The sequence below is a fragment of the Ochotona curzoniae genome, unplaced genomic scaffold, assembly GCF_017591425.1.
Source record: "Ochotona curzoniae isolate NIBS_2020 unplaced genomic scaffold, NIBS_Ocur_1.0 contig_2321, whole genome shotgun sequence".
Taxonomy (NCBI): Eukaryota; Metazoa; Chordata; class Mammalia; order Lagomorpha; family Ochotonidae; genus Ochotona; species Ochotona curzoniae.
In genome coordinates, this window is record NW_024465421.1 from 5724314 (window position 1) to 5792062 (window position 67749).

A 67749-nucleotide genomic window follows, 5' to 3' on the forward strand; every position below is an offset into this window, starting at 1 on the left:
CTCTGGGCCTTTCTTCTGGCCCCAGGAAGAACTAGGTATAATTCCACACACTGGTAGGGTCCCTCCCCATCTGCCTCAGGTCTTCCTCAGGCAACAGCTGAACCCCGAGGGCAGCCAGCTTTTCCAACCCTTGGAAAGCTGGAGTCTGAGCTCTTTGTGGAAAAGGAGATGTGTGGGAGGTCCTTTGGAAAGACCCTGCCTGCTTCCCATGGTAGCACTCGTCACCCCAGCTCCTCTCTTGCCTGTGTCTTTCCTTTCCATGTGTGTGCGTGTTTGAAAGGCAGATTTACAAAGAGAGAAGAGCTTTCCATCCACTGGTTCACTCTCCAGACAGCCACAACAGTCCTGTCCAGAGCCAGCAGCTCCATCCAGCTTTCCACATGGGTGCCAGGGGATCAAGTGTCGGGACCATCTTCTGCTGCTTTTCCAGGCGGGAAATGAAAATGAGCAGGGAACTGGATCTGAAATGGAGCAGATGGGGATCCCAGGCAGCAGCTTAACCCACTGCACCATGCCAGTCCCTTCATACAGAGGGTCTTTTCCTCTGCTGTCTCTGGAAAGCCAAGAGCCAGGCCCCGAGGAGTAGCTGCTCTGCTCCTCAATGTCAGATAGTGGAGGAAGGCTCGGAGGTGCTAACCGGAGGGAAAGGTAAGTGGTGTGAGCGTGTGCCCACCTCCAGGTCTAGAGGGATGCGCTAGAGCTCAGTGAGGGGCCGTCAACTCCAACAAGCAGGCCCGGTCCCATGGGACAACCATCTCAGGAGAGAGCACCAACTCTACCTCTGGGAGAAGACTCAATTTCGCAAGCAACACATGGGGTGCACTTCTGGTTCCCCATGATTTCCACCCCTCCCCAAACCCGAGTGCTTTGAGATCCAAAGACGCGACATCTCCCGCGCACACACACGTGCACGCATGCACACGTGACCCAATGATGGAAGCGTGCCTTCAACACCTTCTTGTGGGACAATCGTGTCCCTCGTCACTGTCACTACGCATGCGCCATTTTCACAGGTCCCTCTTGCAGCGCAATTCTCCAGCGAGAAGTACAACCGAATCATACCTGCCTCGTTCTAGAAGGTTCTATTTCTGCGAATACTGACCACACTGACATCAGCTTTGCTGGGCACACACACAGCAGATTGCTGACCCCTTTCCCCCCACCCCCAGACCTTATGTACAAACCCTTTCAGACCTCTTCACCCTTCAGGCTTAACCTAAGCTGACCCAAGCCACGTCCTTGCTCACCCACCCACTCTGCCCCACTCCCTGCCACCCAGCTGAAGACCAGTGCATGGGGTCTGACACAACCCCCTCCATCGCTCACTCGGTGGGCGTGGCGATCTGCCAGACCAGAGAAGGCCCAAGTACCACCCTGTTTGGGCTTATGAATGACCCCAGAAAAGATGGTCACACAGACAAGTGGGAGCACTGAGAGCCAAGATGGGGCTTCAGGTCAATTAAGAGAGGCTCTTGAGGACTGGCCATCAGGAAAGGCTTCCTGGACGAGGTGGGCAGAGAGGACTCAGGGGGCTGCCGGGCATCCTCATCATCACATTTATTCACGACCCCTAGGGGCTGGGGCTGGGGACAGAACATACAAAGACAAGGACCTGCCCTCGGAAAGCTTCCATTCTAAGGAGATGGGAGGGGACAGAAAAAATACAGGACAGTCTTTTCCTGGAGACGGCCCACTCTCACCTGTGCGGGTCAGAAGCTCCTGGCCCTACCTTGCCCCCAGTGGGGTCCGGAGCGCCAACGAGTGAGTGAGCCAGCAAGCGAGCCAACTAGCTAGCAGGGCACACAGGCCCCATCATTGGGGGCGGCCCACCTGGCTCCAGGATAGTGTGCCCCAGAACTCGGGGGGTAGGGGGAAAGAGGCAAAGGTAGGCTCCACACGGTGTGGGGGAGGATATGATGGAGAGCACTCCTGCTTAGCCTTGGCGTTGGCATTGTACGAGCCCAGAGTGGGGCAGCAGGGCCCCAGGCCTCCCCTAGAAGGTGACGAAAGTTCTTTCTTGAAGGTTGGCCCACCACCCTGGACGACCCAAAGTGGGAGACCAAAAAAAGAAAAAAAAAAAAAAAAGGCAGAGGTGCCTCAGTGCCCCCTAAGCCCTGGCACCTGCCCACCCCCCCAACCCTCTGTGTCCAGGTGACCCAAGTCCTCCCCAGCTCAGCCTCCAGGGCCAGGGTGGGGGACCTGCCTGAAGCCAGGGGGGAGGGGCCTGCCCCTCCCCCCCACCCAGGCAGTTTTGGGGGAGAGGAGGAGGAGTCCCCCTTTCCCCCTCTGCATCAAGTTTGTCTGGGTCCCATGCCGGGGGACCGCACCCTAAATCCTACCGGTGGGGGGGCTCGGGCTGCGAGGGCCGGGGGCTCAGCAGAGGAGCGGGGCCGAGGGGGCACCCGGGGGAGGCCTTCAGCGGGGGCACTGGGCGGGAGTCCAAAGGGGGCAGGCTCCGGGGCACAGCCGCAGCTGCTGGCGGCGGTCCCCGGGCGGCCCCTGTGGGGAGCACAGCCGCAGCCGCGGGAAAGGCCTTGGGAGGCTCCGAGGGCGCAGAGGGGGCTGGTTGGCCGGCGCCAGAGCGCTCCCTGCGCCGCAGCAGCTCCTGCAGCTTCTCCGCCTGGGTCCGACGCAGGTGGGCCAGGGCACGGCCACGCTGGAAGGCGGGAAGGAAGGCCTCCAGGCTTTGCTCCCCGAGTAGCAGCTGCTCCATCTGCTCCTGGGACAGGGGCGGGCAGGGGGACAACTTGGAAGCGGCTCCACGGGGGCCCAGAGAAGCCATACTTGGGTTTCCTGCAGGTGGGGTTCGCCAGCCTGGCCCTCCCAAGAGGCCCTGGCCTGGCCACCCGTCCCCTCACCTCAGCGTCCTGCTCCGCCTCCTCTAGTTCGGCCTGCAACCAGCCCAGGGCGCAGTGGGGACTCCAGCGGTGCATGCTCTCCTCTGAGGAGACATAAGGATGGCGAGTGACCCTCAGCGGCCCCTGCCCTCCAGGGCAAGCTAGTCACCCTGGACGGACTCATTGTCGTTCCGTGTGGCCTTCTATGTCTCTTGCTTCTCCCACTCCCTCCCCCTGCTGCTTGTCTTCTTATTTTTGTTTTTATTGTAAAAGCAGATCAGATTTACGGAAAGACAGAGAGAAAGATCTTCTATTTTCTGATTGACTTCCCAAATGGCCACAATGGCTGGAGCTGAGCCGATCCGAAGCCAGAAGCCAGGAGCTTCTTCTGGGTCTCCCATGCAGGTACAGGGTCCCAAGGCTTTACTGTTTTTCCAGGCCACAAGCAGGGAGTTGGATGGGAAGTGGAGCAGCTGGGACACAAACTGGCATCCCTATGGGATGCCAGCACTTGTGGGGTGAGAATTCAGCCACTGAGCCATCACACTGGGCCCTGCTGTTTCCCTGTCTGAGCAGTATCCATATGATGGGTTTGGACATTGTTGCTGCCACGGCTCAACACACCTCCACCCCACCCCACCCCATACCAGCCCAGGGCTGAAGCCCCTACTACAAGCTCCCTCTTTCAACCCTGCCTGCTCCTCACTTCCATTCTGTAGGAGGCCATGGGCAGCACAACCCACCACCAAAGCCAAAACAACTCTTCCCAATTCCCCTCTTCCCCACACCCGTCCCGAGCTCCCTCACCTAGTCGCTGCAGTTTGTCGGCGCAGTTCTCAGCCACCTCCCGCAGCTCCTGGTACTTGATGGCCAGGGCAGCCCGGCCCATCTCCAAGCGAGGTCGTAGGGCCAGGTTCTCCTTGGCCAGCGCGTAGTTGGAGGCCAGGCAAGCTTCACGCTCCAGCTGCAGGCCCTGGAACTGCCAACATAGGGGGATAATCAGGGAGTCCACCCCCAGCTTACCCCCCAGGGCGCCAAGCCCAAGGCACCTGCCCACAGGTGGAGGGGGCTGGGCTGGGCAGGGAGGGGGGTTTGTACCCTGGGCTCCTACCATGTGGGGTAACTGTGAGACCCGAGAGAGAAACACATCCCTGTGGTGGCCTCTACAAACAGTAGTTAATTTGTAATCTTTCAATTAATCTGTGTGCCCAGGGTCCTGGGAGGAGCCCGCCTCCTGCCGCTGTCCCATTTTCCATGCCTGGGCAGCTGCCCTGGCATTCCAAGGCTTTGTCTGCTTCCTCCTCAGGTGTCCCTGCCCACAACCCCGACCTTCTCCACAGTGAGGTGGGCACCCTGCCCCTTTCCAGAACACACCCCCTGTCCTCACAGCGCACCCTTCTCTCTCCTCCAAAGCGGAACTCCCAGGCCCCCCCATCCATATCTACCAAGAACACACACACACATACACACAGACGCACCCCTCTCCACTCTGATACCCCAGCACCCTGCTTCCCACTTCCTGCACAGAGCAGAGCCCCATCCCTGGGCCAGGCCCCCTCCCTGCCGTGGAGACCTCGTTTCCCGCCCCCCAACCCCATCCCCTGGCAGGTGGCAGGAACACCTGCTCCTCCTTCACACACACACACACACACACACACACACACACACACACTTCCCCCCCCCCCCCCCCCCCCGTGCCTCCCCAAACAGCCCAGCAGCCCAGGCCTATCTCTGGAAAATACACAACTTTCTCCTATGGTGGCCTACCGAGGAATACACACACACAGCTCGGCTTGGTTCAGGCCCCCTCCCCAGCGCGGGGTACCCAGCTCCCCTGCGTGCGCGCGCCGCTGTCGCCCCCCCTCCCCGTGCCCAACCCCCTCGCAGGGGTCCCCCCAGGCGTCCAGCCAGCCCCCTCAACCTCGCTCCAGCGCTCCCTCCCTCGGGAAGGCGCCTCCCCTTTCTGGGCACTGGTTTGCGCGTGCGAGCCAAAGCCCCCCACCTTCCCCCCAATCCCTCCCCACACACCCCACGACCAACCGCTGCCCCCCACCCCGAACACACCTCCCCGGAGCATCCGCCGTAGGACACGCCTCGCGGCCAGCCCGGGCGTTGGGAGTGGGGGGGCGGGCACGGGCACCTCCCCGACCCGCCCCAGGCCGGAGCCCGGTACCCCCTTTCCATCCCCCACCCCCGGGGGTCGGGGGGGGCGGCTCCGCAGGGGTCCCCCATCACTCGTTCCGTGCCCCCCGCCGGGCACGCGCGGCCCTGCGCCCCGGGGCGGACAGGCAAGCAGGCAGGTCCCGGCCAGGCCGCGGCCCGGCCCCCCGCGCCCCCTCTTCGCAGCCCCGCCGCGCTCTACCTTCCTGCTAAGCCGCACGATCCGGTCCAGCTTGGGTTCATCCTGAAGCAGGTCCCGGAGCTGCCCGGTGCTGAGGATCCCAAAGCGCCCCGGGCTGCCGGGCTCCGGCCCCGCCCGCGCCGCCCGGGCCCGGTACATGCCGCCCGCCCGCGCCCCCAGCTCGGCTGCTGGCTCGGCCCGTTCGGCCCGCTCCGCCCCGGCTCCGGCTCCGGGATCCGGGATCCGGCTGCGGCTCCGCCGCCAGGGGGCGCCCCGCCCGCTCTTAAAGGGACCGCGCCGCCGGGCTGGCGGGGGCAGGGAAGGGGGTGGCACCGCACCCCTGGGCGCGCGGGGAGAAGACGCGCCCGGCTTCATCCAGCACGAACCGATTTCTCCGTGCCATCCCGACATCTGCGCCCCATTCACCACGACTGCCCCGCCCGCTCGCTCCCTCACGCCCACCCAGGCACGCCCCTCCCACCTTGGGGAGGGAGAGGGGATGCTTAAGATACCTAGAGCTATTTCTCATCCCCGCCCTGTACCCTATTTCAGAGCCTTCAGCTCAGGTAAATCCCTTCACTTCTCCAAGTCTCAGTCTTCTCTTCTGTGGAATGGGTTGTTGGAACCCAGGTATTCGTGCAGATGCTCCACCTGTCGTCTGTCTTGATAACCCAGGCTGGACCAGGGCTGGGAGGAGTCCGCATCTCAGGAAAGGCTCCAGGAAACCCCAGCAGCAGTGAGAGGGCTTGGTCCCGCTTTGCCACAGTCAAGAGGGCTTCCCTGAAGAGGTGACAGTTGTGTTGGGATTGGAAATGAGGGGACCAGAGGGAAGTCCTTAAGCTAAGGCTGCAAGGCCCAAGGAGGACTCCTCCGGAGAGCACCAGATGGAGCATCCTGGATAGGCAGGGTACAAGGGTCTCCAGTGGGAGCAGAGCAAGCTACCTCTGTGTCTTGGAAATGGCTTGAAATTTGATTTTCCCCATCTTGATGTGTCTCAGGAGGTTGGGCTTGGGACACCCCAGACCTGAATCACAGCGCCCCCACCACTACCTTCCAGTCACAGCTCTGTCTTCCTATTCTTTAATGCACTGCTTCCCCAGGGGGGCAGCAGGTGGCCGCCCCAGTGCTGGGTGCAAATGGCTCAGTGCATAAATCCTCACCTTGCGTAATCTGGCTGCTCTAGTTCCCATCCAGCTCCCTGCTTGTATCCTGGGAAAGCAACAGAGGATGGCCCAGAGACTTGGGAGGAGACCCAAAAGAAGCTCCTGGCTCCTGGCTTCAGATCAGCTCAGCTGTAGCCATTGCTGCTACTTGGGAAATAACCCAGTGGACAAAGATTCTTTCCTTGTGTCCCTCCTTCTCTCCATTAATCTGCCTATCCAACAAAAATAAATCTTTAAAAAATAATAAATAGGGCCCGGCGCGGTGGCGCAAGTGGTTAAGTCCTCGCCTTGCACGCCCGGGATCCCATATGGGCGCCGGTTCTAATCCCGGCAGCCCTGCTTCCCTTCCAGCTCCCTGCCTGTGGCCCGGGAAGGCAGTCGAGGACGGCCCAAGGCTTTGGGACCCTGCACCCGCGTGGGAGACCCGGAAGAGGCTCCTGGCTTCGGATCGGCATAGCATCGGCCCGTTGCGCTCACTTGGGGAGTGAATCATCGGACGGAAGATCTTCCTCTCTGTCTCTCCTCTCTGTATATCCGCCTTTCCAATGAAAAATAATAAAAATAAATCTTTAAAAATAAATAAATAAATAAATAAATAAATAAAAATTAAATAAAGCTTTTTAAAAGTAGAAGTTTATTTTTTAATAAAATTTTTAAAGATTTCTTTATTATTTTATTGGAAAGGCAGATGTACAGAGAGGAGGAGAGACAGAGAGGAAGATCTTCCGTCCAATAATTTACTCTACAAATGGCCGCAACAGCTGGTACTATGCCGATCTGGAGCCAGAAGCCAGGAGCCTCTTCCGGGACTCCCACATGGGTGCAGGGTCCCAAGGCTTTGGGCCGTCCTTTACTGCTTTCCCAGGCCACAAGCACGGAGTTGGATGGGAAGTGGAGCCGCCGGGATTAGAACTGGTGCCCATATGGGATCCTGGTGCGTTCAAGGTGAGGACCTTAACCATTATGCTATCATGCCGGGCCCTAATTAAATAAATCTTCTAAAGATGAACACATTCTCCACTGTCCCCGCTCAAAAGTCCCTTTGCTCCTTTCTCATCCTTCCCCACATCCCTCATCTCCATCCCCAAATAACTCCATTCTTGATTTACTTTGTGTCTGCATGATCCATATGAACTTGTGTCGAAATGAATTCCTGCAGTGGAGACTGAGTTGTATTTGGCTTCTGTCACTAAGAATTATTATCAACATAAGTCAGTGCCATGGTTCAATTGCCTGATCTTTACCTTGCAAACACTGGGATTCCATATGGGCACTGGTTCCTGTCCCAGCTGCTCCACTTTTGTTCCAACTCTGCTTGTGGCCTGGGAAAACAGTAGAGGACAATCCTAAGCTTGGGACCCTGCACCTGCGTGGGAGACCCAGCAGAAGCTCCTGGCTTTGGGTTGACTGACCTCCAGCAGTTGCAGCCACTTGGGGAGTGAAACATCAGGTGGAAAAGCTTTCTGTTTCTCCTCTCTGTAAGTCTGCCTTTCCAATAAAAATAAAGAAATCTTTTTTTTTAAAAAAAGCCTAAAGCATTATTGTTATTATCAACCATTTTTATTTTATTTGAAGAGCAGAGAGAGAATCTTCCGTCTGTTAGTTCACCCCTTAAATGCCCACAACTGGCAAGACTGGGCCAGGGTTCCACCTGGAGCTTGAAACTTCATCCACATCTCCCACATGTGTTGCAGGGACATGCACAGCTGCTGCCTCCCAGGGGCCGCAGCAGCAGGAAAGCCCAAGATGCCCTGGACAGCTGCCTGCTCAGGAACCACTGTAATGTCCATCCTTGCATTTCCCTGCAGGGCATTCCGCTGTGCGGTTCTGCCGCTCTTCTATCCACCCTGTCAGTGGATGTTTGGAGTGTTCTCAGCTTGGGTGCTTTTTTTTTTTTTAAGATTTATTTATTTTATTGGAAACTCAGATATACACAGTGGAGGAGAGACAGAGAGGAAGATCTTCCGTCCGATCATTCACTCCCCAAGTGGCCGCAATTGCTGGAGCTGAGCCAATCCGAAGCCAGGAACCTCTTCCGGGACTCCCACATGGGTGCAGGGTCCCAAAGCTTTGGGCCGTCCTTGGCTGCTTTCCCGGGCCACAGGCAGGGAGCTGGATGGGAAGCAGGGCCGCCAGGATTAGAACCGGCGCCCATATGGGATCCCGGGCATTCAAGGTGAGGACCTTAACCACTGCGTCATCACGCCGGGCCCTGTCTTTAGTATTTTAAGAAATATAACTTTTTAATAATTTATTTATTCTTATTGGAAAAGCATACTTATAGAGAGAAGGAGAGACAGAGAGTAAGATCTTTCACCTGCTGTTTCACTCCCCAAGTGGCCAAGACGGTCAGAGTTGAGCCAATCCAAAGCCAGGAGCTTCTTCCAAGTGGGAGCAGAATCCCAAGGTTTTCCCACATTTGGCATTAGCCAGGCCTAGAGTGCCTACCAGCAAAACACTGCTTTTCTCCTTGGGCAACGTGAGCTCAGATGGGCCCAGACCTGTCCTGGGCCCAACCTTGCCACACTGTCCCTGCCAGCACGTGCCAACCACCCACAGCCATCGCAGGGGGCCTCGGCTGTGCTCCTTAGCAGGGCTCCTTCCACCTCTGCTGCCTGCCCCCAGCAGCAGTGTGGAGCTCTTGGGAGCAGTGGGGACCTGGGCCACCGTTGGGCAGCCCTGCTACATTCATCCTGACTGCCCACTCCAGTTGGAGCCTTGGCCTGGGCCTTGCCTCTTCCACCCTGCATGCAGCGCCCCCTTGGGGCTTACAGGTGAGCTGGTTGCCCGGCTCCTCCACCCCAGGGGCAGCCAGCTCAGCAAGGACTCTGACAACTTGAACACTGCATGGCTGGACCCTTTTGTAAATATAGAGGTTATTTATTTATTCTAGAATCAGAGAGAGAGAGAGACACTGAGAGAGCTCTTCCATCCACTGGTTCACTCCCCAAATGCTGCAACAGGCAGGGCTGTGTCAAGCAGAAGCCATCCGAAATCCCATCCGAATCTCCCATGGAGCTCCATCCGGGACCCAACTTCCTCAGCCATCCTCGCTGCCTCCCAGGGTATGTATTAAGAATCTGAAATTGGAAAAGGAGGAGTACCAGGTACTCCAACATGGGATACAGGCGTCCCACAAGACATCTTTTTTTAAGATTTATTTTTATTGGAAAGGCAGATTTATAGAAAGGAGAGACAGAGAGAAAGCTTTTCCATCTGCTGGTTCATTCCCCAAATGGCTGCAGCTGCCAGAGCTGACCCAATCTGAAGCCTGGAGCTTTTCCTGGTTCTCCCACTTGAGTGCAGAGTCCCAAGGCTCTGGGCCTCCTTGATTATCCTCCCAGGCCACAAGCAGGGAACTGGATGGGAAGAGGAGCAGCCAGGACACAAACTTGCATCTATGTGGGGTGCTGGTGCTTGGAGTGGAGGATAAACCTAACTGCTGCCCCATTGCTAGATTTCGATCCTCGGTCACCGTTGGATCATGCTCATTTCAACAGATGGAAAAGCTTCACCAGACTGAATACAGACCCTTGTGAGTTGCACTGACCAGGAAAAATCCAGAAACAAACTTGGAAAAAATGGACACGGTAGACATCACCATGTCGAGACAACTCAGAAGTGACACAAGCTGAAAAGATGCCTACTTCACCTTGGCCACAGAGATTGGTGCAGGAGAAGTTAATCCTGAGATGCGCAAGCCAGGAATGTGAGAGTGTGGGAGGACTTGGCCAGGGGAGGTAGAAGAGTAGGGTGCTATAGGGGGGAGCCAGGTGGGGGCTGTTTAGGGGAATTCAGGAAAGGGGATGGGAGAGAGAAGCTGGGGGAGGAGGCAGGGACCCAAGAAGGGGAAGAGACCCAGAGAGAGGGGTTCCAGGAGGGACAGGAGTGGGGGGCTGTGGAACAGGTGACCAGAAGGGAGGGGTTCAGCATGGGACTTGGGAGGGTGTGCAGGAGGCAGGGCTGCTACAGAGTGGACTTGAGGGTAAGGAAGAGATGAAAGGGGCAACTATCCCAACCATAGCAGGGCAAGGGTCAGGATCCAGGGAATACCCACCCCCCTTGGAGTGCCAGAGGGCCTGGAGGGTCAGGAAAGGTCTAAAGGAGGGAATGGGGGGCTAGCCCAGATCCTTCCTCTGCCCACTGGGCCGAGGCCCTGCACCTGTCCTACCCCGACTCCAGAGTGGGCCCCCCCCCCCCCGGGAGGATCCCCCATGGAGAGGAGGGGGTTAAAGGTGAGGCCGCACCAGCGGGCTAGGATTGGCAGGTTCCCGAGCCCACGGTCCAGGCCAGGGCCGCCCCACGGGCCTGCAGCCGGCGGGGCAGCTGCCGCCCACGTGCTAAAGGGAGAAGAGGCACCGGATCAAGGGGCAAAGGACGCCCTGGAGTGAGGAGGGCGGGAATGGGCACTGCCCGAGTCCACACCCCTGGCTAAAAGCCCGGGCCTGGGGCGGTGCAACGCTCAGAGCCCTTTGCCGCTTGGCTCTCTCGAGCGGCTGCGGCTAGGCTGGGACGTTCAGAGCATCTCCTTGCCCCAGCCACCAAGCGCACGACCCAGGGGAGTTCCTTCCAAATCAGGTAAGTGAGGGTGTGCAGGTCTCTGGGAGGCAGCGCCTGCCTCAGTCTCCCCACCTGTGCAATGTGTAAGTGCAGCTGGGTGGACGGGGTTAAACCTTCCTGTGTATCCACGCTGGGCGTGGGGCGGGGTGGGGGTGGGGCTCAACTGCTGTCCCCCTGCATCAATCAAAAATGGCTGAGAGAGGGTGGTATGCACCCAGCTCGGGCTGCCTTGAGGATGGGGATGTTGGAATCTTGAGCTGGAGGGTCCTCCAGCCTGGACAGGTGTAGGCGCCCATGGAGATGCCAGGTCCCCGTGGGTGCTAGGGTCCAAGGAAGAGCCCAAGCGGGCGCTGGCTAGGCAGGTTTCAGAGTGGGGCCTGTAGCTCCATGGCCCCCAGGGGCTTTGGGAGTGGTCAGGAGTGGGAGGGGTCTGTTTCCTGCTCCCATCCCCATTGTGCCCCACGAAATACACACACACACACACACACACACACCCCACACACATATGCACACACATGGCTGGGTTCAAACCTTGGGGAGGGGGCAGGGGCGGGCTTTGGGAGTTTTCTGTTCTTTCCCTTGTCAGCTCTGGGACCCTGGGCTTCTGACTTCACTTCTTTGGGCCTGGCTCTTCTGAAGTGGGTGACATGGAGAGAACTGCTCCTTGGACACTCCTATGGAAATGAGGACAGAATGACATGGGAAAGTAGATGCTTTGGAAGATAAGGCAGCCCAATGATGACCAAGTCACCCCCATCCCCGCCAGTCTGCTCTGGTCCTTGACAAGAGGGTGATGTCCCAGGGGCACAGGCTGAGCAGGTGCAGCCAGAGTGCCAAGGAGGGTAGGGGGAGTCTGCCTCAGGCCTCCAACTTGCTTGCTAAGGACCACTTACCTCAAACCCTGGGCTTGCCCCATCTCTGGCACACAGGTTCATGGACCCAGGGAAGGGCTGTGGGTAGGAGGTTTGGGAACCCCACATCCACCCAAGGAGGTCCAGGTTCTCAACCTCCTGCCAGGGGAAGCTGGGGAAAATGCAGGGAGGCCCCAACTGAGGACTGGGGAGCTACAGCAGACAAGCAGGACTTTCCTTGTGAGAAGGCAACCCTCGGTGTCCCCCCTCAAACCTCCCTTCCTGCCAACACCACACAGCGACCCCAGGCCAGGGCTGGGGTCAGGGGTCACAGACCCCTTGGGTTCCTGTTTTTATTTTTATTTTTATTTTTTAAAGATTTATTTTTATTATTTTTTCATTGGAAAGGCGGATATACAGAGAGGAGAGACAGAGAGGAAGATCTTCCATCCGATGATTCACTCCCCAAGTGAGCGCAACGGGCCGATACTATGCCGATCCGAAGCCAGGAGCCTCTTCTGGGTCTCCCACGCGGTTGCAGGTTCCCAAAGCATTGGGCCGTCCTCAACTGCTTCAGCGTGGTTCAGCCCCAGCTGCTGAGGCAACTGGAAGAGGGAGCCAGAGGATACAAGATGTTTCTCTGTATGTGTCTGTCTTCCCCTCTGCCTTAAAAAAAAAAAAAAAAAATGGATAGGGCTCGCACCACGGCATAGTAGGCTGATTCTGCTTGCAGCTCTGGCATCACATGTGAATACTGGTTTGTGTCCTGGCTATTCCACTTCCCATCCGGCTCCCTGCCAATTGCCTGAGTAAACAAGTAGAGAATGGCCCAAAGCCTTGGGACCCTGCACCCATGTGAAAAACCCTGAAGAAGCTCCTGGCTCCTGGCTTCAGCCTGGCTCAGTTCTGGCTGTTACAGCCATTTGGGGGAGTGAACCAGCCGATGGAAGATCTTTCTCTGTCTCTCCTCTCTGTAGATCTGCCTTTCCAGTAAAATAAACATTTAAAACAAACAAGATCGGGCACATTCGGGGTGATGTGGCAGTAGATAAATTTTTAAAACAAATGAGAGGGGCCCAGTGTGATAGTATAGTGCTTAAAGTCCTCACCTTGAACATGCCAGGATCCCATATGGGCGCCAATTCTAATCCTGGCTGTTCCACTTCCTATCCAGCTCCCTGCCTGTGGCCTGGGAAAGCAGTTGAGGACGGCCCAAAGCTTTGGGACCCTGCACCCGCATGGGAGACCCAGAAGAAGCTCCTGGCTTCAGATTGGCTCAGCTCCAGCCGTTGCAGTCGCTTAGGGAGTGAACCATCGGACAGAAGATCTTTCCTCTCTCTCTCCTCCTCTTTGCATATCTGCCTTTCCAATAAAAAATAAATAAATCTTTAGAGAAAATGAGAGAACAGGTGGCTGGAAGCTTCTAGATTCGTTTCAGGGTGGGGACAGGAAACTAGAAAGACCAAGGGCTGGTGATGGACTTCAACACCCACAGGACCAATGATTCAGTCAACCATCCCTGGATCTGCAAAAACAAACAAACAAATAACAAGGAAATGCTGCATTGTGAGGTGCCAGGTGAACTCATGGTGTGTGTGTGTGTCTGTGTGACACCTACATGCCAATCAAGTGTTTCTTTGAGTTCATTCTGGCAAATGAGCAAACCTAAGGAGAGAGCTGTGGGAATCTCTGAGGTGCAGCTAGGAGGGCAAGAGGTTCATGTGACAATTGGAGCCTTGCACCCAGCCTTGGAGATGGGGTGACTAGGGACCTGAGGCCTGATAAACCTGTGATACGGATCAAGCACTCACTCCGGGCAGATGGTGTCAGAGCTGAGCTACCGTGCAGGGCATCAGGGCTGAACAAGCGATGTTGGGAAGACACCTTTGTGTGCTGTGCTGGAAGTGGAGTGAACCCCAAGTCCTGGAGCTGGGCACTGAGTGAGGAGGATGCTAGCACCACATACCTGAGTGCCTGGTATCAATATTGGGCTCCTGACCCATGCTTCCTGCCAATGCACACTCTGGCAAGTAGTGCTTGGGTCCCCACTGCCCATGTGTTTGAGTTCCTGGCTCCTGGTTTTGGCCTGGCTCCATCCCAGCCATTGCAGGCATTTGGAGAGTGAACCAGAAGGTAGGAGCTCTCTCTAGCTCTCAAATAAAGTAGTCAAAGAGGAAAAAAGAATTTCTTGGCATGCAGTGGCCTGATCATGTGTTATTGTTTGTTTTTAATATTTAGGGGTTAGCACTATGGCTTAACAGGTTACTTTCCTGCCCTGTGGCATCAGCATCCAATAAGGGTGCTAGTTTGTGTCCTAGTTCCTCCACTTTCAATCTATTTCCCTGCAGATGAGCCTGGGAAAGCAGTGGCATATAACCCAAAGTCTTGGGACCCTGTACCCGTATGGCAGACCCGAAAGGAGCTCCTGGCTTCTGGCTTTGGATTGGCTCAGCTGCAGCCATTACATCCATTTGGGGAATGAACCAGCAGATGGAAGATCTCTCTATGTCTTTCCTTTTTTGTAAATCTGCCTGTCAAATAAAAATAAATAAATAAATAAATCTGAAAAGTTATTTAGTTACTTGAAAGGCAGAGGGGGACAGAGAGAAATCTTCCAAAAGCTGGCTCATTCCCCAAATTTTGGGTTAAGCCAAAGCCAGCAGCCAGGAGCTTCTTCTAGGTCTCCCATGTGGGTGCAGGGATCCAATCACTTGGGTCATCTTCTGCTGCTTTCCCAGGCCATTCACATAAAGCTGGATAGGAAGTAGAGCAACAGGAACTCGAACCAGTGTTGATGTGAGAGGCTAGCACTACAGGTGGCAGGTTAACTCACTATCTCACAACGCCAACCCCTAAACTCAGTTTCTTAAAGAACCCTGTGAAGTCTAGCACATGTGTACAAAGAATATATAGCTTTAGGAAGGTGTCTAATTCACTGAATTTTTGCAAACCATACCCATTTCCCCTAAGCCAAAATTAAAAAAAAAAAAAAAAAAAAAGAGATGGCTAAAGCCAGGAGGCAAGAACTCCATCCATTCTCCTACATGGATGGCAGGGGCCTAAGTACTTGGGCCATCTTCTGCTACCCTCCCAGGCATCTTAGTAGGGAGCTGGCTTGGGAGCAGAGCAGCCGGCACTCCAACTGTCATTCCTTTATGTGTGCAGTGCCAACTACCCTTAACACAAACAACACCTGTGCTAGCTTTCCTTTTTCCTCCTTAAAATGACAGCTGGGGGTGGTGGTCTGGTGTGCATCTGCCACCTGGGGCACTTGCATTCCGCATCAAAGTTCATTCATGACTCTGTTCAGCTTCCATGCTCATCCAAACCCAGGGCAAGCAGCGGAGGATGGCCTGTGTGCTTGGGTCCCTGTCATCCACGTGGGAGACCTGGACAGAGTTCCAGGCTCCCGGCTTTGGCCTTGATCCAATCCTGGGTGTTGCAGCACTTTAGGAAGGTTAATGAGCAGATGGCGGAAATCTCTGCCACCCTAGGTCTCTCTTTCTTTCTTTCTTTCTTTCTTTTTTTTTTTTTTTTAGTTTTAATGCAAGATTTATTAGAAAAGCTGAGAAGAGAAGACTCCCGTCCTAGTGACGGGAGGGGGTTTTGAGATAGAAAGGACCCTTACCCCCTGCCACAGTGGCAGGAGGAAGAGTAAATAGAAGACCCTAGTCCTCTGCCATAGTGGCAGGAGGACAAGAAGCAAAACCCGTATCAATGGTGGGAAATGCACCTTTTAAAGGTTTCCCTCAAAGATATTTCTCCATAAACAAAGAAAATTCCTGGTTTCCAAGGTACCTGGCCTTGGGACAAAAGGTCACAGAGATACCAGACATAGGACATTCCAGGCCTTAGGCGGATGTGTATTACTTCTTCCTGCTCTCCTTTCAATGATAAAGAGATCGGCCTGAGGCCCTCCCACAATGGCCAGAGGGGATGGCCGATACTTCAGGTGGGGAATTGATATGCTAATAGCACCCCTGTCCCTTGGAAGAGACTACTCTGGTGAATCCAAGACATGGTGGGGAAATTCTCTTTTACTCCGGGACCCAGAATACCCTAACTGCCTACTACCCACTCTAACTCCTCTCTCATTCCGCCCCCCAGAAGAAGTAACCCTAACTGCTGTTAGGGACTGGGACGACGACCGTTCTTAACTGCTTCCTGCTGACAGAGGGCGTAGTTCAAAGGCAGCAGTTGGGTATTCCTCTGGGGGTCGGTCTAAGGGTCCCCAGTGGAATGTAGAAGTCAGAGACGCCTGGCAGAAGTCATCAGATGTGCCTGGCAGGTTGTTTTGGCTCTGGGTGTTCTTTCTTGTTGAAGTCTAGATGACAAAACAAAGACAATTATTATCTCTCCCAACCTAGTATGTAATGGGATAGGTGGAAACATCAGTTTGAATACTTGAATTTTAGAACTTAGATATGAGAAATATTTTGTTGAACATTGGACTTGAGCAGTGTTTAAGGCTATGAACTAGATTTATCAGTTTGAAATAATTCTTTTTAAGCTCAAGTTTTGAAACAATTAAACTCAATGAACATTATAGAACACATGAAACTTTCTGAGCTACATGAAATTGCTATCTAGGTCCATTAGAAGGCACAGAACCAATGAAAGTTGACATGTGGCTTTAGGACTTGAACCCATATAGGGCATGTAAACATTAAGTTTCCATGGAGTTACAATTTCGTCTAGCATTGATGATTCTGAATTAAGATTTAAACTTACTTGACTTTTGAAAATACTACAGTTGCTTTGTATACAAATGGTGGATTTTTAAAATAACAATTGTACTTTACCAGTTGCTGGAAACCCTAAGAGTGTCAGAAGACATTGAGCCTAGAACATAAAGCACAACGCTGAAAACATTTCATTACAAGACTTATCTGGATCATAGCGTAGATGGCAAAAGACTAAACTAGTTGTGAATTACAATAACCCAGCAGCTTATGGCATTCTAGTAAGAATTCACAAAACTCCACACATTAGGGCAAAGGCAATGAACTAGTCCTGTAGTTGTAACAAGCCATACATTGACAGTTGGAGAACAGAAGAGTCTTAAATATATGAACAGAGAGATCCCCAATAATTTCGTAGATGAGGAAGACATGAACCCTGCCTCAGAATGGTGAGGGTGTTCTACCTAGTGATGTCTAGTACAAACTGAAGAGCGATGGCAAACATGCCCTGTCAGGAGCCTGGTCAGCGATGCAGGCTGACAGTTACAAGCTAACTTTTCCCTAGGAAAGCTGCTTTTCTGAGCTTCTAGATTAGTCTGTCTGTCACCTAAGCTAATTTGGAGCTCCTGAGAGACCCTGATGGTCACCCTAAGAGAGGGAAGAAGCCCAAGCTAGCTAGGACAGAGAAGGCAGTGTCCAGACAAAATTACAGTTTTCTCTTCCACTGTGAGAACCACCCGGGGCTCCTCGATGCTGTTACAAGGTGTCACCGAAGTCCGTGGATGACCTTGAGCCTGTGCAGGTTCCCAGGCTGCTTCCGTCCCATGTGGGAGATCCAATGGGAGATGACTGACCTGAAGTACTTGGCATTCAAGGACAGTCAGATCTCCAATGACCTCCTTGGTAGTTGGGACATGGCCCTGGGCGTCCTTTCTGACAAAGTGTTCATTGCTTCTGCAATGAAGAGCACTTGGGAGGCCTCCGGGGGGGTCTCACTGTAACCAGGAGCACACACCTCTCTCGTCCTGCTTTGCCATGGGATCCTCTCCTGGTCTCTGAGATATAAGACCATGGTGACCCCTTTAAGAGGCTATCAGGGTCTCTTTCTTTCAAATAAATGGAATAAAAGTTTATGATGGTGATGAAAATGTCAACACCCTCGCCTGTAGCTGTAGCTGAGAGAACTGTCAGAGGATGGAATCAGGTACACAAGGGCCTGGTTTTTTAAATTGACATATAATTTGCAAATTATGCAGCCTTTCCCCCCCCCCCCGTGTTCCAGTGATCCTCCATGTTCCCAGAGTTGGGGGTCCATCACCACAAATCCCAGCACACTTCCCAGCACTGGAAAAGGAACCCTCTACCTGGGACATATCACACTCCGGTTCCCCCCACCTCCAGGTCACTGGTAATTATCTAGCGGAGATCACGGATTCCAAACATTTGCCTTCTGAGATGGATTAACTTTTGCAAAACTAAAAATAGCACAGGGGCAGGTGTGGGCTAAGGTTTGAGTTCCAGCTCTGGCTTGGCTTCATGTTAACGCCCACCCCGAGAGGTTCAGGTTCGACAATGGTTCAAGTGCTTGACAGCACCTGGGGAAGACCCAGATGGAGCCACAGTAGACCCCTAGCTTCAGCCTGGCATAACCCATGCACGCAAAGTGGGAATAACTCGGCAGGTGGAAGCTGTCTCTGTATGGCCATGTCTGCCTCTCCCCCCTCCCCCCAAATAATAATAGCAAGACACCTGCCTAATACTTACATCTCTTGATGTAGTATCATATCTATGCTAATGGGAAGACCTGCTATATAGCTATTGTTTAAGGGAATGCGCACAAGCAGGGAAAAGGTCTATTTGTGCTCAGCGCGGGGGCAAATTGTTGTCAGGATATGGATAGAATACACTCAGGCTGACTCTTATTCGAGCATTTGCCCTGGAAGCGGAGGAAATGGGCTGGGAAAAAAAAAGTGATTTCTTGCTCACTGGGACTCTGCCACCTAGTGGAAAACAGAGGCATGCGCACCTAACGAAAGGGAGTGAGATTTGTTACTGGGACCTGGCAGGGAGTGGGGAGTCCAGACAGAATCTGGGGAGGTTCAAGGTTGGGGGAGCTATCCCAGCAAGGAAGGGGAGCTGTGGCGGGGGAGGAGAAGGATGGCAGGAGAACAAGGGGAGCGCTTGCCCTGTCCGCTGGGCTCCAGAGAGAGTTCTTTGGGGTCACCCAGGCAGGAGCTCCCCTCCCTAACCTCTGCCCCAGGAAGGCATAGGGTGGGGGCACTGACTGCAGTGATGACCTTGGACCAAGGACCCTAAGGAATCACTGGATTTAACCCTGAGGACAAGCCAGGCAGGTGGTGTGGGGTCAGAAGCGACCCTGGGGACTGCTCAGTGAGTTGGCCGTCCCAGAGGAAGAGGGAGCCAAGGCGAGTCTTGCTGGCGGGAAGAGGGGCTGGGAGAATGGGTCACCTACAGACGCAGCAGCTGGACGGCCACCGCCACAGCCATGGGGTTCCTGGGAATGCCAGATGACTTCCTGAAGGGATGGGAGTGGCTGTTTCCCTCACCCTGGGACCTGGGACCTTCACCCAGACTCTGGAGCCAAGGGGGCTGTGTCCATCACTCCGGACTTTCCCCAGTCCCTTTTCCACCACTTCCTGTTGCCCCCCCCCCCGCGTGACACTATCCACAGTGCCCCGACAGGTTCACATGGACCTGCAGGCTTCTGCCCCTCCATCCCCCAACCCTAATCCACCCCCAGGATGGCGGTGGCTGAGCCTAGCTGTGAAGTTTGGAATCTTCTAGAACAATCCTTTGGGTATGCTTTGGTCCTGATGTGCCTCTGAACCCCATCTCTTGAGGATTTTGTTCAAGGGTCCTGGAGGAGATGAGAAATGCAAATGTCTCGCTTTTTAAAGTTGGTTTTCTATTTTGTCTTTTTTCCTTTTTAATTTTATTTTTTAACTTTGAATTTTTAGTATTATGATTGTGAGTATTTTTCGTGAATACCTCTCCATGGATCAAGGCTTCATCCGTCCCTGGGAATGAGAACCCCCCCCCCAATTATCGAGGCGCTGGGGGGCCCAGGAGTGAGGGTCTGCCTTACTGGACAGCCCTGTCGGTCCTGCCAGGACCCCGAGTGGTCCCCTAGAAGCAGAGGCTGCAGGCGAGGACTCGCCAACACCTGAGGCTGCGCCCTTCACACCTGGTGCATCGCTTATGCTAATGCAGCCGCGCCCGCCCACCTGCGCGGCCAATCGGGCGGAGGAAGGTGTGGTTATGTTAACGAGGCCTGGAGGGCCGAGCCCGCCGCGGCCACTCGGCCGAGCCCCCGGGGCCAGGCGACAGCAGCGATGACCATGGCCCGGGCGCTGGCGGGTCTGGCCGCGGACTTGCAGGTCCCGCGGGCCGTGCCCAGCCCGGACTCGGACTCGGACACCGACTCGGAGGGCCCGAATGCCCGGCGCGGCGCCGGAGGCCTGCTGCGTGCCCAGGTCATCCACAGCGGACACTTCATGGTGTCGTCGCCGCACAGCGACTCACTGACCCGGCGGCGGGACCAGGAGGGACCGGTCGGGCTCTCCGACTTCGGGCCGCGCAGCATCGATCCCACCCTCACCCGTCTCTTCGAGTGCTTGAGTCTAGCCTACAGGTGAGGGCCCGCTCCGGAGCACCCCGGATAACCCGACCAAGCCCTAGCTCCAGGCTGCACCCCGAAACTCTGGTCACACCCTTAGCACCCTCTGACCCCAGGCCCGGGTGTCTGTCTCCTCCCAGCACCCCAACCCAGGTTCATCCTGTGGGCTACAAAGGACCAGTGCCTCCCTGGTTCCGCATCCCTCCCGGCCATCAGCCCTCCCCTGGGGGCGCCCCACTTGCCCATCCCCCCTAGACCCATGCGGGGATCCCCTCGTGTTCTTGGATCCTCCGTCTCACCCCCACACCCCGTGCGCTTCCCGCAGTTTAGGTCACTTGCTCCCATTTGCACAGCGGGGTCCCTCCATCCGTCCGAGCACCTACATGCAGCCTGGCCCCCTTAGCGTCCGGGACCCCTTTTCTTGACCCTCTGGGTCAAGGATGGTCTTGCTCGCGGGAGTCCAGAGTCGCGGGGTGGAGGGCTTTGCAGGAGATGCATGGCCAGGAGCAGCGGGAGTCGCGGGGCTGCCTGCTGGGGTCGCCGCACCTGTCGGCATCGGTCTCCCGCACCCCTACCCCCCACAACCCACCGCTTTGGCGCCTCGCCCGCCGCGCCCCGGCTTTTTGCTCCCACGCCCCGCGTCCGCCAGGAGGGCGCGAACCGGGGTCCTGGCCCGGTGCCCCGGAGCAAAGTTCCTCAGAGCGGAGGGACCGGGATAAATTATCAACCGCAGACCTTAATGGGGGAAAAGAAGGGAGATCAGTCCGTCTTGATCTTTCCTCAGTGCAAATACATCCTCATCTTCCGCGGCGCCTCCTCCCCTCCTGAAAACCGTTGGCTACCGACCCGGCGTCTGCCCCCAAGGCTGCGGGGGGCGCTTGCAAGTTAGGGTGCGGACACAGCTCGGGTCCGGGGAGCGTCGCCTTCCTAACCAACCCCATCCCCCACCCAGATCGCGGCCACCCCAGCCAAGACCCCATTGGCTGGAGGCAACGTAACCTTGGCCCACAAGTTCTGGCCCCGGGCCCAGGTCCTGTTGCAACCTGATAGTCCAGGGCGCCAGACCGATGTGGAAAGTTCAAATTCCCTGTCCCTTTCCCCACCCCTTCCCGCGTCCCTCCCCGGACATCACGAGACTGCTTGTGACAGGGCATCTGAGGTCCTGGTCCGTCCAGCGCCGGCACCCCTTTTCCCCAAAGAGTTCCCATTTCCCATCCGCACCCCCAAAGAAGCTTCCTGCTTTACAACACCATGCACCTGCTCTGCTGGGACCCAAGCACCTGCAGCATTCCCCTCCCCCATCGGGTCGTAAGTAGGGAGAAGGGATCAGGCTGCAGTGCACCCCCAAACTGCTCCCCTACTCAGAAGCTGACTGAAGGCTGATGAGGGTCCAGCCTGTTCCCCCAAACACTCCAAGCTCTTGGCTGGGAACCCCCTCCCCCCCCTCCCGCTCCAGGGATTGGGAGCTGGTACTGTCCCCAAGGGAGCCTTTGGATTACCCTGCTTGGCAGCGGCCAGGGATGTGGGGAGGAACGCTGAGGCTCAGACTGAGTCAGAGTGGAAGTCCTCAAAGCCCCCCTCCCCAACACCCCAAGGTTAGGGGTTTTCCTAGAAAGTGCAGGAATCAACTTTCCCAGGGTGTAGCAGATAGCAGAGAATGGTGGGACCCAATGGTGGGAGGGGACGCTAGTGAGGAGGAAAAGGAGGGGGAGGAGAAGGGTGGCCTGGAGCCTGGTCTCTAACCCTCCCCCTCCCCCGGGGAGAGGGCAGAGTGAGAATGGAGGGGAGGGATTTTTTAGGGAGACTGTGTTCTGTAGGTGTGCGTGGGCGGGCGGCAGCCGAGAGGCCAGGAGGCAGATTCTGTGAGCTCCTAGAAAGTTCTTGTTCATGGTCAGAACTGACTGCCGGTGCAGACATCAGCCTCAGGGATTGGGGGGTGGGGTGGGGTGGGGATGGGAGTGAGGTAGGGGTGGGGTAAGGTGGGAGGGCCAGCAGGCAGGAAGGGGAGTTCCTGCAAGGTGTTATGGAGCAAGGGGGAGGGGGATGTAGGGTTTGTGCCTGAGGGTCCTAAGTTCTCTCCACCAATTAAAATGTACCTGGCCCTGAGTTTCCTGTTCCAGGCTGGGTCCCTCAGATCTCAGCTCTCCATCCTTTCCTCCTGGACTGGGATACAGTCCTCTCCCCACCACCACCACACACACCTGCCACCTCTACTTAGGCCACAAACACCAGGCTGGGGGTGCTAGGATCCAGGCAGGCCTGCCTCCCCCACACACCTACAGGTGCCACCACAGCGGCTGACTCAGGAGGGGTCAGTGTGTCCCTTCTAGCCCCACTCCCCCACCTCCTTCCTAGCCAGATGGTGTTTATCCAACTCCAGGAGAGTTGGATACCAAACTCCATTTGGGTAATGAGCCCGTTGTCTCCCCTCGCCAGCAACTACCAGCCCCAAAGCAAACACAGGAGCTTGGAGACCAGAGAGGAGAAAGGACTCAATGACCCATGAGCTTGGGGTTTGTGGGAGGAGCTAAGAAGTTCAACCTGGCATCTACCTCTTCCCTGTCCTGTGACCCCAGTGCCAGGGAGAGGCCCCTTTGGGAAAAAGAGTAGGCCTGTCTTTCCCAAAGGATCTGACACTGGGAGTTAAGCCTGTCCCATGGGTAAGGAGTGGAGGGAGGGCACACACCGGGCACTGGGGCACAGTCCTGGCTTATAGCCCCTGAGGAAGGAAGGAGGGAGTGCCAACTTCCCTGGAGGCAGCACCTTGGCCTGAGTCACCTCCCACCACTGTGAACTTGATGGACCCCTAGGGTTACAGTGAGGGTCAAGGTCATGTCTCAAGATCACTGACTCGGACTAGTCATCTTACACTCCCATCTCCCAATTCCAACCATATGGCTGCAGTCCTGGACAGTCACAGGGGACCGGCAAAGCAAAGCCTGAAAGCTCTGATCTGAGGCCACCGACACTCTGTCCAGGCACGGTGTCCCCACAATGTCACAGGCCCTGGTGGCTCCCTGGCGGTGGCTGCCTGGGAGAGCAGTATTGTTAAGAGCACGATCAATGAGGGGCAGGATTGTAGGGCTCATTTGCCTGGGTTCCTCACTTCCCTGACCCCAGCCTTGACTCACCTCCTCCCTGTTCCCCCTATAGTGGCAAGCTGGTCTCTCCCAAGTGGAAGAATTTCAAAGGCCTCAAGTTGCTCTGCCGAGACAAGATCCGCCTCAACAACGCCATCTGGAGGGCCTGGTACATCCAGTGTGAGTGGGAACCGAGGGCCTCCCCACCGGCAGGCAGTGGGCTGAGCGCTGCAGGGCACTGGAGTGGGTGGAGTTACATCCAGGGAAGACCCTTGTGCCCTCAGGGTAGGGGGCTGTCAGCCTCTTGGGGGGACACTAGGACCCACTAGTGGCTTCTGACCACCCCTCTCTCCTAGAATATAGGGAATATAGTTCCCCAAGGATGCCTGGCAAGGCCCAAGGTGGGTTTGAGGGTTGGCCCATCCAATGTCCCAAGCACTCCCTCTACAGGCACCTGTAGAGTGCCTTGCCCATTAGGGCACTGGAGTGGGCAGTGGATACTATGAGGGACATTGTGTCACCTTGGCAGGTGTCTGCCAGTCTTTCCTTGTCACCTTGGCTATACTCCCAGCTGGAACCCCTCCATGGAGATTTGGGAGAAAAGGGACACACACACCCCCACCCTTGCTACAGAGATCATGGCCTGTACTGGAAGAGATTCTGGCCTTGGAGTCAAACCCAGAGCTGGTTTGCGACCCAGTCTCTGCCCCCTGGCTGGCTGTGTGACTTCAAGTAGGCATACTACCCTCTCTGAACTTGTATCCTTAACTCTAACGTGAAGCCAGCGTGTGACGTGCCGACGGCAGGTGTGAGAGGGCCTGGCACTAAGACACTGTCCAATAAAGGATGTGTCCTCTGAAGGTTACTTCCATTCATCTGGGGACACTGTGGGCAGCAGTGGCTGAATGTGGGCCAGCCAGTCCTGTGCTAGGGCCTTCTCCAGGGCAGTCAGACCCAGTCCTGAGCCACACACGTTTTTTTTTTTTCTCTCCCACTCCCATGCTGATCTCTGCCCCACCCAGGCACACAGAGGGCAGGGCATGTGTGCTGGTTCCTATCCACCTGTATGCCGAGCACTTGCATGAATCCCCAGGTTCAAGGCTGCCTTGGCAACACCGCAGGGTACATCTTCCTACTTCCGGTTTGTGGATGAGTGACTGAGGCTCAGAAAGCAAGTGACCGTGTTCAGGTTCACCCAGCAGCGGGGACTCTCCCACCACACGGAGCCTGGGACTCTCAGTCGGCTCACTGTCTGCTTCCCAAGCCTCCCAGGAGCATTCAGGGGCACCCATGGGTGCCCACTGGGGTGTGCAGGAGCAAATGGTTCTTGGGCTCACGACCATTTCTGAGCCCTTGCTGACAGATCCTGGCTTAGCTGGAAAGCCGAGAAACCAGGGGGAGTCAGTATGCAGCGTCCCCCCACATCCCATTCAAGCTCCCCCCTCTCCGCATATAAAAGCTGCCTGGGACACACAACTGTCACCCTGAGGAGTTCTAGTGCTGCTCCCCCCAGCCTAGGGTCTTCTCCCCGCCCCCCCCCCCCATCCTCTCCTGCCGTGGGGACTCCAGGCTCTGTGTGTCAGAGCTCAGTTAGAGCTGATCTGGGCATGCCCTATGACTGCAGCCTCCTCGTCTGTAAGGTGAGAGTAAGAATAGGTCCCAGGTTCATGGTGAGGAGTTCTCTGAGTTCCTTGGAGGGAAGGAGCTTGGCTGTGAAGATGATGGCAGTGGTGATGGTGATGATGATGGTGGTGATGGTGACAGCTCACAGCAGGCATGTATGTGACAAACAGCAGGACTCCCCTTAGTCCCTAAACCGCAGGGGCGGGGAGCTGGGCTTGGTCCTCCTCTTTACAGGCACCTGTGCCCTCCCTGACTCAGATCCTTTCTTGGTTACCGCCCCCCACACACTCCATGCTCCCAGGGCACTTTTCCACCCTTCCTGGCTGGAAGGACTTTCCACCTGACCTTATCTCTGTTTGTTTTTCTTATCTCTGCCACCTAGCTGCAGCTTCCAGCACCCTGATGCGGCTGCAGGTCCCCAGCCCAGGACATGTCCCCGAGGAAGAGAGGACTAACTTCTTGGGGAGCCCCCAGGAAGCCACAGGAACACAGGCTCCCCACCCCTACCTCACAGCAGTGTGGTCAGGGGGAAGGCAGGCTCTACCCAATCAGCACTTGACCTTGGGCTCATCTTACCCAGGAGACCTGGGAGTCTACACCCCTCTTATCTGCTGTCTAAGTCAGACCCAGTCCTCCACCACACCGCCCCTTTCTCAGTGCCCTGTGATGTATTGGAGAGATGTATTTCAGGGCAGAGCTTGGTAAATGCACAAACTCCCAATGGGCGGTTTGTGCAGTGGCTAAAACCCTGCCTGGGACACCTGCTTCCCATATGAGTGTGTGGATTTGAGCCCCGGCTCTGCTCCCAGCCCCAGCTCCCTGCTCATGTGCACCCTGGGAGGCAGGCAGCAGGTGGATAGCTCAAGTAGGTGGGTCCCTGCCACCTCCCCATGGGAGACCCGGATGGAGTTTTTTGGCTCCTGGATTCAGCCTGCCTATTTCAGTTCCTTGTGTTCCCATGGGTGTCACAGAGGAAACTGGCTGGAACCCCCTCTTCTACTGGGAGCCCCTCCCCTGCCAGGACCCCCTCTCTTTACAGGCTGTCCTGCTCCCTAGAGAAGCTGGGAGACAGGGAGGCAGGTGTGCAGAGCAATGACAGGCAAAGGTAGGGAGAGGCAGCAAGGACCCTGGGATCTGAGGGAGGGAAAGCTTCCTGGAGGAGGGGCCATCCTAAAGATTGAGCAGGTCAAGGCAGGGGCACTCCCTGGCAACTCAGACCAGAGAGGGTGGGCTGTGCTGCGGCCATGTGGGGTGTGAGAAGGGCAGGCAGGGCAAGCAACAGCTTTGTGTCCAGATCACAGGCATGGGGGGGGGGGGGTCAATGAGGCAGGTACAGGCACAGGTGGGGGTCTGGCTGGGGAGGGGGCAGAGATGGGAGGGGCCAAGCAAAGAGGGAATGGGAGGCCAGGGTTGGACCAGCAAGCCTTGGGAGATCCAGATGGGAACTGTGATGCAGACGCAGAAGGAATGATTCTAGCAAAGAGGTCAGGACTGGAGGCTGATGGGAAGGGCAGTACAAGCCTCCATCTCACCCCCACCCCTCTGCTTTCCCTAGAAGGCGGCGCACATAGCAAAGAGCATCTGGTCTACCAGCCTGACCAGGCTCTCCTTGGGACAGCTCAGCCCCAACCATTACTTAGCAAACCCACCTGGCCAGCAGCTCCCGGCCACGATGGAGAAGGTGTGGGAAGTCCCTGTGCCAGTCTGAGGGCTGCAGCAGGCTAGGGGAACTTCCTGCAGGAGGCGGCCCTTAGGAGGTGTGGGAGAGGAGTATGTTGATTCCCAATCCCTTTTCGGGAGAGGACTGAGAACCCCACCCCACGCCCTGTCTTTCAGATGTGCAGCGGAGGAAGAGCCCCGTGTGTGGTTTCGTGACTCCCCTGCAGGGTCCGGAGGCAGATGAGCACCGAAAACCAGAGGTAGTCCCCAGCTACCGCGGGGACCCAGGACTGTCTCCCTTCCTGCCTTGGGGCAACAGGAGGGGTGGGACTTGGGAGGGTCACCTTCCTGCTGAACCCCGTCTCCCCGAACTCTGCCAAGGCCGTGGTCCTGGAGGGCAATTATTGGAAGAGGCGCATCGAGGTGGTGATGCGCGAGTACCACAAGTGGCGCATCTACTACAAGAAGCGGGTCAGTCGGGAGTGTCCCCCCCCTCCAGCTCCTGTCGCCCACTCCCGATGTCCCCCCCCCCCAGCCTGCCCGCCTCGCGCCCTCCTGGGAGTACCGGGTCCACATCGCCACCGTGCGGCCGGGCGCGCTCGGCGCAGCTTTCTCCCTTCCCCCTCTCCCCACACACCTCGGGGTCCCCGGGAACTCCCGGGGGGTCGCATGGGAGCGGGACAGGAACAGGGGCATCGGCATCCCAACTCTGTGTTCTTGCAGCTCCGTAAGTCCAGCCGGGAAGGAGACCTCCTCGCCCCCAAGCAGGTGGGTGCAGCTTCGGCCTACGCACACAGGGCAGGAATGGCCAGGGACCTGGGAATGGAGGGTGCAGTACTAGAGAGGACCCCCAGGCTTGTGGGCAAGGGAAAGGAGGCCTGTTGGGTGGGAGCAGAGGATGCTAAGGATGCTAAGGACACAGGGACCCCAGCCTCCCCTTAAAAAGGCATAAAGATGCCCAAAGGGGTCCCCTTATCTCTTCACATCAGGAAACCCCTGGCAGGGAGGAGAGTGGTATCTATCTGGTAGGGAATCCAAGAGATGCCCTTGACCTTCCAGATAGCAAACAGGTCCTCCAACACTGGTGGGTGTGGCCAGGGCGGTTTCCCCAGGCAGTAAGTGCTGTGTCCTCCCTCCCTGGCCAGCCAGAAGTGGGGTGGCCGCCGGGGGAGCGATGGTGCGAACAGCTCTTCTCCAGCGTGGTGCCTGTGCTGCTGGGAGGCCCCGAGGAGGAGCCCGGCGGCCGGCAGCTGCTGGGCCTCGACTGCTTTCTATCCGACATCTCCGATACGCTCTTTACCATGACCCAGCCGAGGCCCTCTCCCCTGCAGCTGCCCCCGGAGGAGGGTGAGGGACATGGGGCTGGGCTGGGCTGGGGGGGGGGGGAGGGGGAGAAGGACTTGGGGTTGCTGGTTCTGACTGGCACCCCTGCGCCTTCTCACCACCAGCCTACGTGGGTAATGCTGACATGATTCAGCCGGACCTGACACCCCTACAGCCCAGTCTGGATGACTTCATGGAAATCTCAGGTGGGCAAGGTCAAGGTGTACTGACTAAGAGACCTCAGGCCTGTCCTGGGCAAGCGGCCTGGGTGGATTCTTAGGGATATTTCTCATCTTCTTTAAAACAAAAATTGTTTCTTTGAAGGTCAGACTTATACAGAGATCTTCCATCCACTAATTCACTTCCCCAGATGGCTGCAATGGAAGAGCCAGGATGAAGCCAGACCCTTCTGAATCTTCCACATGGGTCACAGGGGACCAAGCATTGGGGTCGTGCTCTACTTTCTCAGGTGCAACAGCAGGGAGCTGGATTGGAAGTGGAGCAACCAGGACTCGAACCGGAGCCACTATGAGATGCTGGCATTGCAGTGGGCAGGCTTACCCTGCTATGGCACAGCACTGGCCCCTTTCATGTGTTTCATTGAGGCATTTAGAATAGAGAGCGCTCCCATCTGCCAGTTTACTCCCCAGATTCCTTCAACGGCCAGGGCTGGACCAGAACCAAAGTCAGAAGCGTGGAACTCCATTCAGGTCTCCCACGTGGGTGGCAGGAACCAAATCATTTAGGCTGTTGCTGCTGCCCTGCAGACTCTGAATTAGTAGGAAGCAGAGCCTGGCATTCGCCCCAGGCACTCTGCTTTAAAATATATATATATATATTTGGATGTTTTAATATATATAATATATTAATATAATATATATAATATTATATATATATTAAAGTCCTTGCCTTGCAGGAGCCGGGATCCCATATAGGTGCCAGTTCATGTACCAGAGGCCCCACTTCCCATCCAGCTCCCTGCTTGTGGCCTGGGAAAGCAATCGAGAATAGCCCACACCCTGCACCCGTGTGGGAGACATGGAGGAGGCTCCTGGCTCCTGGCTTCAGATCAACTCAACTCTGGCCTCTCTGTATATCTGACTCTCTAATAAAAAATAAATAAATAAATCCTTTAAAAATATCTTTTTATTGGAAAGGCAGATTTTTAGAGAGAAGGAGAGACAGAAAGATCTTCCATCCACTGCTTCACTCCCCAGGTGGCCAGAGCTGAGCCAATCTGAAACCAGGAGCTTCTTCTGGGTCTCCCACGTGGGTGCAGGGTCCCAAGGGTTTGGGCCATCCTTGACTGCTTTTCCAGGCCACAGGCAGGAAGCTGGATGGGAAGTGGATCAGCCAGGACACAAACTGGCATCCATAAAAAATGCCGGCGCTCACAAGATAAGGATTAGCCAATTAAGCCATCAGGTCAGGGGCCCTTGGGTTGTGGCATTCTAACCTGCACCTTAAACAGGTGATATGTAACCATATATAATTTTTTTTGAACCATTTGGCAATCTCTACTAACCTACAAATGTTGGCACCCTTGAGCCCATCAAGTTCACTTCTAGAACATTTCTTGGGGGGAGGGGGGAGGTTTGGAGCATTGGACAACACTGTTGAAGACACTGACAGTTTGTATCAGAGTTTGACTCCGGAAGTTGCAGGTGCTGATTCAAGTTGCTGAGGCCCTGCCACCTCTCTCTCTCCAGGAGAGAGGTGGCTGGCGGTCTGGGCTTCAGGCTTCCTCCTGGCTCCACTGTTACAGCCATTTGGTAGAGAACCAAAGATTCTGTGTGTATGTGTGTATCTCTTTCAAATAAAAATGAAAGATATATATATTTATTTATATTTAATATAAAAAATGTATATTTAATATAAAAGCATGATTCTCAGTCCTGAATATCTTGGGGGAAAAAATTCCATCTTAAAGAAAAAAAAAAAAATCCTGAGGACCAGCGTTATAGCACAGCATGGCCTGGGATGCCAGCATTCGTTATCACAGTGCTGGCTTGAGTGCCTGCTGCTCCACTTCCCATCCAGCTCCCTGTTTATGCACCTGGGAAAGCAGTGGAGGATGGTCCAAGTGCTTGGGAGACTAGGATGGAGTTCCAGGTTCCTGGTTTCAGCCTGATCCAGCCCCACAGTTTGCAGCCATATAGACAGTGAACCAGTGTCGCTGTCCCGCAGTGATGGACTTGGTGCACAGAGCCGATAATAACACGCGTGGACCCTGACTGATGGTCAAAGCCGAAGTTTATTAGGGGCATCAGACTTTATACTCTGAAAGTCCGTATTGGGTAGGGGAGGAAGCATCGAGCTCATAAACAAAACCATCAACTGTTTTCTTCGCACTCTAGATTGGAATTCCTTTTGTCTTGTATATCGCGCTAGGTGTTCTCATTTACATGCTGTTTATACCAAAGGTAGCCATTTGGTTATTGCCATGCAAATACTGTCCAATGAACTGCAAACCTGTGCTCGCTGGCCTTCCAGGCTCACAATGTCCTCCTACAAACCAGCAGGTGGAAGATTCTGTCTCCTATTACAGACTAATGTGTAAAACAAGATAGTAAGTTCCTCTGCCTCTGTCTCCTGGGCCTGCGGCCACTAAGGCCTCAGCTTCCCCCCATGTTGGGCATATGTTGCTGCTTCCCTTGCTGAGCTGTGAATCTTGGAGACCACTTTCCCTAATCCTGCAGTTTGGGGGGGGGTCTCTGGAGCTGTATTAGATTCTCAGCCTGTCTCCCCCGTGGTCTAGGGGCTCAAAGAAGGTCCCTAGGTTAGTTTCTGTAACCCGCACCCAACTCCTCCCCTTCCCTGTCCCAGGGTCCTGTCAGTCAAGAGGTACAGGCCTATAAGGTTGGGACTAGAAGCCTATGGGGCGGGAACTAGGGAATGAGGAACCGCCCCCAGCCACGGGCTGGGTGGGAGCTTTTAGGGGCAGAAGTGTTTGTGGATGGCAGTGCCCCAAGGGCAGAGCAGCCTGCAAGGGCAGGAGCCGTGGGTGGGTGTCCAGACCCCAGCTACAGGTAGGAACTCAACGCCGCGCTCCCATCCCACACCCCTACTCTGATTACCCTGGTAATCCAGGCTCTGGGCAAAGCCCAGGCAGACTAGAGCCAGGAATCCACTTTTGTCAACCCTGGCTTGCTGCCATGTGGCTGGGCTGGCCCCCTCATGTGCTCTGTGCATTGGTAGGTCAGCAAGCACCAGGATCACTGGGGTTGCCTCTCTTGAGTGTCTCCCCAAAAGTCCCTTCTTGGAAAGGTCAGATTAGAAACCCAGGAAGGGGCCGGAAGTCCTTAGGAGAGAGGGAGAGAGGGAGAGAGGAATGGGGGCAGGGAGCAGGGCTGTTTTGGGGCTCAGTAGGTGGCTGGGCTGGGAAGTGAGTGCCCCAAGGCAGGGTGAGGACTGCATAGTAAGGGGATAGCTGGTGGCTCAGAACTGGGCTGGGTTTGCCCTTGTGTGCTGGGGGTGGGGGGGGGAGGGATGCTCCCGGAAGCCAAGGCTAAAGGTGAAGGCCCCCTAGCGCCCAGGTAGGGGAGGCAACAGGGGTCTTGTCCCACCTAGTCCCTCTGAGGGCTTCGTTTAAAATATTCATTTTGTTTCAATGGCACACAGACAAACTTAAATCTCCTTGGTCCAGAGTCCTACTATAATCAGGGATGGATCAGACCCAAGTCAGGAGCTAGGAACCCAGTCCTGTCTGCCATGGCAGGAGGAGGGAAGGGCGGCAGGGACCCAAGTCCTTGAACCATCCCCTGCTGCCTGTCTCCCAGGGTGCGTATCAGCAGGGAGCCAGGATGGAGCAGGCCTTTCCTGGGCATGGACGGTGGGCAACACAGGGAGAGGCTGAGCCTCAGCACCACATGCCCACACCAGCTGCTGGGTTGGATCCCTCTGTGGACGGATGGCAAGAAGCCATCTGCATGGACACGTGGCCGTGGGCGAAAGTGCACATGCGTATACTGAGTGTAATGTCACCATGGGGGCACACTCAGGGCCATCACAACGGTGCCAAAGACCCGGGGAGGCACACATACCGTTGACTGATCTTTCCATGGTCAGCCATTTGGACTTTCAGACCCCAGGTCTGGCAGTCACATGTGTATTTGTGAATGCAAATACACATACATACATACACATATGTACATGCCAGATATCCATGCATCCTGGGTTCACTGTACTTTTATCCAGCCTTCTTATGGTGTAAGGATGAAAAAAGGATCTCTTGGCTAGGGTGGGGATTAGGAGTGAGACTGAACGGAAAGAAATGTGGGGCTAAGGGTTGTTGTGGGTGGGGGCAGCACTTGTTTATGTGGGCAATGGGAGGCCCCAAGAATTGGAAAGGACGCGGCTGATCGGGTCAGAGAAAGGTGGCCGGAAGGGAACGGGTGGGCAGGCGGCGCACTGGCCCGGGATGTGGTCAGGCTGACGGGGCGGCTGCTTCCCAAAACCAGAATAGCCCAAGGATTACACAATCCGCTTTGCCCTCCTGCTTGGCCCCTCAGGGCTTCTAAGCCCCCTTTCCCAGCCTCTTGCATCTCCCCATACCCTGAGCCCACCCTGGGGTCCTGTCTGTCACCCATTAAGACCCTGTACCCTACCCCCAGGTCCTGCTCTTGTAGTCCCATGGGATAACTTAGCAGCAAATCTAACTGGGCCCAGCCCTTCTGAGCCCTGACCTCTGTCACTCCCAACTCATCTCTGACCCTGTGTTGCCCTGGGGCACTGCCCCTGCCTCCTGACCTTCCAGCCTGCACCCCACCCCTCCCCTTTCCTCTCTGTACCCCCTATTTCAATCCAATGGAATTAGCAATGAGAAGCAGGCAGGGGGAACATCAGTGGTCCTTGTGGGACAAGGTTGGGGTCCCGGGAGCAGGTCACTTCGAGGGGTCCCTCCTCCCAGCCCCCACCTCTCGCGGAACCCTTGCAGCCCCAGATTGATTCTGTCGCAGCTTCCCGTGAGTGAGACAGACACTCCCCCAGTTTCACAATCTCCTGTGAGGGCCGCCCCCCTTTCCCGCCATCACGCCCCCATACACACCCGTGGTCCTCCTCCTCGGGGATGGGGCCAGATGACCACTCTCCGCCCTCTGTCTCCCAGCCCGGCCCAAACCCTAACTGTTGCTGCCCCTTGTGACTCAATTCCAGATCTCTTCACCAACTACCGGCCCCCTCACACACCTGCACCCCCGACCTTCCCGGAGCCCCCCAACTTTATCCCCATGGCCGACTCCCTCTTCAGCAGTGGGATCCTGACCTCTGACGTGCCCTCAGCCTCCGCCTCTGCCTCCACGGGTCTGACTCACCTCCCGGGACACAGCCGCCTGCAGGTGAGCCCACCTTGAGACCTCCCATACGCCCCCGCGTCACCCAGTTGTCCTGTCTGACGACCTATGATGGCCGTAGACAAGGCACGGTCCAGCTGGGCAGAGAAGACCCCCTCTGTCATGGGAAGCAAGGGAGGCTGGGGTGGGGGAATTGTAGGTTTTCACGGTCAAGACGAAGGAAGTGATTGATCCTTTTGGTTTAAGGGCCCTTGGGGGAAGTCAACCTCTCGCCCCCTTGTCAGGGCTGTGAGAGGGCACCATGGAGGAGCTTCTCCTCTGCCCTCAGAAAGTAAGCTCCTTGCTGGGAAGGGCAATGTCTCCTGAGCACTGGGTCCTGTGACCCTGGTACCATTCAGGCATGTAAGAGTACCCAGGAAATGGTTATGCAGTGAGTGAGCACATGGGTGGATGGATGAGCCTAGGGGCTGTGTGGCTCATCAGAGGGTGCTCAGTGGCAGAGGTGGGCTGGGAGGTGGACAGGAACAGGGATGGAGGGATGAGTGACAAGTGGACTGATGGGTGAGCGACAGGTGGGTTGCTGGCTGGATTGGGGGTTGGGATCTTCAGGAAGGAAGAAATTGGAGCTCAGGGTGGCATTGGCTCCAAGGGGCAGCTGGGGTTGGTGGGACAGGAAAATGGATGCTGTTCGTTGAGGCTGATTTGTGTACACATGTCTCCTTCTCTGCTCACCAATCTCCCTGCTGTGCCTGCCTGTATTGTGCATGTAGGCACTTGTGTGGATATGTGTATATGTGTGCCTGTGTGTGTGTGTGTGTGTGTGTGTGTGTGTGTGTGCGCGCGCCGGAAGGCAGGGGTCATTCCTCCTCTCTGCCCAGTGGCCCAGTCATCCACAGCAGAAGCGGTGTGAGGTGGGGGCTATGGGGGTTCACTCTCCCCTTCTGCTCCCTGAACACCTCTCTTTCCCCCCACCCCGCACTCCCCCAACCAGGCTCGGAGCAGCTGCCCCTTGGAGCCCAATGCCTTCCTGAGCTCCGATTTCCTCCTTCCTGAAGACTCCAAGCCCAAGCTCCCGCCCCATCCTGCAACCTCACCTCTCCTCCAATGCCCCAGCCTCGCCAAGGTGCATGGCCTGGAGCCCTGCACCCCAGCCCCCTTCTCAGCCCTGACGCCCTCACCAGTGGTGACAGCGGCTCTGTTGCAGGAAGAGCCTGTCTTTTCTCCCAGGTTCCCTTTCCCAACCGCCCCTCCGGTCCCTCCGGCCCCAGGTCTGTCCTCACTGCCCACTCCCGCCCCTTTTCCTCCCACTTCACAGCAGGTGCCAGGCCCCACCTCCAGCCCCTTCCCCCTGGACCACCTCCCCTCTGGGTATTCTGAGTCAGGCTTCGGGCCTCACTTCGCGGTACCCCAAGGTGTGTGTTCCCAAGGCAAGCCCCCCACTGCACCCCTCAGAGGACAGAGAGTCAGCCCCCCAACCCTGGCCCTTGCCACAGCTGGCCCCACAGTCACTGCCACTGCCAGAAGTAACAACCCCTGCCTGACACAGCTGCTTACTGCTGCAGGTGAGTTTGCAGGGAGGCCTGCAGGAGCCAGAGCTGGAGGCAGGGGTGCAGCTTAGGGTAAGCTCAACGCAGGGGAGGAAGGTGGTGGGACAGAAGTTGAGTAGTTAGGGACCTGGGCTGTGCCTGAAAGCTGACTGGGTCCCTGGGCTGGGGTCCTGAACAAGTGAGCTACCTCCACCGTCCTGCCTTTGCACAGCCAAGCCTGAGCATGCTCTGGAGCCACCACTGGCCCCCAGTGCCCTCCTGCGACCCCCAGAATCCCCGGTAAGTTGACTAGCAGGTGGCCTGGGGCGGGGGGCAGGGGAGTCCAGGAACTTTTCCTCCGCTGTCACCCACCATCACACTCCTCCACCCCAGCAGGAGCCGGCGCCTGAATACCCCTGCACCTTCTTTCCTCCGGTGCTGACCCCAGCACCGCCCAGACCAACACCAGGCCCCACCAGCCTGGCCCCTCCCAGGCCCCTGCTGGTCCCCAAAGTGGAACGACTCTCACCCCCAGCACCCAGCGGTAAAGAGGGGACCCGAGGACTGCAGTATTCTGAGGGGGTGGAGGGAGGCAGAGGAGGGAGATGAAGGGGTGAGAGGGAGCAGAGCAGGGACAGGGTATACTCCATCTCCAGTGTGCCCGCCTATGGCTCCCTCCCTGCTACAGGTACCGAGCGTCGGCCCTCGGGGGAGCTCCACTCAGCGCCTGGACCTGCGGCCTTGAGCATCCTTGTCTCACCTGCTCCACCCATCCTGAGCCGCGGCCGACCTGACAACAAGGTGGGGACGCCAAGGCCCACCCATTCACGCAAGCCCTTGCATGGGTTCACTCCCAATCCCTACCCTCTCACCTTGCCGCCCCCTATGTCTGCTCCCCCTAGACCGAGAACCGGCGCATCACGCACATCTCAGCCGAACAGAAGCGGCGCTTTAATATCAAGCTGGGCTTTGACACTCTCCATGGCTTAGTGAGCACACTCAGCGCCCAGCCGAGCATCAAGGTATAACTCTCTCCCCTCCTTCCCCCTTCTCCCCCCTCCCTCGGGGCGGCCGCCCCCACCCCATGGCCATGGCCAAGATCACGTCCAGCTGCCTCCTCCCACCTCTTCCTAACGTCCTGAGGCCTTCCGGGGCAGGTCGGGCTCGGTGCGCATCCCTTCCCTCCGCAGGTGTGAGATGCAATGATGGATGGATGGATGCATGGATGGATGCATGGGGTGGGGGTGTCTCTCGTTGGGCTTCCAGCGCCTGAGCGCTCCCTGCTGGCGCCCGCAGGTGAGCAAGGCCACGACGCTGCAGAAGACGGCCGAGTACATTGCAGTCCTGCAGCAGGAGCGCGCCGCCATGCAGGAGGAAGCCCAGCAGCTGCGCGACGAGATCGAGGAGCTCAACGCTGCCATCAAGTAGGCGGGCGGCGGGGCTCCCGGCAGGGGCAGGCGAGGGCCCCGCCCCCCGACAGGCGGCCAGGCTGGCTAGCTGGTGGGGACTGGGGATGCAGTCCGGTGCCCCGCACCTCCACACACGTCCAGCCCTGAGTCCCACCGCCCGCATCCTGCAGCCTGTGCCAGCAGCAGCTGCCGGCCACCGGGGTGCCCATCACGCACCAGCGTTTCGACCAGATGCGGGATATGTTCGAGGACTACGTTCGCACCCGTACGCTGCACAACTGGAAGTTCTGGGTGGTATCCTAGCTCGGCAGTCCGCGATGGCATAGAGGGTAGAGTAGGGGTGGGGTGGAGGTCACAGATGGGGGCTGGTTTGGGTGAGGCTAAACTTTGGTGCGAGGCCTGCAGGAGACAGAATCGACTTCCTTCCTCAGTCCTCCACAAAGGACTTAGGGTCAAGTTCTTGTTCACAGACAGGCCCTAAACAAAGAGCTGGAGGGACCAGACTCAGAGAGCCAGCCAAGCAGGCTTTGGGGCTGGGGGCAAGAGAGGGGGCTTCAGGGAGTGTGGACTGAGGTTATGGGGGACACCAGAGTTTGAGATCAGACAGCACGGTGGGGGTGGGGGGGAGGGCACTAACTTGACCTCAGACCTGCTCCTTGACCTGGGTCCAGTTCAGCATCCTTATCCGCCCACTATTCGAGTCCTTCAATGGCATGGTGTCCACGGCCAGCTTGCACAGCCTCCGTCAGACCTCGCTGGCCTGGCTGGATCAGTACTGCTCCCTGCCGGCTCTGCGGCCCAGTACGTGAGCCCACCTGCTGGCCCCACTCTGTGTGTGTGTGTGTATGTGTGTGTGTGTGTAGGGGGGGAGGGGGATGTTGCGGGAGGCCCAGCCACACAGCCTGCTGCACTGTGCCAGGTGCCCTGGACATAACTTCACTCCCACGTCCAGGCGGGGGACCTCAGTCTTGGCCCAGTCCCTTTGTGTCGCCACACTGCTGCTTTCACACCCCCGTCCCCCTCCCCGCAGCTCCCCACTCCAGGGCCTGACCACCGATGACCGTCTCTTGTTCCCTTCCCCCACCCCACCCCAGCCGTACTGAACTCCCTCCGCCAGTTGAGCACGTCCACCTGTATCCTGACCGACCCAGGCCGCATCCCTGAGCAAGCCACGCGGGCCGTCACCGAGGGCACCCCTGGCAAACCGCTGTAGCCCTGCCTGGCCAGACCCTGCTGCCCCAGGACCCTGCCTGTGCTCTCCCCCCATCCATCCTGAGGATCTGGCCAGATCCGCGTCTCACCCCGGCATGCCGCCTACCAGGACCTCCGCTTTACGATGGACAAAATGGACACAGGGAGGCTTTGAGCAGCTGATGTACCTAAGGCTTGGCACCCACCGTGACATAATCAGGGCCTACACTGGCAGCTCGGAAGGAGGAGGGGCCAGCTTCTGTGTCAGCGCACCGCCCCCCTCCCCTGCTCCCCCTATACTGGGAAGGGGCTCAGGGTTGGAGGAGGTGATATCCCTGGAGTGAGACCAGAAAGGTCTGATATCGTGGGAAAGACCAGGGCAGGCATTTTGTGTGTGTGTGTGTGTGTGTGTGTTTTATAAATGATTATTGATCCAACAGAAGCAAAAAAAATTCAGCTTGCTCTTTTGTGGATATGCCTTGTTCTGAGACAGACAGACAGAGCAGGTGGCAGTGGATGGTGACCTGCCCAGGACCCCTTGGACCGTGAAGTGGCCTTGGCTTCGGCTTTAAGCCGGTGCTCCTGGGATGGGATCTTCACCCAGATTCCTAGGAGGCTAGGCTAAGAACCAGTGCCAGGTGGCGGACTGGCTGGGAGGCTGCTGTGTCCACCCAGGCCACACGAGGGCAGTGCTGGACACATGTCCAGGAAACCCTCAGGCCAGGAGATGGTGCAGGGAGCTGAAAAGAGGACAGAGGTGCTACCGAGGAAGTGGACGTGCAGGCATATCCTGAGGACCGGGTCCTTGGTCACGGTGCTGCGAGCTTCCCTCGAGGTTGCGTCCCCCTTGTTTTATGGTGCTCACATTCAAGCCTCCCAACTCCTCACATCGGAAGTGCGTGTGCACCTGCAGGATGTAAACAGCAGACCCAGAAGTCTCTGGGCTGTCCCAAGTTGAAGAATGTCCCCTCCCAAGTTGAAGAATAATGATGAGGTCAGCGTTGTGGATGCACAGGGTTAAACTGATGCCTGCAGTGCTGGCATCTCACGTGGGTGCTGATTTGTGTCCCAGCTACTCCACTTCCCATCCAGCTCCCTGCTAATGTTCCTGGGAAGACAGTGGAGCATGACCTAAGTACTTGGATCCCTGCACCGACGTGGGTGGGTCCTCATTCTTGCTTCAGCCTGGCTCAGCTCTGGCCATTGTGGCCATTTGGGAAGTGAACCAGTGGATTAAAAACTGATCTCTCTTTCTCTCTCCTCCTCCTCCTCTGTCATTCTGCTTTTAAAATAAATACTTTTTTTAAGGTCGAATTAGTGGTATGCAGCTTGTAGGGTAGATTAAAACGCCTTCTGTGATGCTGGGCACTCATTCGCATCCTGGCTGCTCTGCTTCCCATCCAGCTCATGCGAACATGCCCAGGAAAGCAGAACGTCTCCAAGTGCTTGAGCCCTTGCTGCCCACATGGATGTAGCTCCTGGCTTCTGGCTTTGGCCTTACCCAGTCCTGGCTGTTGTGGTCATTTGGGAGTGAGCCAATGGATGAAAGATTTTTCTATCTCTCTCTCTCTATATATATATATAAATCTGCCTTTCAAAAAAATTAAGAAAATGAGTATGTTTGTTTTTACAATAAAGGATGCTCCAGCTCAAGAGAGATCAGAAGAGGCGGGCAGAGCCGGAGTTGGGTTGCAGTGGATCTCAGCAAAGAGGTAGGGCAGGAAGTGAGGTGAGAGTTGAGAGAGGATGGGGTGAGGCTGGGGACACGGAGGAGGAAGAGCGCAGGAGGCTGAGTTGGAAGGGAGGAGGGAGAGGCCAAGTACAGACGACTCTTTCCTAGGGAAGAGAAAGGGGTGAGGAGGGGGTATTTTATGGAGAACTTTTCAGAAGAGAGTTCAAGGGTGCAAGCAGCAGAGCACAAACTGCCAGGGGTTTCACTTTGCGGAGAGCAGTTCCCAGCCTGGCTGCAGCAACACAGCACTTTTAGGGTTCTGGGTGCACTTGCCATCTCCTCAGCAGAGAAGGGACTGAAACGAAAGTGCCTGAGGTGTCTCTTAGTAACCCTGCCAACCAGGGACAGATTAGCTCAATTACCTGGGTCCCTGGTTTGCCATGTTCAGCCCAGTCATCATCCCCAAATGGCCGCAATAGCTGCAGCTGAGCTGATCTGAAGCCAGGAACCTCCTCAGGACTCTTGTGGGGGCAGAGGCCATCCGTGAGCCATCCTCTGATGCTTCCCTAGGCCATAAAGCAGAGAGCTGCAATAGAAGTCGAGCAGCCACCCACCCTGATACCTTCCTCCAAATCTTCCACAGCTCCCTTAACTCTGTGGTTGTTTCCTGGCTGGCCCCTTGAACTTGGTTCTGTCTGCCCTCCCCACCCACCAAGGCTGGGCACCACCACCCAGACACTTGCGCAAACAGGAAGCTGTTGTCTTCAGCTCCTCCCTTCATCCCTGCTGCTCTGGGCTGTCTGCTCTGCCTAGGGCCCTGCCAATGACCTCAGTATGCACCTGCTCCACCACCATCTCGGCCCCACAGAATGTCACCTTGTATCTGAGCTCCCTGTATCTGCTATAACTGATCCTTGCATGCAGGTGCACTTGAAAAACTTTTTAAAATAATAAAGATTGGTTTCTATTGGAAAGGCAGATCGGATTTACGGAGAAAAGGAGACCGGAGACAAAGATCCTCCATCCACTACTTCACTCCCCAGATGGTTGTAACGGCCAGAGCTGAGCTGATCTGAAGCCAAGAGCCAGGAGCGTCTTCTGAGTCTCCCATGTGAGTGGAAGGACTCAAAGCCTTGGACCATCCTCTGCTACTCTCCCAAGCCATAAGCAGGGAATTGGGTGGGAAGTGGAGCAGCTGGGACACAAAGTGGCGCCCATATAGGATCCTGTGCTTGCAAGGTAAGGATTTAGCCATTGAGCCATCACACAGAGCCCACATTTGAATAACTTAGTGAAGGACTTCAAAGAAAACCTTCATGACCAGAGCTGATCTGTCCCACTCAGATCTGAATCCCTGAGTGTGGTCAGGTGTTAAACTGGTGGGTAAGACACCTCCCAAGGTCAAGTGTCCCAAGGTCAAATGCCTGAGTCTTGGCTCCAGCTTCCTGCTAATGCAGAACCTGGGATGCCACAGTAATGGCTCAAGTACTTAGGTCCCTGCCACCCAGACGGAGTTTCCTGGCTCCCAACTACAGTGTGGCCCATCTCTTGAGTGTTGTGATCATGTGAGGAGTGAGTCATTAAGGGGGCATGCCTACTGTCTCTGTCACTCAAATTTAAAAAATAAAAAAGGGCCCAGTGTGGTAACCTAGTGGCTAAAGTTCTCATCTTGCATGCACCTGGAGCCCACATGGGTTTGTGTCCTCAATTTCCTTCCAGCTCCCTGCTTGTGGCCTGGGAAAGTAGTCTAGAATGGCCCAAAGCCTTGGGACCCTGCACCTGTATTCGTGTGGGAGACCCAGAAGTTCCTGGCTCCTAGCTTAGGATCGGCTCAGCTCCTTCTGTTGTGACCACTTGGGGAGTGAACCATTGGATGAAAGATCTTCCTCTTTGTTTCTCTTCTTCTCTATATATCTGCTTTTCCAATACAAATAAATAAATCTTTTAAAAAATTATTGAAAGATAATTATTATTTCATTACATCACCCATAAAAAGCCACTATACAAGTTCTCTGAACTCATAGATTTGAATTTTGTAGCTGACATAGAACTGTATAAGGAATGGCTACCCGAGGCCCACATGACAGTGCAGCACATTAAGCTGCTGCTTGTGATGCTGGCATCACATATCAGAGTGACAGCTCCAGTCCCAGCTGTTCTGCTTCCCGTTCAGCCCCCTGCTAATTTGCCTGGGAAAGCAGTGGAAGATGGCCCAAAGGCTTGGATCCCCATCCAACACACAGGAGACCCAGATGGACTTTCAGATGGACTTTTTTTGACATGGGCGGGCCCAGTGCTGGCTGCTGTTGTCATGTGGGAAGTGAACCAGCAGGTGGAAGATCTCTGTCTCTCCATCACTCTTTTACTTTTATGATTTAAGTTTTAAGCTTTGAAGGACAGAGAGAAAAGGAGAGACAGAGATCTTCCATCCACTGGCTCACTCCCCTAAATGGCCACAGATGGATCAGGTTGAATCCAGGAGTCAGGAGCTTCATCTGTATTCCCTAGGTGGGTGTCAGGAACCAAAACATCTGAGCCACTCTCTGTTGCAGGGATCTGGATGGGAAGTAGAGCAACTAGGGACATGAAGCGGTACCCATATAGGATGCCCAAAGATGTGTCTCCTCCTTGAGATTGTGGGTGTGTCTGACTGTCAATCAGTGGCCCCCTATCCTACCACCCCCGCCTGGCAACCTGTTTCATAGGGCCCTTCTAACAGCTGGCAGGCCCTTCTAACAGCTGGCAGGCTGGAGAGGCAGTCTCCTCTGCAGGGCTGGGAGGCTCCATTGCGTGCATGTTGAGATGTTGGTTCCATCACTCTGCCTTTCAACCAACTCATTTTTTAAAAAGAAAAATGGCTTTTTTTTTTTTTCTCGCCTCACATCCCTGGGTTACAACCAGACACACCTGTGCTTGTCCATGGGTTCACTCTGCACCTCTGGGGCTCCGGGAAAGTCACTTACCTTCCAGGACAGAGTCAGTACCTGAAACTCTGGGACGGGACTGTGACATAGCGAGATGCCAAGCTTCAGGATGTAGAATGTTTGAAGCAGCAGGTGTTGTGGCACAGGGGATCAAGCCTCTACTAGCGAAACTGGCATCCTGTGTTAGAGTGCCAGTTCAAGTCCTGGCCGCACCGCTTCTGATCCAGCTCCCTGCTCACGTGCCTGGGAAAGCAGTGGAGGGTGGCCCAAGTGCCCCTGCCATCCATGTGCAAGATCAATGCTGGAGTTCCCTGCTCTGGGCTTCCACCTGGCCCTGCCGTGGTAGTTAAAATCATCTGGGAAGTGAACTAGCAGATGGAAGATCTGTCACTGTCACTCATAGGAAAACTAAATCCTCTTCAGAGGTGCTCATGGTGAACACAATTCTTTATATTTTTAAAAAAAGATTTATTTTTTATTGCCAAGTCAGATATACAGACAGGAGGGGGTGACAGAAAGGAAGATCTTCTGTCTGTCGATTCACTCCCCAAGTGACCACAATGGTCGGAGCTGAGCTGATCTGAATCCAGGAGTCAGGGACTTCTTCCAAGTCTCCCACACAGATGCAGGATCCCAAGGCTTTAGGCCATCCTCTACTGCTTTCCCAGGCCACAAGCAGGGAGCTGGATGGGAAGTGTGGCTGCCGGGATTAGAATTGGTGTCCAAATGGGATCCTGCTGCATTCAAGGTGAGGACTTTAGCCACTAGGCCATGTGCCTTTCTAAACTGCCAAGTTAGAGGGGGATGTTTTGGATATGACCCCTCCCCCTTGCCCCCTGATGAGTCAATGCCAAGTTCCCTCACAGAGGACAAAAGGGAAGGAAGTGAGGCTGCTCTGGGACCAGATGTGTTTCCTCTTCGAGACTGCGGGTGTGCCTGGCTGTCACTCAGTTGCCCCCTACCCCACCGCCCCCACCTGGCAACCTGTCTCATAGGGAGGGCCCTTCTAACAGCTGGCAGGCTGCAGAGGCAGTCTCCTCTTCAGGGCTGGGAGGCTCCAACCCCAGTTGTTGGGAAGCCCCCTTCTCCAGCCAACATGTCTAATAATTCAGGTTTCATTCATTCCTCTTTCAGAGTAACACCTTTAAATAAAGACATCGGGGCAGTAGTTGTGGCATGGCCATTACAACTGCCACCTGCAAAGCCAGCATTGCCTATGGGTGTCTTGTGTCCCAGCTGTTCCACTTCAAATGAAGCTCCCTGCTTATAGCACGAGAAAGCCAACAGAAAGATAGCCCAGGTATTTGAGATTCTGCCACCCGCATGGGAGACTTGCGTTAAGCTCCTGGCTTCAGCCTGGTCCAGTTCTGGCTGTTGTGGGAATTTGGGGAGAGAATCATTGGGTCTTTAAAAAATACTTATTTGAAAGGAAGACTTAGAGGAAAATAATTTTCCATTAATCTTCCATTTGAAGACTTATTTTTATTGGAAAGGTAGATTTTTACAACAAGAGAGAGAAAGATTTTCCATCTGCTGGTTCTCTCTCCTAATGGCTTGAGCTGAGCTGGATATGAGCTGATCTGAAGCCAGGAGCCTTCTCCAGGTCTCCCAAGCAGGTGCAAGGTCCCAAACCTTTGAGCTGTCCTCGATTGCTTTTCCAGGCCACAGGTAGGGAGCTGGATGGGAAGTGGAGCTGCTGAGACACAAAACGGCATCCTGGAGCTTGCAAGATGAGAATTTAACCATTGCACCATTGCGCAGGGCCCAAAAGTTTTTTTTTTTTAAGGTTAAACTTTTTTCACCTGCTAGAACAGAGTAAAAATCCCCACTAGGCCTCTTTGGGAAAGGACTCAACGTGTAATGGCTGGAAGAAAGCCTTTAATAACCTATGACCACTAAGTTATTCAAGAGCGCGTACCTCTCTCTTTCCCGCCTTGCGAGCCAAAAAGCATCATCAGCCAGGCCCCGCCCCTCGAGGCGTGGTAAGGATCAGGCCCCGCCCCTCAAGGCGTCCTAACGGCCAGACCCCGCCCCTCGAGGCGCCGTAACGGACAGACCCCGCCCCTCGCGGAGCCTTAGCGGCCAGACCCCGCCCCTCGCGTAGCCTTAACGGCCAGACCCCGCCCCTCGAGGCGCCGTAATGGCCAGACCCCGCCCCTCGCGGAGCCTTAACGGCCAGACCCCGCCCCTCGCGGAGCCTTAACGGTCAGACCCCGCCCCTCGAGGCGCCCTAACGGCCAGACCCCGCCCCTCGCGGAGCCTTAACGGCCAGACCCCGCCCCTCGCGGAGCCTTAACGGCCAGACCCCGCCTCCTGAGGCGCCCTACCGGTCAAGTCCCACCCACGCGTGCGAGCGCGGCCCCGCCGAGACGTGCGCGCTGCCGCGCAGTGGCCGGCTGAGGTGGCAGAGACGCGTCGCCGACATGGAGCTGCCGCACATCCCGGAGTTAATGGGGTTGTCCCTGTTGGTGGGGTTGCTGGCCCTGATGGCGACGGCGGCGGTAGCGCGGGGGTGGCTACGCGCCGAGGAGGAGAGGTGCGGCCCATCCGCCCGTAAGTGGGGCCAGGCCGGGGCGAGAAGAGGGGCTGCTCCGCGTGGTCGGAGCTGTGGGGCCGACCAGGGAGCGACTCCCGGGGACCCCAGTTCCTCCTCTGAGGAGATGGGCGTCTCTTTGCTGGGACGAGGTGCCGCCGTGGGGCTCAACCGAGGGCGCTGCAAACTCCTTTTATCGTGCTCTGGTGGGGATGACTTCAGAGGGTGGGGATCGGCCATTGAGGGCGAGCCCTCCTCGGAGCCCGGTCTGCAATACGCCCCCTTCCCCGTTATTCTTGATAGGTGTTGGGGGTGGTGTGGCCGAGGTGGAGGGGGCTGGCTTTTTCTTGGAGGCGCGTGTGCGGTATGTAAGTCTACAGGCTGTAAAGTTGGGAGCCCTAAGGCACGGGCAAAGAGAGGGCTGTTGTCTCTGAAAGCCTTCCCAGAAAGGGGGACGGACCCCCGCCTTCGGGAGGCAGAGTGGGGTCCAGAAGGTTGGGCCCAGGCTGAACCCGGCCCAGGACTCTTCCCTCCCCCACCCCCCCAGCCCAACAGCACCTTGGAAACACTCCAGGGTCACCAGGGTCAGGGTCAGCGGAGAGGGTGGGTGGGTGAAGGGTCTGCCCACAAGCAGAGTCCAGCTGGCGACTCCCTTTGCATGCCAGCCGGACGCCCCAGTTTTTTTTTTTTTAGTTCCTTCTCTGCCAGCCCCTCAGATGTTTCATGTACCCCAGCTAGATGCCACACATAGTGTGAACTTGGTGCCATGTCTGGATTCTTTCTGGGTTCCCCTCCCCTTGAACTTTTTGTGCTTTTGGTTGTCACTTTTCTGTGTGTTATCCAAATAAGCTGCTGAAGCGGGCGGAACCCAGGCCCGGAATGATGCCGTACCGCCCCCAAGGCCAAGGCCACTGGATGAGGTGCACTTCAAGGCCAGCACACTGGTGTCTGGCTGAGGAGCCACACTTCCCTCTGCTGTCATTTGTATCGAGGAGATCTGCATCTGTAGCAGCCTCCTCAACATCCCTTACTGGCAAAGAATCCAAACACCCAGCGTGGGCACTGTTAAGTCTCTGCCTATGTCACTGGCATCCCACAAAGGTGCTCCTTTGAGCAGCTCCCTGCTAAGGGTGTTGGCAAAGTAGGGGAAGATAACCCCGGCCAAGTGCTTGGGTCCTTGCTACCCTTGTGGGAGAGACAGACCTGCAATTCCAGGCTTGCAGTTTCCATGTGGCCCAGCCTTGGGCCCGGCCAATGGAAGTTCTCTCGCTCTCGCTCTCGCTCTCTCTCTCTGTCTTCCTCTCAAATAAAACGAGCAGAAACAGAAGCTGGGCCCTGAGTTCCTAAGCAGCTGTCTTTACCGGCCTTATCACACTGTCAAAAGCCATGGCCGTATCTGGTTCTTCTCTTGCTGGTCCGGCCACACAGTGCCTGGCCAGTCACGGGGGGGGGGGGGGGGGGGGGTTGGGAGGTGCTTAGGACCGAGTGGATAGCAGGTGAATGATGGGGCCCTTCTAACCTGCAGGGCCAAAAGCAAATGGCCTTCCCCCCGACAAGTCCTCGGGCTCCAAGAAGCAAAAGCAGAGCCAGAGGATTCGCAAGGAGAAGCCTCAGCAACACAACTTTAGCCACCGCCTGCTGGCTGCTGCCCTGAAGGTGCGTGACAGAGGCCACAGCTCGGCCTGTGCCCATCCTCAGTTTTGGGGTGAATCCGGGTCCTGTACCTCCAGGGTTTGGGCTACCCTAGGTGGGTTTCAGCTCACACTTCCTGTACGTCCTTCCCTTTATCCCCCAGAGCCACAGCGGGAACATCTCTTGCATGGACTTTAGCAGTAACGGCAAGTACCTGGCCACCTGCTCGGACGATCGCACCGTCCGCCTGTGGAGCACCAAAGATTTCCTGCAGCGGGAGCATCGCAGCCTGAGAGCCAACGTGGAGCTGGACCACGCCACTTTGGTGCGCTTCAGCCCTGACTGCAGGTGGGAAAGGGCAGAGCCTGGCCTGTGGTGGCGGCCTGCCCAGGTCTGGTTAGGGTTCAAATGGACAGATTCCTGGGGTCTCCCTGAGAGTGGGGCAGGACTCATACGGAGCAACTAGATAGCTTGCACACTGCTCGAGGCTCCTGACCCAGAAGGATGAGCTTTTGGTACCCAGAAGTGCCAAAGCCTGCTTGCTGCATAGGACTTGGTGAAAGTAGCCAAAAGCTATGGGGAGTTTTCCTATGGAGGAATATATTAAAAAAAAAACCAACACTTTTTTTTTCCCAGATTTATTTTTATTGGAGAGGAGGCAGATTTACAGAGGAGAGACAGAAAGATCCTCCATCTGCTGGCTTGCTCCCCGAGTGGCCAAGACATCCGGAATTGAGTCGATCCAAAGCCAGGAGCCCAAAGCCTCCTCTGGGTCTCCCATGTGGGTGCAGAATCCCAAGGCTTTGGGCCATCCTCTGCTGCTTTCTCAGACCATAAGCAGGAAGCTGGGTGGGAGGTGGAGCAAGCAGGACATGAACCAGTGACCCTGTGGGATCCCAGCACATGCAAGGCAAGGCTTAGCCAGTTGTGCCAAAGCACTGGCTTCCCTTAGGAATTTTAAGAGATTTTAAATCACAGGGTGAGGTTAGATTGTAGAGTCCATCCTGATGTTCCCCAGCACCCCGTCCTCAGGCCTGAGCATGTAGGTGTGTATGTCCAGTGGGTGGAGTGATTGACCTACTGCCTGTCTCTAGAGCCTTCATTGTCTGGCTGGCCAATGGAGACACCCTGCGCGTCTTCAAGATGAGCAAGCGAGAGGATGGAGGCTACACCTTCACGGCCACCCCAGAGGACTTCCCGAAAAAGCACAAGGCACCTGTCATTAGCATTGGCATTGCGGGCACAGGTGAGATATGCTGAGAAGGTGGGCACAGGACAATGCCCTCTCAAGTCCTGCTTGGGCTCCTAGGTCCATGTCTGGGCTCTGTGTTTTGTTTCCCTGTAGTGTTGGGAGCCACAGCAAGTATGAAGGGCAGGCAGAGAAGCGCCATAGTCTGGCCTGGGAGGGGAAGAGAGGAGGCCGCTGTGTCTCCGAGAGGATGTGAGTAGATGAGGGCGTGGTCCTCAGCTCGGGTGTCTGTCCTTGCTTTTCCCAGGGAAGTTCATCATGACGGCCTCCAATGACACCACTGTGATCATCTGGAATCTGAAGGGCCGCGTGCTCTCCACCATCAACACCAACCAGATGAACAACACCCACGCTGCCATATCCCCTTGCGGCAGGTGAGGAAGGAGGAAGATGGGTTGGGGGAGGAAAGGCTGAGGCTAGATGAGCCAGGACACCACAGAGATTGCCCACTGGACGGACAGGGGGCCCAGCAGCAAGGCCTAGCCCTGCCACTGTTGGTGAAAGGGTGCCGGGGTTGCATGGGAACCGCCCCAAGTCTTCTGATCACAAGTCTGCCTTTTTCTCTTTCTCTTTTTAAATTTTTAATTTTTTTTTTAATATTATTCAATTTGATAATTTTACATAGTTGATTAGGGCACAACAGGTGAAAAGCTACAGGAAAGTTGGTAAGACCATTGTTTCTACACTCCTTTTTTTTTTTCTGTGTCTGAGATAATGGGGGAGATACAGGGGGAAACCTCTCCCAGCCTCCCACCCATCCTAGGGTCCCCGACATGCTCCGAGGGCACTGCGCCAGTGGTTTTGATAGTTCAACAGTTCTGAACTGCTGCCAGTTTCACCATTCCAAGTACGATGAAGTCTCCAGAATCCACTGGCTGGCGTAGTCCACCTTAGAGTCTCTGCCCACATAATCACTGCCAACATTTGCCTGGGGTAGTTGATAGATTTGTTCTGTCCTTCGTCCTCTGTTGTAGTACCAGGTGTTTGCAGGTTCCAATGAACTGCCATATCCTCCATTTTCTCTCATAACCACAGGGTTTATTTTTTTATTTGGAAGATCAGATTTATATAGAGAAAGAAAGATCTTCCATCCATTGGTTCACTCCTCAAATGGCTGCAATGGCCGGAGCTGAACTGATCTGAAGTCAGGAGCTAGGAGCTTCTTCCGGGTCTCCCATTTAGGTGCAGGGACCTAAAGCTTTGGGCCGTCCTCTGCTGCTTTCCCAGGCCACAAGCGGGGAGCTGGAAGGGAAGTAGAGCTGCCAGGACACGAACCAGTGTTCATATGGGATGTGGGTTCTTGACGGGGAGAATTGGCCAATTGAATCACTGTGCCAGGCCGTTAAGTCTGCCATTTTTTTTTTTAAAGATTAATTTATTTATTGGAAAGGCTGATACACAGAGAGGAGGAGAGACAGAGAGGAAGATCTTTTGTCCGATGGTTCACTCCCCAAGTGGCCACAACAGCTGGAGCTGAGCCAATCCGAAGCCAGGAGCCAGGAGCTTCTTCTGGGTCTCCCACACGGGTGCAGGGTCCCAAAGCTTTGGGCCGTCCTCCACTGCTTTTCCAGGCCACAAGCAGGGAGCTGGATGGGAAGCGGGACCGCTGGGATTAGAACTGGCGCCCATATGGGATTCTGGTGTGTGCAAGGTAAGGACTTTAAGCACTATGCTATGGCGCCGGGCCCTAAGTCTGCCATTTTTAACAAAGGCATGGTGGGGATGGTGGAGTAGGGCTGTTTGTCTTAGAGCAAGGCTGTAAGAATGGACTGAGGTCAGGTATAGAAATGCACTTTAGGGCCTGGTGCAGTAGCCTAGTGGCTAAAGTCCTCATCTTGCATGCACCAGGATCCCATATGGCCGCTGGTTCTAATCCTGGCTGTCCTACTTCCCATCTGGCGCTCCCTGCTTGTGGCCTGGGAAAGCAGTCAGGGACAGTCCAAAACCCTGGGACCCTGCAGCCGCGTGGAAGACCCAGAAGAGGCTCCTGGCTCCTGTCTTCAGTTTGGCGCAGCTCCGGCCATCGTGACCGCTTGGGGAGTGAATCAGGGGACGGGAAATCTTCCTCTCTGTCACTCCTCCTCTCTATATTTGACTTTCCAATAAAACTAAATATTAAATAGAAAATTTTAAAAATAAATGTACTTTAAAAATATGTATTTATTGAAGAAGGTGGAGTTACAGAGAGAGAACGTCCATCCAGTTGCTTCACTCCCCAAATGGCTGGACCATCTGCGTCTCCCGTCTCCCACAGGGGTGGCAGGAAGCCAAGGGCGTGTGCCATGTCCTGCTTTCCCAGGTGCATTAGCAGGGAGCTGGATCAGAAGTGGAGTAGCCAGAATTCAAAACCGGCACCAGTATGGGGCACCAGCATTACAGGTAGTGGCTTCATTCACTACACCGCAATGCTGGCTCCAGGAAAGCACTTTTAAAGGGTACACAGTTGATATGAATGTGTCAGTTCAGGAAGGCGATTTCGAGGGTTCAGGAACAAGGTACCCTTCCATTTGAAAGGCTCTTGGCTTGTCTGGCAGGTTTGTGGCCTCGTGTGGCTTCACTCCGGATGTGAAGGTCTGGGAAGTCTGTTTTGGTAAAAAGGGGGACTTCCAGGAGGTGGTGCGCGCCTTCGAGCTGAAGGGCCACTCAGCGGCCATCCACGCCTTCGCTTTCTCCAGCGACTCACGCAGGTGAGTGACCGCACCCTGAGCTCTGGTCACGCAGCGGCCCCTGCAGCGCTGCCGCCTTTGGTTTATTGTTGTTATTTATTATAAATTTATTTCTGATGTTCACATAGTTGAGAAGGATGCATGCCCATGTGAACCCTGGTGGTTAGGAAGGGTTAAGGAATGGGGGAAAGTTGATGATACAGTTGCTTTCAATTTTTTTCTTTTCTTCCTGTATCTGGGGGAAGGGGGAGAGGAGAGGTCTGTTCCCAGCAACCTAACTGCATCAGAACCTGGGATGGGGGACGGCCACTCGATGTCATCCTAGGGTCCCCAATGTGGAACATGTTACGAGGATACTGCTTAAGTACTTGGTTTTTTGACAGTTCTGAGATGCTGTTGATTTCATTATTCCAAGGTTGAGGAAATCCTTCCAAGGTCCATTGGCTGACATAGTCCACCTCAGAGTCTCTGCTAGCCCACATACTTGCTGTCAGAGCTTGCCCAGGAGAGCTGTCCAGTTTGTTCTACTCTCCATCCTTTGCTGTGGTACTAGATGTCCTCTGCAGGCCTCAGTGAACTGCCAGATCCCCTGTGTGCATGTGGCCGTGCTGTTAACTGCACAGGCTTCAGCAACCAAGGAGGCCCAGTACTGACACATAACATTCCATCAGACCACAGATCCTGTGATTTTCCCATAGTCGGAGTTTTGAGACCAGTGGTCCAGTTGGGGGGGGGTGCCCCCAAAGAAACCTCATCAGAGGTGACCCCAGACCTGATTCCTTCTCATGTGTTTCAGCCAGGGCAGGGTCTGGCTCAGTCCACCACCCACATCAGCCTACACACACACTGATGGTTGTAGTTGCTGGGTCAGTTCTGTCTCCAGCCCCATCTCATACACAAACCAACAGGTGCTGTGGCCCAGTCTAAATCTGCCACCGCACACTTGCCTTCATGCCTACCAGTGGGAGCTGCAATTTATTTGGAGTGACCCCCCATAACCCCTACCAGGCCCATCCCCAGCCCTCAGTCTTGTGTTTGCCAGAATGTGCAGCAGACTGGTCCAGTCGGCTGTCCCACATATCCATGGGTGCTACAGCCTAGCTCAGTCCGACTGACCCCACTATTGAGCCCACACTTAATACAAGTGGGTGCTGCCCCTATCCAGCCAGATCTGTCCCCAGCCCTGGTTCTCATGGTCATCAGTGGGAGCTGCAGCCCATCAGAGGAGTGCCCACAGTTTCCTCTACTAGGCCTACTCCCAGCACTGAATCTGTGGTCTATCCTGTGCCCCCAGTCCTGGCACTTGCTAGCTGATGTTGTGACAAGGCCTGACCAGTCCTCACTCTGGGTCATGCATGCACCACAGATAAAATTACCTAACCCAGCTCACAGGCAGGCCAACAGGTATTATAGCCCTACCCAGCCTGCTCTACCTGTAGTCCCTTTTTTCATGCTCACCAGCAGGAACAGTGGCCCAGCAAGGGAGCCCCTGCAGGCTCCCCCTCCCCCCTGCAACCAGGTCCTTCCTCTGGGGTCTTGGCTTGAGTGCTGTGGCCCGTTTGGTATAGCCTGCCTCACCTCAGAATTCACTGGTGTGTACTATAGTCTGGCTCTGCCTGGTCTGCCTCCAGTTCCAGCTCACACTGGTGGGTGCTGCAGCCTAGCCCAGCACATCCAACCTCCACTCCTGGCCCTAATGTAAACTGGCTGGTGTTGCAGCCCAACTTGGCCTTTCCCTCAACCAGGATCAACTTGGCCTGTCCCTCACCCCATCCTGGTTCTCAGACCTGCCAGTGGCTTTTATGAACTGACCTGACCTGACCCACATGTATGCTTGTAGGAATGTAACCTGGCCTGGTCAGGGCTGCTCCCAGCCTTGGCTCTTACACTGCATCCTGAAAGAGGAGTTCCCCAAGTTCCTCATATCAGGTCACATCTTACTCATAGATTATGCTTGGCCCTGTGAGTTGGCCCACCTCCTGTCCTGGCATTCACTGGCATGTACAGCAGCCTTGTCCAACATGCCCACACCCATTCTGGCTCTTACCAGGGGTGCTACAGCTCAGCCCTGCTAGCCCACCCCCAAATCCAGCTTTCACATGGTTCAGCGGGCACCAAGACATAGCCTAACCTGTCCTATACCCATTCTGGCTTTCGCAAACGCCAACCCATGCTGGAGGTTAGCCCAGTCTGGCACACCCCAGACCCAGTCCACACCCATGCTGATAGATGTTCAGCTCAGTTCGCTGCCTCCGTTATAGCTCTTGCACTCAGCATTGGGAACCACAGCCCAGAAGGGGCATCCCCTTAGCACCCCCAACTAGGCCACTGCCAGCCTCAGATCTTGCATGTGCCAGTGATTGCTCCGACCCAGCCTAGCTCATCTCCTGTCTTGGCCTTTGCCATCAGATGCTGCAGCCTGACATGATATCAGTCTCAACTTCCACTGATTGGTACCACAGTCTAGCCCCAGCCCTATCCCTGTCTCTGCATAATGCAAACAAACAGGTACCGAAGCCTAGCCCCGTGGTCCATACCACATCATGGTCCCCATGCATGCCAGTGTGTGCTATAGCTTGGCTTGGCGCTATACAGTTCACTCCCTAGCCCCAGCCCACACAGCTGCCCCAAAATGGAGCAGCCCTGTCTGGCATAGCCCACATGCAGACCCAATACTTCATGCTCACCAGCAGGAGCTACCATCTAGTAAGGGAGTTCTCCAATTTCTTTCACCAGCCCTGCTCCCAGACCTGGGTCTCGTGTGTCAGCAGGTGCTAGGGCCCTGCCCAGCATACTGCAGCATGTTCTCGGCGTTTGCGAGTACTAATGGATATTATGGCCGCCTGGCCTATCCCTACACCCAATTTTTGGGTGCACCTGCGGGTGCTGCAGCTTGGGCCAACCCAGCCTACTCTGAATTCCAGTTCCTATGAGCTGATGAGTTCCATGGTCATAGTCACGCCCAGCTTGACCTTTACCACCCAGCTCTGTTGCAAACAAATATTGCAGTCCCACAGGCATGAGCCCATGAATTCCCCTCAGAATCTGCTCCCAGATCCTGTTCTCTCATGTGCCAGTTAGTGTCTTGGTCCAGCCTAACATCGCCCACCACGTGACTAGTCCTGCCAGACAGGCTCCCCAGCCCTTCCGTATGTGTCAGTGGGCTGTGATCAATGCCAGCTAGTCCAACACAGGTATCCTATGTGGGCAGGTGTCCTGGTCTGACCCACATGTGTCCTCCAGCTTCCCCGCTCCAAACCACAAGGCCTCAGCCCCCTCAGTTACTTGCAGTTGTAGTGGCCTGATCTGTGGAAATTCCCCAGAAGTCATTCCTCACCTGTAATGTATTTCCTCAGCCTTCCCCCGGCCCCCACATCTCCAGATCCCCCTCCCAGGACAATTCACAGCCACCATATCTGCAACCTAATTGGTGGCAGTCTGAGTCTTTTGTTGAAATTTATCAGAAAGGCAGAATTTGAGAGAGATTTCATTTATTGAGTCTCTCCCCGCATGCCCACAAGTCAGGCCTGGGTTAGGCTGAAGCCGGGAGCCAAGAACTCCATCCTAGTCTCAAATGAGCGTTGAGGCTCATGCAGTTGCACCATCACTAGCTGCTTTCCCCTGGCACATTAATGAGCTGGATCAGAAGTGGAGCAGCCTAGGTTTGAACTAGTGTCCCATTGCCAGTATTGCCAGCAATGGCTTAATCCAGTGTCCCTACAACCCCTAGTTTTTCTGTTTGTGTTTTAAAAATTATTTGTTTGAGAGGCAGAGTTAGAGCTCTCCTATCTGCTAGTACACTCTTCAAATGGGTGCAAAGGCTGGTGCAGAGCCTAGAGTTCCCTCTGGGTCTCCCATGTGGGCAATACTCCGCTGCTTTCCCGGACACATTAGCAAGGAGCTGGATCAGAAGTGGAACAGCTGGGACTGAAGCCAGCACTCATATAGGACACAGCCTTGCAGGCAGCAGCTTAACCCACTTTGCCACAGAGCTGCCCCTAATTCCCAATAGCCTTTTGCAGCTCTGAATGAACGGTTTGGGTGCTAGTTGTTAGCAGGAAGTAGGCTTGACTTGTTAGCTGGACCCCCCCCCCGCTCCCATTCTCCAGGCCATCCTGGAGCCAGCCCTGCCCTACGGTGTGTGTCGGGGCTCTCGAGCTGTGATTTCTCTATGCTGTAGGATGGCATCAGTCTCCAAGGATGGTACTTGGAAGCTGTGGGACACAGACGTGGAATACAAGAAGCAGCAGGACCCCTACCTGCTGAGAACAGGCCGCTTTGAAGAGGCCAGCAGCATGCCGTGCCGCCTGGCACTGTCTCCTGACGCCCAGGTCTTGGCCCTGGCCAGTGGCACCAGCATTCATCTCTACAACACACGACGGGGCGAGAAGGAGGAGTGCTTTCAGCAGGTGCACAGCGAGTGCATCACGGACTTGACCTTTGACACCACAGGTCGGTTTCTGGCCTCTTGTGGGGACCGTGCTGTGCGGCTCTTCCACAATGCTCCTGGCCACCGCGCCGTGGTGGAGGAGACACAGGGCTTCCTGAAGCGGGCTTCCAATGATAGCACCCGCCAGAGGCTGCAGCAGCAGCTGACACAGGCCCAGGAGGCACTCAGGAGCCTGGGGGCCCTGAAGAAGTGACTCCGGGCCCCTGCTCCTGACACTGTCGCTTCCCTTCCCAGGTCCAACCAGTGGACAACTTTGGAAAGGAATCTCCAGATTTTCTTCCCAGGAGCTCCTGTCTTCATAATGAAATTATTTTTTGTCTACTTAGCTCTCCCTCCCTCTTTCCCTCTCTGTCTCTCTCTCTTGTTGGTTGTGATTCCTTCCAGACTTAACACCAACATCCTCCTCCTTTCTCCTGGGCCCAAAAGGTGGAATCCCTCCTGCCCTGTAACCGAGCAGAGTGGTAGAGAAAAGGAATATCGTCTCTGACCTTGGGGGCAACACACACCTTAGAAACCAAATTTATCTGGAGATAAGACCCCAAGTCCTGAGCAGTGGTTTTGCTAGGGCGCAAGTGGTAGTGGTCGGGGGTGGCTTCTAGTTCCTGGGCTGTGTCCGGGATTGGGGCATGTCCAGGCCTGGCTCCTAAGGCCAGTCCCTGAGCAATGAAGGGACTAGGCTCTCACATCAGTTTTTCCATTTATAAAATATGGACTCAACGTCTGACCCCCTCAACCAGGATGGGGTCAGGATTGAGAGAGTCATGAAGTCCCTGCACGTAAATATATGAAGGAAGGGCAACGGTATTTTACAGTGTACCCATTGCTACCAAGTCAAAGCCAGTAATCAATGTGGGGTTGAAGCCAAATTAGAAGGAGAGAAACGCATTTCCTTGGGAAGGCAAAGTTTTCTGAGGGGGCCCAGGGCTATGGTTTGTATTTGGTTCTTCTTGAAGTTGACCGCAAGTGCATTTCCCTTGAGGAGGCTCCTTCCTGGGGAGCTGCTGTCTCAGGTCCCCTGGCGTCTTCTGTGCAGGTGGCTAAGACACTCGCTGCAGGCTGCCAAGTCCAAGATCAAGGCATTGACAGATCCAAGGCTTCAAGGAGGTTACCTGCGTGCTCTGCCCTCCCCAGGGACATCAGACACATGAGTACCTACTCTGTGGTCAGAACGGCTCTGAGGTCTTGGGTTCCCAGTAGCACACATCTAAGAGATCTGTGCACATGGGGCCCGTGGACAGTGTCATGCCTTGTCAGGAGTCCCAGGCTTCAACTCTGGGCTTCCTGTATTCTGAGCAGCACCTCTGGCCGTAGCTGGCCCCATTGTGCACCTGGGAGGGGACGTGGTCACACAGTGTCAAGTTACCAAGAGGAACACGGAGCTGCCGTCACAATGGGTTTTGTAGTGGAAGTTGAAGGCACTGTTTTGGTGTTGGAATTGTAGGTTTGAGGGCCGCCTGGGAGCATAGGAGGCCCGGCAGCCCCGCGTCAAGGCCTATGTTGATTTATCCAGAGAAACCCTCATGTGTCCCCCAAAGCCAGGAGCTGTCTCTGCTGGTCCCCAGCGCTGTGCATGTGTGCCGGTGCTATAGCCTTGGAGCTCTCATTGTTCCACCCTGCGTCCCCTTGCCAGGAAACTGCTGTGGCTGTGCTGCAGGGTGTGCCCGGAGTCAGCTGCTTCCCTCTCATCTTGTTTCCCTCCTGGTCCTAGCCACTGTTACCCCCCGGCCCTGTCAGCACAGCCGTCTCCTCCACAACTGGGTTCTCTGTCCCTTTTTGGTGCTTAAGGAAGGCCTTTTCCTAAACAGCTCGGTCATCTTTGGAAAATAGAAGCCACATCACCTGATTTCCCAAATGACAACCCCTTGAAAAGCTCCTACCACCCTTGGGATCAAAAAGCCAGGACTTTCACGGGTTTCTGCTTTCATACAGTTTGGCCTCTTTCCTCCTCCTGTGCTTTTTTTTTTTTTTTTTTTTTTTTTTTTCTTTTAGCCACTCTGCCAGTGGACCCCAACCTTGGTGTTCTTGAAAAAGGAAACATCTCTCCATCCGTCCTCCTGCCAGCCAGGTGCCTGTACCTGCCAGCAGCTCCTCCTCCGTACTTGCCAGCTCATCTGGCTCCTGGGGACTCGGCTCTCCTGACCATTCCATCTGAAGTAGCCCTTTTCACCAATCACATGAGTGCTCTTGCATCCAGGTGTTTTCTATATTTGGCATATTCAGTGGGTGCACCCTGTGATGAGCCAATATTTGGGTATTTGAGGGCTTTCGGGGGTTTCAACTTGAATGGCCTTTGTCAAGAAGGTAGCCTTCATGTGCGGTAGAGTCCACCCATTTGCATGTAAGACATGTGCGTATAATAGTTAGGGTCTGCATGGGCTGGAGGGGGCGAGCAGAAGGAAGGGGCTGTGGGGATGACTATTCATTGAATAATCCAACAGCGGTTGTTTGTTTCTAGAAGGTAGAAGTTAGTCCAAGAATCAAGCATGACGTGGTATAGGCACAGTACCAGAGTGGGCAGGCTGGGTGTAACTTCTTGGTTGGTGTGGACCCTTCTGGGATGTGCCTTCCAGGGCAGGACCCTGTCTCCTTGGTTGTCTCCTTGGTTGTCTCCTTGGTTCTGGGTACCTGGGACATAGTAAGCACTCCATCCGTGTTGAACTCAAATCAGGGCCAGTGGACTGCTGTGGTCTTAGGTTCCCAGTAACACACACCTGAGAGATCCATGGGGCCCGTGGACAGTGTCATGCCTTGTCAAGAGCCCCAGGTTTCAACTCTGCGGTTCCTGTGTTCTGAGCAGCACCTCTGGCCATGGCTGGCCCCATGATGCACCTGGGAGGGGTCGTGGCCATGAAATGTCAAGTCACTGAAGTCCGCAGTCTTTAGCTCCGGTTTTGGTTGGGGGGGGGTGTCACTGATTGAGCTCTGAACTTGTTTGTAAAATGGGAATAAATCCTGTCCTTCCTACCTTGCTTTGCCTCGTGTGTTTCTGAAGAGATGGACAAAGATACGACAGAAGAGTTGCTGGACAGACGTCGTTGGGGAATGGGAGGCTGCTGTTGGGGATGGGGAGAAAGTGTGAATGCTGCAGGGGTTTTGTTTTGTTTTGGTTTAAAGATTTATTTTTATTGCAAAGTCAGATATATTGAGAGGAGGAGAGACAGAGAAGATCTTCCATCCAGTGATTCACTCCCCAAGTGACTGCAATGGGCCAGAGCTGTGCCAATCCAAAGCCAGGAGCCAGGAACTTCCTCCAGGTCTCCCACGCAGGTGCAGGGTCCCAAGGCTTTGGGCTGTCCTTGACTGCTTTCCCAGGCCACAAGCAGGGAGTTGGATGGGAAGTGGAGCTGCAGGGATTAGAACCGGCACGCATATGGGATCCCGGCGTATTTAAGGCAAGGACTTTAGTCACTAGGCCATCATTCCACCAGGCCCTTGTTCTGTTTTTGTTGATGAAAGTGCTTGAGAGGGGAAGTAGCATTCATCCTGTTAGAATACTATTTCAACTGGTGTGGGTTTACAGTTTCTCAAAAGTTGGAGAAATCAGTTTTAGGTTTGTTTTCCTTTTGTACATAAATAGCTCCCAACTTGTTGGTTCACTCCCCATGTGCCTGCAACACCTGCGGCTGGGACTGGGCAGGAGTCAGGGGCCAGGAGCACAATGCAGGTCTCCTACGTGGGTGGCAGGAGCCCAAGGACTTGAGCCATTCCTGCTGCCTCCCGGATTGAGTCAGGAGCCAGAATTGGAGCAGTGCTCTGATGTGGGCAATGGGCATCCACTACTTCTCTGGGGAAGATAGTATGTAATCGGGAATCAAAAATTGAAAACAGGCTGGTACGATGGCTCAAACTGGATAATCCTTTGCCTGTAAACGCCAGCATCTGAGACAGACACTGATTGTGAACCGGCTGCTCCACTTCCAGCTCCCTGCTTGTGGCCTGGAAAAGCACTGGAGGCCTTGGGACCCTCAACCTGCATGGGAGACCCAGAAAAGGTTCCTGGCTCCTGGCTTTGGATTGTCTTAGCTCTGGCTGTTGTGGCCACTTGTGGAGTGAACCAGCAGATGTAAGATTTTTCCGTCTCTTGGTAAATCTGCTTTTCCTTTCCAAAAGGAAAAAAAAGAGGGAGAGGTGTAAGTAGGAATACTTGGTGAAACAGAATTGGGACTCCTGAAGCAGCTTTTTTTGTGTGAGTGCAGCTCCCAAAACTGGCTGCCAAATTGGGCTAAATAAATATAAACAGATCTGTTTTAAACAAGGGTCAGGTGTCTGGCACAGCAATATCTTGAGTGCTGGGTTCCAGTCCCAGCTATCCTGCACTCCTCCATCCATCTCCCCACTAAGGTGCCTGGGAAGCACTGGGAGAAGGCCCTCGTTACTTGGGTCTCTGCCAGCCACAGGGAGACCTAATTCTAACCTCTTGACCTCCTGGCCCAGACCTGGCTGTCGTGGGACTTTGGGGAGTGAACCATCAAGTGGAACAGCACTCTTGTCTCTGGTGCTGTCTTCCAAACAGAAATAAAACTTTGAAAAAATAAAAAGTACCCTAGTGGTGACATTTTCTGGAGCAAAATAGAGAAACTATGTGTACACAGGCAGTCTTAGATGGGGGCACTGGGGAGACTGTGTGGGGTTGACTCATCACCACCGTGGGTATCATTGGAATCAGCACATTGTGAATGGCCAACAGACACAGGCCACGTGGCGTCCCTAGCTGCCTAGGCATTTCTTGGGGGGCATGCAGCCATTTCCCCTAGAGGTGAGAAAAACAGCTGCCAGCAACCCACTTCCTGCGTCGCCAGAACCCTCCCTACCCTGCAGTCATCTGCAAACACCTGCTTGCAAGCAGGCGGGTGTCGGGCAAAGAGCAAGGGAGCCACGTGCACTGGAGAGGCACCACGCCCGCACTTGGCATTGACAGCCTCTGTGTCTGTTAGGCCTGTGAGAGCAGCTTCAAGGTCACTCTAGATTACCTTGTAATCCAGATCACCCTGCCTGGCATTTTTAAATACCCATTTCCTGGGCTGCATGTTCTACTGAACCGGAAACACCCCTAGCGCAGGTGTTCTGGGCCAGTGGATTAAGCAATTTGAAGACTGCCTGTCAGAATGCCAAATTCAAAGAGGGCTAACATCACTTATGACCCCATTTCCTGGAGCTGCACAAGCTGTGGCAGCCATGGGGGAAGACCTGGATGGAGTTCACAGTCTCGGCTTTGGCTTGGCCCAGACCCTGGCAGTTACAGGAACTGTGGGGAGAGGGGAAGGAGAGAAACAGTGGATGGAAAATCTCTTTTGGCCTTCCATATGAATACATCCTTTTAAAAACCCAACACATCAGACCCGGCGTGTTGGCCTAGTGACTAAAGTCCTTGCCTTGAACACGCTGGGATCCCATATGGATGCCGGTTCTAGTCCTGGCAGCTCCACTTCCCATCCAGCTTCCTGCTTGTGGTCTAGGAAAGCAGTGGAGGATGGCCAAAAGCCTTGGGACCCTGCACCTGCGTGGGAGACCTGGAGGAAGTTCCTGGCTCCTGGCTTTGGATTGGCACAGCTCTGGCCCATTGCAGTCACTTGGGGAGTGAATCACTGGATGGAAGATCTTCTCTGTCTCTCCTCCTCTCAATATATCTGACTTTGCAATAAAAATAATTGAATCTTAAAAGAAAAAAACCAACACATCTTCAACACTTGGTACAGAGCCCCTCATCAACGAGGCGTGCATTTCTAATGATGGCTTCACAGGAATACCGGGAGGTTAGGATATCTTGAAGACGAGTTTGAACTGGCCATTGGAAGCGAAATAGTTCATCAGGTGAAGAAAGTTTGGGGCAACAGTTGATTGGCTGAAGAAAAGTGTGAAATTCCTTGAAGTTGGGAGCACAGTCAAAGTAATCTTGGGAAGGTTGAGAGTTTGAGAGGCAGGACAGATGGGTGTGGAACTTTGGTCCTATCAAAGTCAAGTTCATACAACTTATGTTATGGCAGTCACCCCTGGACGTGGCATGAGGGTGCTGATCTCTGAACCCAATCCTCCCTCGGCCCCGCATACCCCTGGCCCGTCTCCATGGGCAAGTGCCTCGCACCTCGCCCTGGCTGCAGCACGTGCGACCCACCGCACACCCAGAACCCCGCACGGAGGTCCCTGGGGTGGGTGCAGGGGAACTCCCAGGGGGTACAGGAGGGACGCCCCGGGGCGGGGCGCGCAGGCGCGCTGAGGGCTCGGGCCCCAAGGGGCGGGCGGGTGCGCGCGCTCCCTGGCGCACGCGCGCACGGAGGGAGGGGGCGAGGGCCGCGGCGACGCTGCTGAGGCAGCGGCGGCGGCGGCGCGTGAAGCGCGTGATTCCCCGCGTCTTGGGTAGCACTGCCTCCCCCCCGCCCCCCGCATCCCCTGACCCCTTGTCACTCCCGCCGCCGCCGCCGCTGCCGCCGCCGCCGCCGCCATGTCGGGCCGGTCGGTCCGGGCCGAAACCCGCAGCCGGGCCAAGGACGATATCAAGAAGGTGATGGCCGCCATCGAGAAAGTGCGGAAATGGTGAGGGAGTGAGCCAAGGAGGGGTGTCGGCGTGCGCCTGCGCGTCGAGGGTCCAGACCCCCCGTGGAACGCCCCGAGTGGCGGGTTGGGGTGGGAGCCACCGGCGCCCAGAGACCCGAGGGGGGAAGGGGAACCGGAGAGGGCGGAAGGCTGGCTCACTGGCGTCGGCGTGAGGTCGGAGGGTGCGCCGGCCGCACCCAATCAGCGGCCGCCCGGCTCGCTGGCCTGCCCGCCCCGCCCACACTCACGCACCCTCTTGGGTCGCGAACTGCACCCCGAGCAGCAGGGAGAACTTCCGGCTTCCGGCCCGCGCTCGGCCTGCGAGGCCTGCATCCTATCGAGGGTCGGTCCTGAGTCTCTGAACTGCCCCGTGGGCACAGCCAGCCTGTGGCTCGGCCGACGGCCGAGTGCTCCACGTCCTTAGTGGAAGTTGGGTCCCCGAGTTTCTCTCTGGTTGATGCACCTGCCGCGGGAGGGAGCATGGTCATCGGGGAACCAGCGAGGGTGGTGGAGGGGCAGTTGGTTAGAATCCTTACCCTGAAGACGCAGGAGGAGCTCCTGTTTTGGGGTCTGTCACGTCTGTCAAGCCTTTACCTGCTAGTCCTCGTCCAGTTTCTCTAAGCTGTTTTCTGTTACCGTCTCTACGTTTGCCATGGCGTTATTTGCTTAATAGCAAAAAGCGACAGTAGTGACCTGATTTTTTTTTTCTCCTAACTGCGGGTTGGTATTGAAACTCTTGAGAAGTCGGTTCAGGTCTGACATAGGTAGGGTCCTGGCTTCACCTCTTAGCATAAGCAGGCTTGGTTGTGTCTCCGCACGCGTTGGCTGGCAGACCTTCGGGTGTGTGCTGAGCCTTCTGCTTGTTTTCATTCTGTTGGGTCTAGGAGATGCAGTGGAGCCTCCGTGGAATTCCGAGGAGACCTGCCATCTGCCCTTTGGGAAGAATTTCTCCCAGGCTTTGGGCTTGAAGGCTGACGTTTGAAAATGGCTTCTAGATAATTTCTTCTTTGGGCAGTCTTGACAGGGCCAGACAGGAAGGGATTTTTCTTTTTAAGGATTTGTATTACAGAGAGGAGTCAGATTTTCCATCTGTTGGTTCACTCCCCAAATGGCTAATAGGGCAAGAGCTGGGCCGGTCCCAAGCCAGGGGTGACCCCCTGGTCTCCCAGCGTGGGTGTAGGGTCCAAGGACTTGAGCCGTTCTCTACTGCTTACTCAGGCCACAAGCAGGGAGCTGGATGGGAAGTGGAGCCCCTGGGACTCAAACAGGCACCTGTATGGGATGTCAGTGCATGCAAGGAAGGATTAACCTATTAGGCCACCCTGCCCGCCCCAGGAGAAGGATTACTGCCATTTCCACACCTACCACTCTTTCCCTAGTGGGGTGTGTGTCTCCTGTGGTTTATACGGCAGTCAGACCAGGACCAGAAGGAGTTGAGAAGTCACTGTTAAAATAATTAGAACCCACTTTTTATTTATTTTATTCGAAAATCTGCTCTGTCAGTTTGATTTCTGTTTGTATTTTTAGTAGTAACAGAGTAATAGGGATTTTGAAGGTGTGCTAAATCATTTTGTTGCCTTTTCTGAAGTTGTGATTCGATAAATGAGCTGCCGGGACAAGAACACCGTGATGGGCAAACACGTTAGACCATTGAGTAAGGAATCTGGGGAGAAAGCAACTGTGAGCAGACAGGGCGCTGGCTGCAGAAAGCCTAGGACTTCTGCTCTGAGAACTGCTTTTTTCTAACTTTAAAACTGATCAGAGAGAGTGAAATCCTGCCTCCTGGTTCACTCCCCCAAGTGGCCACAATGGCCAGGCCTGGGCCTGGCAGAAGCTGAGGAGGGGGCAGGTGCCCAGGTGCCTGAGCCTGTGATGCTGTAGGCAGAAAACTGGGATGAGGAGGAGCCTGAGCCGGGAGTGGAGCTCGGTGCTCAGATATGGGGTGCAGGCTCCCACCTGCCTGGGGGCCTTGCTTGGTGATGGAGTCTGTGAGTTTGGGGACTGTGATGCAGTTAGCTGTGATCTCCCGCATGCTTCAGGGAGGGCTGCAGCTAAGTCTTCCACCTTTGACAAGAAGAAAGACAATACCCAGTAAGGAAGAGGCAGGATTCAGGCACAGCCATCTCCCACCACTTGGTTGCTTGCTGTTCCCCAAACACAGCTTCAGGCCCCATCCACATCATCTGATTGTCCATAATCTACTCCCATATTCTGGAATGTTCCTGTACTTTCCCCAGGCATGTGTTGAGCGTAGGGGAAGTGGAGGCCTTTTTCTTTCTTTTTTTTATATGGTGTTTAACCCCTTTGTATAATAACACCCCACATATGGTCTTGCCATGGCTCCTTTAAGAGCCAGGGTGAGAGATTGCTTGCTTCTGGCATTAATATTTTGAATGTTAATATTTTGAATATTAAGATTTTGTTTATTTCAAAGGCAGAGTGACAGATTGAAAGAGAAATCAGTCTTCTATCTGTTGGTTCACTCTTGAAATGGCACAACAGCTGGGGCTGGGGGTGCAGACCGAAGCCAGGAGCACAGAGCTCCATCCAGGCACCCCTCATGGGTAGCAGGGCTCCAAGCACTTGGGTCAGCATCTGTCACCTTCTCAGGCACATCAGTAGGAAGCTGGATCAGAGCAGAGTGGTTGGGATTTGAACCAGAGCAGGTGGCGGCTTAGCATTTGCCAGTCCCTGCTGTCTGTTTCTAAATGGAGTCATGGTTCACCCAGAGGGCTCTCCTCAGCAGAGCCTCCTCTGACCTTGCCCCACGGCCTTCTTCACATCCTGGCCACCATCATGTTGTAAGGTGGCATCCACCCCCTAGCCTTGCCGTCGCTGGGCACTCCCATGGTAGGAAAGTAGGGACCACACCTTCAACAGCCTGTGTTTTCTGCAGGACCTTGGTGCACAGCAGTGGGGTAGGTTTCATTTTTGGAGAATAAGGTTGATGCTGGGTCTAGAGATGTGGGGGCATCATCTCTGTGACAGAGGCTTTGGGACAGGTGTGCTAGGAGAGGTGGCAGGGACAGGGCCAGGCTTGCACAAGGTAAGGTGCCACAGACTGCAGAGGGGCTTTAAAGGCATTGCAGCTGAAAGGAGTGATTTGCTAAGACGAGAACAACGCAAGTGAACGCACAGCAAAATGTACTGCATTGCTTGATTACTTCTGAGAAGTGTCTTTCTTTTAGGGAGAAAAAGTGGGTGACGGTGGGTGACACATCCCTTAGGATATTTAAGTGGGTTCCTGTGACAGACAGCAAGGAGGTAAGTGCAGAAGATGAGAACCACCAAAAGGTACCCATTTCTTCCTTTCTCTCCTTGCTCGCCTCTTGGTCCCAGAGGGGCGACCTCCCTGGGACCGCAGGGCTCCCTGCGTCACTGCTCCCCGCATCATCATCTTCACCCTTTGCTCTCTTTCCTAACCTCTTCTGCTTTTCCAGGGCTTGGCAGACCACAGCCTAGGCCTCTGGTTCCGTGTGGTTCTGTGGAACAGCCCAGGGCTTGGAGTTACCCAGGAGCAGGCTTAAGTCATTGACACCACATCTGTGCTGCCTCCCATACCCACAGCATGCACGTGTGCTTTTCCAAAGCGGCTTGCAAACCCCTCTGCCTAGCCAATGAGCTGCCTACTGTGATGTCATTTAGCTTCCTGTTCAGTGTCTCTGGGTTTATTTGTATTCCTGTGTGTTCTTGGAAAGCACACAGCATTGCTCCCTATGGGTTGTTCTTTGTTTTGAGAGGCAGAGAGAAACTGACAGCTCCCATCTGTTGGTTCACTTCCTACATCTCGGCGGTAGCCAGGGCTGTCCCCCGCGGAAGCGCAGGGAGCCAGGAACTCCATCCAAATCTCGGGGCATTAGCAGCGCTGCTGCCTCCTTGGCTGGAAATTGGTGTGTTTGTTACAAAGCTCTTAAGTAGCACTGTGCTATAAACCTCTTGTTGTCTCTTCTCTTTGGTTCAGAAATTGTGTATCTGTGAGCCTGTATTGTGGTGTGACTAGTTAACTTGCCACCTGCAGAGCTGGCATCCCATGTGGGCTCCAGTTCAAGCGCCAGCCGCCACTTCTGGTCCAGCTCCCTGCTGACGCACCTAGGAAAGCGGCAGAATTTGGCCAGAGTGCGTGGGCCCCTGCACCCATGTGGGAGACCCGGAAAAAGCTCTGGCTTTAGCCTGGCCAGCCCCAGCATTGTAGCCATTAAGAAGTGAAGCAGCGAATGGAAGAGCTGTGTGTTTACCTTCTTACCCCCGTAACTCTGACTTTCAAATAAATAAATCTTTAAAAGAAAACACAAATAACAAACAAAAAAATCGGGTCTCAAGGAGACTTGGGAGAAGTTACTCTGGTACAGCCTTTTGCAACCATTTGAGAAACTAGATTAGTAAATGGAAGGTCTCTCTCTCTCTGTTAACTCTAGTTTCCAACAATAATATTTAAAAAGGGGGAGCTAGGGGGCCTGGCACGATGGCCTAGCAGCTGAAGTCCTCGCCTTGAACGTACCAAGAGATCCCATATGGGTGCCAGTTCTAATCCTGGCAGCCCCACTTCCCATCCAGCTCCCTGCTTGTGGCCTGGGAAAGCAGTGGAGGATGGCCCAAAGCCTTGGGACCCTGCACCCGTGTGGGAGACCTAGAGGAAGTTCCTGGCTCCTGGCTTTGGATAGGTGCAGCACTGGCCGTTGCAGTCACTTGGGGAGTGAATCGTCAGATGGAAGATATTCCTCTCTGTCTCTCCTCCTCTCTGTGTATCTGACTTTCCAATAAAACTAAGTCTGAAAAAAAAAGTTGGTGGGGGAAGCTGGGGGGTTTAGCGCGATGGTGTGTAGGTTAGCCATCTGCCTGCAGTGCCAATATCCTATATGGGCACTGGTTTAAGTCCTAGCAGCTTCGCTTCTGATCCAACTCACTGCTGATATGCCCGGAAAAGCAGCAGCAGTTGTCCCAAGTGCTTGGGGCCCTGCACCTATGCAGGAGACTTGGACAAAGTTCTTGGCTTCTGGCTTTGGACCAGCCTAGTTCTGGTTGTTGTGGCCATTTGGGGAGATGGTAGATCTCTCTCTCTCGTCTCCTTCCCTCTCTATAACGGCCTTTCAAATAATAATAATATAAAAAATTAATCTTTAAAGGGGAAAAAACTATCTGTAAATAGAATAAATTATCTCTGACTGTTACATTGCATTTCTCTCTAGGATTATTTATGTACTAGAAAGGCAGAGCCGAGAGAGATCTTCACTCCACAGATGCCTGAAACAGCTGAGCTGGGCGGGCCAGGCCAACGCCAGCAGGCAGGACCTCCCTCTCTGCCCTATAGATGGCCAGGGTCCGAATGCCTGAGCCATCTGCTGCTTTCCTAGGTGTCTTGGCAGAAAAGTAGTTTGGGAGTGGAGTCCTGCGTCTCAAACCAGTGCTCAAATAATGAGACATTAGTGTCGCCAATACAGCCTCATGTGCTGCGCTGCAGGACTGGGCCCCTTGTGAGCTCCTTTAGCTGTGTTCTCTCAGGGTGAGATGCTCCCGGATTATCTCTTTTTCAAAATTGAATTTTTAAAAAAGATTTATTTATTTTTGTCTCAAAGGCAGATTTACAGAATGGGGGGACAAAGATCTTCCATCTGCTGGTTTACTCAAGTGGCCACAATGGCCGGAGCTGAGCCAGTCTGAAGCCAGGAGCCAGGAGCTTCCTCCGCGTTTCCCACACAGGTAGAGGGTCCCTAGGCTTTGTGCCGTCCTCAACTACTTTCCCAGGTCACAAGCAGGGAGCTGGATGGGAAGTAAAGCAGCACCAATATAGGATCCTGGAGCATGGATGGCAAGGATTTAGACACTGGGCCATCGTGCTGTGCCTTAAAATTAGAATTAAAAAAAATTTTTTTTCCAAGTACAAAAAGATATGTAGAACAGACCTGTACAATATGATAAATATAAAGCTTATACACTTTAAAAAAAATACATATTTTCTTATTTATTTGAAGTGCTAAGTTGCAGGGAGAGAGGAAGGAGAGAGAGAGGAAGAGAGATCCTCTATCCACTAGTTCACCCCACAAATGGCCACTATAGGCTGGCATGGTTGGATGCAGGAACTCAGAGTGTCTGGGTCTTTCACATGAGTATCATGGGCCCATGTGCTCGGACCATCTTCATCTGCTTTCCCAGGCACATTAGCAGGAAATTGGATGGCAAGTGGAGCAGCTAGGACTTTAACTGGTGCCCATATGGGGTGCTTAGCTTGCTATACCGCAGTGCTGGCCCCTAAAGCTCAAACAGCTGAAAAGAACAAGCCACCAAGGTGGGCCGGTGTTTGATGTGGTGGGTGCTGCATCCCAGTGCCTGGATTCTGATTGCAGCTTCTTTTTAAAAATTTTTTTTATTTATTTATTTTTAAATATATTTTTATTTTGAATTATGTGGTGCAATTTTGTATAGGCTGGGATTTCCACCCACCCTCCCACCCCCTACTTCTTGGTAATTGCAAACGCTAGGGGGCAGCAGGTAATGGCTCAAGGCTTTGGTTCCCTGACACCCCCGTGGTGAGACTGAGACCTGTATTGAGTTCCCAGTCTTGGCTGTGGTGAGCATTTGACGATTGGACCAATGGATTTTGTCTATCTTTTTTTTTTTTTTATCAATGTGCATTTTTTTAAAGATTTATTTATTTTTATTGGAAAGTTATATTTACCCAGTGAAGGAGGGAGAGACAGACAGATCTTCCATCCGCTGGTTCACTCTCAAAGTAGCTGCAACAGTTGGTGTTGAGCCAGACTGAAGCTAGGAGCCAGGAGCTTCTTCTGAGTTTCCAGTGTGGGTGCAGGGTCCCCAGGCTTTGGGCCGTCCTCAGCTGCTTTCCCAGGCCTCAAGCAGGGAGCTGGATGGGAATAAAGATTTATTTATTTCTTTTGGAAAGACAAATCAGATTTACAGAGAG

General features: G+C 54.9%; 4 protein-coding genes across 11 annotated transcripts in view; 3 read left to right on the forward strand and 1 right to left on the reverse strand.

Moving 5' to 3' along the window:
• Nucleotides 1-2335: 2335 nt before the first annotated feature.
• VPS37D (VPS37D subunit of ESCRT-I) lies at nt 2336-5337 on the reverse strand. Of its 2 annotated transcripts, XM_040973792.1 has the most exons (4): nt 5200-5337; nt 3645-3816; nt 2859-2941; nt 2336-2719 (listed from the first exon to the last, which is right to left on the reverse strand). In XM_040973792.1, exons 1-4 carry the CDS (start codon nt 5335-5337, stop codon nt 2336-2338), a joined length of 777 nt encoding a protein of 258 aa, XP_040829726.1. The 2 variants fall into 2 exon arrangements, with proteins under 2 accessions (XP_040829726.1, XP_040829727.1); XM_040973793.1 differs by lacking the exons at nt 2859-2941; nt 3645-3816.
• Nucleotides 5338-19787: 14450 nt separating this feature from the next.
• MLXIPL (MLX interacting protein like) lies at nt 19788-37485 on the forward strand. 4 transcript variants are annotated; one of them, XM_040973794.1, is made up of 17 exons: nt 19788-20086; nt 23225-23331; nt 26611-26693; nt 26815-26904; nt 27157-27205; nt 27583-27780; nt 27882-27962; nt 32911-33092; nt 34039-34609; nt 34806-34873; nt 34967-35117; nt 35262-35374; nt 35476-35595; nt 35870-35997; nt 36153-36276; nt 36654-36783; nt 37077-37485. In XM_040973794.1, the coding sequence occupies exons 1-17, from the start codon at nt 19788-19790 to the stop codon at nt 37193-37195; spliced, it is 2613 nt and encodes an 870-aa protein (XP_040829728.1). In that variant the 3' UTR covers nt 37196-37485. The 4 variants fall into 4 exon arrangements, with proteins under 4 accessions (XP_040829728.1, XP_040829730.1, XP_040829729.1 ...); XM_040973796.1 differs by having other exon boundaries at nt 19794-20086; nt 35927-35997; XM_040973795.1 differs by having other exon boundaries at nt 19794-20086; nt 35482-35595.
• A 6695-nt stretch (nt 37486-44180) lies between these two features.
• TBL2 (transducin beta like 2) lies at nt 44181-54786 on the forward strand. 3 transcript variants are annotated; one of them, XM_040972808.1, is made up of 7 exons: nt 44181-44342; nt 45860-45958; nt 46098-46282; nt 47029-47180; nt 47431-47557; nt 49718-49870; nt 54030-54786. In XM_040972808.1, exons 1-7 carry the CDS (start codon nt 44193-44195, stop codon nt 54490-54492), a joined length of 1329 nt encoding a protein of 442 aa, XP_040828742.1. In that variant the 5' UTR covers nt 44181-44192; the 3' UTR covers nt 54493-54786. The 3 variants fall into 3 exon arrangements, with proteins under 3 accessions (XP_040828742.1, XP_040828741.1, XP_040828743.1); XM_040972807.1 differs by having other exon boundaries at nt 44181-44322; nt 45828-45958; XM_040972809.1 differs by lacking the exons at nt 44181-44342; nt 45860-45958 and having other exon boundaries at nt 46172-46259.
• A 5818-nt stretch (nt 54787-60604) lies between these two features.
• Nucleotides 60605-67749, forward strand: part of LOC121151441 (B-cell CLL/lymphoma 7 protein family member B) — a 21901-nt gene continuing 14756 nt past the window's right edge. Inside the window, exons 1-2 of one of the 2 annotated variants that reach the window (XM_040972811.1) lie at nt 60605-60830; nt 64019-64094. In XM_040972811.1, the coding sequence (XP_040828745.1) occupies nt 60739-60830; nt 64019-64094 (168 nt within the window). In that variant the 5' untranslated portion in view covers nt 60605-60738. The remainder of the gene's footprint in view (nt 60831-64018; nt 64095-67749) is intronic. The other variant, XM_040972810.1, reaches the window with a different exon arrangement.

What these genes read in the sequence shown, in the direction of transcription:
- VPS37D (XM_040973792.1), bottom strand. Translation starts at nt 5,337, where the DNA reads ATGTACCGGGCCCGGGCGGCGCGGGCGGGGCCGGAGCCCGGCAGCCCG. An exon ending in CGACAAACTGCAGCGACTAG is followed by an intron (nt 2,942 to 3,644) that starts GTGAGGGAGCTC and finishes ATGTCTCCTCAG; the next exon opens with AGGAGAGCATGCACCGCTGG. An exon ending in AGGCGGAGCAGGACGCTGAG is followed by an intron (nt 2,720 to 2,858) that starts GTGAGGGGACGG and finishes CCCCTGTCCCAG; the next exon opens with GAGCAGATGGAGCAGCTGCT.
- MLXIPL (XM_040973794.1), top strand. Translation starts at nt 19,788, where the DNA reads ATGACCATGGCCCGGGCGCTGGCGGGTCTGGCCGCGGACTTGCAGGTC. An exon ending in TGCTTGAGTCTAGCCTACAG is followed by an intron (nt 20,087 to 23,224) that starts GTGAGGGCCCGC and finishes TTCCCCCTATAG; the next exon opens with TGGCAAGCTGGTCTCTCCCA. An exon ending in GCAGCTGCCCCCGGAGGAGG is followed by an intron (nt 27,781 to 27,881) that starts GTGAGGGACATG and finishes TCTCACCACCAG; the next exon opens with CCTACGTGGGTAATGCTGAC.
- TBL2 (XM_040972807.1), top strand. Translation starts at nt 44,193, where the DNA reads ATGGAGCTGCCGCACATCCCGGAGTTAATGGGGTTGTCCCTGTTGGTG. An exon ending in TGCTGGCTGCTGCCCTGAAG is followed by an intron (nt 45,959 to 46,097) that starts GTGCGTGACAGA and finishes TTTATCCCCCAG; the next exon opens with AGCCACAGCGGGAACATCTC. An exon ending in CATTGGCATTGCGGGCACAG is followed by an intron (nt 47,181 to 47,430) that starts GTGAGATATGCT and finishes TGCTTTTCCCAG; the next exon opens with GGAAGTTCATCATGACGGCC.